The sequence below is a fragment of the Solanum dulcamara genome, chromosome 4 (assembly GCF_947179165.1).
Source record: "Solanum dulcamara chromosome 4, daSolDulc1.2, whole genome shotgun sequence".
In the NCBI taxonomy this organism is placed as follows: domain Eukaryota; kingdom Viridiplantae; phylum Streptophyta; class Magnoliopsida; order Solanales; family Solanaceae; genus Solanum; species Solanum dulcamara.
The window spans coordinates 26,159,023-26,231,111 of record NC_077240.1 but is presented as its reverse complement, the minus strand read 5'-3'; the positions used below and the strand labels follow the sequence as shown (position 1 = coordinate 26,231,111).

Below are 72,089 nucleotides of genomic sequence, written 5' to 3'. Positions count from 1 at the left end.
TAGTAGTTATGGCTAAGAAGTTATGAGAGGACCAGTCCTTTCAGGTTCAACCTTTACACGTGGGGTTATGATTTCACATAAATAGTATAAGATTATAGTTTTTATTCACTGCTATATTTGTCTTAGAAGTAGGCTCTGGTAGTAGTTATAGCTAGAAGGTGTGTCTTAGAGGCAGGCTCACAGATACATCTCACATAGTAGTTTTGGCTAAGAAGTTATGAGAGTACCAGTCCTTTCAGCCACAACTTTACACTTGGAATTATGATTTCCCAGAAATAGTTTAGGATTATAGTTTTAATTCGCCGCTATATTTTTCTTAGAGACCGGCTCTGGTACCTGGATTGTGCAGTTCTTCAGATTTTAGAAGTATATCAAATGCTAACGCCATCAATGGAGCTAGGTAGATGCAATTGAATCCCCTTCATCAAAATATTGTATTGCATAAATAGAGCAAAGACAAATATTTTTGTTTATGTATAAATTGTAATCCCCTTAACATAAGAGAAGATTCTACTGTAGGGGCAAAGGGGGTTCAAAAATTAGTTTAGGTCATAATGTTATATCCTAGAGTGAGGCATTCTTGCATTACTTGAATCACCATGTTTGAATTCCTGGGCTACTTTAAGCCTAAATTTTTGTTTTCTGGTGATTCCAATTGTCATAATTCTTCCTCAATTCTTGTGCTAATCAAGTAAATTTTCTTCTCTGCTTGGCGAAAAATATAGGTTTGGAGGGAGAAAAACATTTTAAAGCCGGCCCCTGGTAAGAGGCAGTGCAACTGCCGAAATGAGGTTTATCATCGACAAATCGGTCCAGGAATGTTTCAGCAGATGACTGAACAGGTATATGTTCTCTCCAAAGTTCTAGATGTCAATTTCAAGCAATTGGTGCAGCGTCTGGATTACCTTAAACTCTGCAATTGTGCTGATTAGGTCTGTGACAAATGCCCCAACGTGAAGTTTGAAAGGGAGGGGTACCACGTTACTGTGGATATTGAGAAAGGAATGCAAGATGGTCAGGTGAGATTTCTTCTACATTCTTGACTTGCATTCTTGATGCTGTTTGTTAAGCTATTACACTCTTTATTTGTTTGTGCTTATCCCTTTCTGACGTAGATACTGAAATAAGCTTATATTTGTGCTTTTTGGTATTCTTTCTTCCTTGCACCCTTTTTGCTGCTAGTACCCTCAGGAGCTTCATTTGACTAGCAAAATAATTTTGTGTTCGATGTCCTTCTGGCCACTTAGATCTGCCTGCTTAAACCGTGAAAGTCATTTACTTGTTACTCTTACAAATAGTAGCCTTTGCTTGATACTGATATGAGGTGCACCTAAGTTCACTCAAAAACAATCTGAGTGGTTCATTTGAAAGCTCCCTAGGCTTGACATGTGGGGCACTATGATATGAATGTGATTTACAGTTTTAGCATTTACAATTTATATCTTGTCTATGACGAAATATGTTTCACTCTAAAGAAGGTTAATTCCTTGTAGTTTTATTTCTTTTTTTCTGCAATAAAGGAAACAGTTCAGAATTTCCTTAGATCTATCGAACGTTTCTTGTTTAAAACTGTGAGAAAAGTCATATCATGTTTAATCTTCTAATTAATTTCTCCTTTTAGATGGGCTAATATATTTGCATGAATAATAGATCATAAAGTTGAGTGACAATATTTTTTCCCCTAGAAATTTTTTCTCTTCATGCCATGTCTTGCTAAATTTGATGTCTGAACAACCGGAAACTGCTTTTTATTGTTGTGTGTTTCTCAATAAGTTTTTGAATATGCTGGAGCCCTGAAATAAAAGAGCATCATTTTTATAGGAAGTGGTCTTTTATGAGGATGGTGAGCCTAAGATAGATGGTGAACCTGGAGACCTGAAGGTTAGATTTTTCCCATGCCAAAAACAATGGACTTGTTTCATTATGATGTATGCCTCAACTGTGACTTATATTGGTTCCTTTTCATACTTTGGAACAGTTCCGCATCCGCACAGCTCCTCATGAGCGGTTCACAAGAGAAGGAAACGACCTTCGCACCACTGTTACTATAACTCTGGTAATCTTGACATTGTTTTACTTACAATATTGCCTTGTAATTAGCCCTTTTATTCATATGGCGTAGAATTGAACATTCTAATTTACCAAAAGATAAAAGTTGTTAAAGAAGAATTAGAATCTTGACATTGTTCTACTTACAATATTGCCTTGTAATTAGCCCTTTTATTCATATGGCGTAGAATTGAACATTCTAATTTACCAAAAGATAAAAATTGTTAAAGAAGAATTAGAATAAGTGATTGATGTTATGCTGTTAAGAGAGATTGATGTCAGGAAGCATGAAGATGAATTCAGCTAAATGACACCCGATATAGTGCTAGTAGAGATAGTTCCCCTTATCCTCACCTCTTGTTCTCTGCCCTTGTCTGCCTCATCATTCACTAAGCATGTATATATTATCCATATAGTGATGGCCAACCAACTCATGGTGCTATAGCAGACTGTATTTACTCTAGGATGCTAGGTTGATGGATCAGCTGTAACCTAGCTTCAGCTACTGCTGCAGACCTTTGTTACCTCAACAAATAATCCCATCAGAGTACCCACCTAAAACTTCATTCATGAACGAAACCTTTGTTGCATTAGAACTGGTGTCATTGAGACACAAACTATTGACTTTACCTTTATTTGGGTCGAGATCACTATCAGGATAGTCAATCTCTGTTTCACTGTAGCTCCTGGATTAGTGAATTTACTAAATGATGGTGCTTACCCATGTGGATCTGAACTAGATGTAACTTTAATGCATCAGCAAATGTAATTTTGTTTTGAACGTATTTTTGCAAGTCAGCAGTTTCTCCGTCAAGTTTTAATCTAATGAACTTTTTGATAGCTAGCATTCAACAAGTTATTCTTGAGAAGTTTCATATGGCTTTTGCCATTATACTTTGATTTCTTTTAAAGTATGACATTTCTCTTTTGAGGTTACAGAACCCTTTTTTTGTGAAGTTAATGTAGTTAATCAGTAACAACCAAACGGATATGGATAGAATCACGTGTGATGAGCATAGGGGGGATACAACTTCATCAATTATGGAACTCCTATGGATCCTAGAAAGCTAACTACTTTGTTGGTATAATGCTTTTACTTCAATTCAGGTGCAAGCTCTGGTTGGTTTTGAGAAGACCATTAAACATCTCGATGATCATCAGGTGGATATTAGTTCAAAGGTATATTTTTCCGTACATGTCTGGCAGGCTAACTAACTATACTTGTCTGTTTGGCTGTATAACCGTGTACTGAAATCATTATTTATATTCTTTACTAGGGAATCACTAAACCTAAGGAAGTGAGGAAGCTTAAAGGTGAAGGGATGCCACTACATTATAGTAACAAGAAGGGTGACTTATATGTTAAATTTGAGGTTCTTTTCCCCACGTCATTGACGGAGGACCAAAAGAAACAGATCGAGCGAGTTCTTGGTTAGGATACAGTATATTCGGGGATCTCTTTGGTCCCAAGTAATGAATTCTGGGCAATTGCTTGAAGGTGCATTGTGCGTCTGACTAGCTATAGTCCAGGCGTCTGCGTTCTTATTTTAAGAGCCCTTGTATCAAATTCATATTTCCTTTTTTCTCTATTTTTGGGTGGTGGTGCTCATTTGAGGTATAGAGTAGAGCTCATTTTACATGTATTGAACAATGATTATAGAGTAGATGGAAATATGTATATTAATAGCCCAGTGATTCACATATATTTGGATGACTGAGTAGCCTATTAGTTGCTGCTCTATTTCGAAGGCTTCTCTTTAGCAAGGATGCTTGTCAGTGACGAATTTAATCCCAGATGGTTTACCCAAATGACAAATGTAACATGTTGTTTATTTTCTCTTCACCCCCACATAATGCGAATGAGGTTGATATGCTAATAAGTTGGATTGAAAGGCATTGTTAGACTTTAGGCCTCCCATGTAGAATTTCTGTCTTCGGTACTAGTAAAAATCAAGAATTTTACCTGGGTTGTGGCATTTAACCACATTTCTCAAATTCGAGCTTTGGGTATGGAGAAATTTGTGTTGGGAGCGTCACTCCCAAATGGCTTCTCTAAGTGCGCGATTCGAATTTAGTCGGGGTTTCAATGCGGGCTTTAAATGCCGGTTAGAAAACAAAAAAAAAACAAAAATTTTCACACGTCCATTTTAAAGACTGGTATTTAACTTCTGTTCCTATTAACAAAAGTAGTGCACATATAGACACCAGTCAGTTCACAACTTGTTCTTTCTCTTCTATTGCAGAAACAAACATTCTGAGATTCTCCTCTTCCTTTCAAAGGATTTGTGTTTTAAAATTAAAAAGAGAATGAGATCCCAGCTGAAAAGATCGTAAAAGGAGAACTTGAGGGCAAAAACTTAGAGGGGCAATATGATAAATCTTGTTAAAAAATTTTAAAAAACCTTCTTTTTTTCAATTTGATATGTTATATATAGTCATAATAAAGAAAAAAATAATTTTATTAGTTACTAAAATAATTTAAAAGAACAAATAAAATAATTAAACTTAGTAAAAATTGAATTGGGTTGGGTCTTGACCCCGTTATATAACTCATTACCTAACTCATTTTGATGACCCAACTAATTTGGGTTGGTTTGGATCTTGATCCAGTTGTTGTCTTAACCCATTATGACCCGCCCAAACTCGATCCAACTCGTCCAATTATCACCCTAGGCAAATTATACCTACTATTCATAATTATGGTCCAAATTGTAGCAATTTATGAAAAATCCTCTAAATAGATCTAATTTGGCAAAAAGGGATCAACCCAAAAAGGAACAATTGATTGGGCCAACTGTGTGGGTTTCAGTGAATTCGGCCGACATAAGATGATAAAATTAGCCCATAAAATATCAATTTTTTGAATGAGCTATTCGCGCTAATAACTAATGCAAAAAATTGATATTTTATGGGCTAATTTTATCATCTTATGTCGGCCGAATTCACTGAAACCCACACAGTTGGCCCAATCAATTGTTCCTTTTGGGTTTACTCCCTTTTTGCCAAATTAGATCTATTTGGAAGATTTTTCATAAATTACTATAATTTGGATCATAATTATGAATAGTAGGTATAATTTACCTACTTATAATTCATAACAACAGTTTTACAGAGGAGAGAGACAAGTGAGATAGAGGAGAGAGGCGAGCAGGTTGTATCTCAAATACAACTTGTATACACAATCTCCTCTCTCTCTCCAAATCACGCTCGCCTTTCTCCCAATATCGCTCATAGATACACATTACACCTTCACTATGTGATTTCCTTCACACAAACAATAACCAAAAATCACAAACCAACCCGAACTTTTCTCTATGTAACAATGCCAAAGTTCTTCAATTATCGTAAGTCTCTCTCAAACATATTCACTATTTCTCTCTCTGCGTCTTTTATGGTTCTCTCTTTTCGTTGGTAGTGTTATAATTCAAACTGTTTTTTTGGAAATATTTAGACCCAAATTCTAAATGAATTCTGGAATATATTTGTGGATATATAATACTAGTTTAGTTTCCCAACCCTATGTTCATAGGATTTTAACGTGAGAAAATTTCGTAGAAAGTGATAATTTGTGTTCATAATTGTAAAAAAAAACAATAGTTTGGGTAACTACAAATCATAGCGAGATATTGATTTCAAAATTGTATTTGCACGTAAGCGTGATACATTGTATTCGCTGCATAATAAGTGTATATGCATACATTCAACTTACATGCGTATAATATACATTCTACATACATATAAACATATTGTATATCACTGTATTTTCTATATGACCCTTGTAATATTTTATTAGATACACTTTTATCATCACAAACCACCTCAATTATCACCACCAAAACATCACTTGTATGATGGCACTTACATTTCATCTTCTAGACTTTTTATGAGATACAGTTATATCATCATCATAAACCACCCCAACCACCATCAAAATCAGTTGTATGTCATTATATTTCATTAAATAGCACACATATTTTATGAGATATACGGAACATACAAGATTGTCTGATATCGACATCGTTAAAATATTTGTTTGAATCAATTAAAAAGAGTTTACATTTTTAAATATTATTCACATCTGATTGCCACGTGTTATTATTTCATCCGTCCAATTGATATAATATTCGCGTGTGAGTTACACATATCATTGTTTTATAAGAGATTGTCATTTTATGTCAAATAAGTATAAATTTACTAACATTAAAGTGTTCAATAGATACAAATTTAAATATTTGTATAAATTATACTGACAATTTTAAAAGGCCGCAATATCAGGGTGAGGAGAGGCAATAGAAGTCAAGGTTGCTTTAGTCACAAAACTTCTCGTAGTTTTGACTTGCTCTTAGGCTACCGTTAACCGGCTACATGACCATTTCGGCACCGGGTTTGGACCACAGGGAACCGTAGCATGAGGGGACGTCGAATCCTTTTGCCGCCGCAAGGCTGGCTAATCATATGCAGCAGGCTCGAATACCCTTGATTCTGGAAGGCACATGAGTACCCCGAGCGATAAAGAAGAAAAGAAATAAGTAGGGCGATCGATCTCACACCCAGGACGAAAGATTATTGAGTGAATTCTTGGAGAAAAAAATAGGGCAGATAACTTAAGCTTTAAATTTATTATTTGATTTAGTTTCTAGAAAATATTTACTAGAGCATGTATATATTTATGAGAAAATTAATGTTTTGGGTGTTGATTTCATTGAGAACGTTTTCTACACGTTTTATACACAATTATTTTTGTTTGTATTGGACGAAGAGAGAAAGAAAAAAAAGGCACGTAATATTAATAAAGACGAAGAAAAAGCAAGATTGAGACACATCATAATTTTGAATAGTTCATCTACGAAAGTTGGGGAAAAAAAATCTACCAAAGTTGACGTGGCAATCATGCAAGTGTATATCACAAAGTCCTCTTATGAGCTGTTTCAAAGTGGGACCCATAGGTCCATAACATGGAGAGAAACAAAAATGTCTTGACACTAACAAAAATACTCTATCTATACTTATATTAAACGCAACTCTTAAAATATTAATTAAATTTTGTGTCCTTTATTAAAAAAAAAATTAGATAAAATTATTTTTTAATTACTATATTATTATTTTAATAATATTAAATATAACAAATATTAAATGAAGAAGATTTTTTTATTATGGTTAAATTCCTATTCAAAGAATTTTTTTCCAACTAAAATAAACTTGATTTAGAAAGAAAATAGTCAAAAAAAAAACTTTCAAAATAATAATTAAAAAAAAGTATAAAAAAAAACTATTAAAAAACTTAATAACCGTCAAAAAAATTGGTCTTGATCCATAGTCAAAAAAAAACTTTCAAAATAATAATCAAAAAAGGTATTAAAAAAAAAAACGTCCAAAAACAATAACAAAAACAAAAAAAAAGTCCCAAAAAAAGTTTTAAAACGGTCCAAAAAATTAGGGAAAGAACAAAAAAACCTCCAAAAGGAAAAAAAGTCAAAAGAAAACGTCCACCCACCCCCTACTCCCCAAAAAAGGCTAAATTTTTCTACTAATAATTTATCTAATATTTAGAATTGAAACAAACTAACACAATTTTTATAGTTTAACCAAACATAAAGTTCTACAATCCAATACTAATTCCAATTAGACAACAACATTGAAACACACATTATCTATATAAAGAGTAAATTTGTGTTCAAGTCAAAGCAATATGCTTATACACAGATGAATTTAGAGGTAATAGTATTTTTCCTCTCTTTCGTAATGTTATATTATTCCTTAATTTAATGGTTGATTGTTTGTCTACATTTTTATGCATGCTTGGAAAAAAGATATATGTTTATTTAAAAATTGAAGAAGCTTTCAAAATACGACTTTACAGCTTCTATCCAAGGAAACAATAATATTGGTATTCAATATAAATTATAGCATACAAATATATGACCCAAGTTATTAAAACTACTATGTTCGTTTTCTTCTTTTCTTCATATTACGATCATTATTGTTTCCCATTGCTCAAAATCCAACAGACAAGCATTGCAACAATTTGCCCTGCAAAAGTTGCAAGGAATATATAGAGTAAGTATTTTTTTGTGGACAAACGTTAATCAACATGGTTTGTGGTGTGAAATTATTCCATTTTTAATTAGAGGTCTCGATTTCGAGTCTTGAGTATAAATTTTTTTTTGTTGGATACTCCACTTTTAAATGAGTCCTATAATGTGTGATTCAAATTTAGTCGGAGTTTCAATTGGATACTGTACACCGGGTGAAAAAAAAAGGGACATAGAATCAGAAGTACATTTAATTATTTTGGCTACTGTTATTGACAAATAGAACTAGTTTTAAAGTCACAAATATTAAAAAATAATTAAAATATATATTTAATGTGAAATTTATTTTATAGACAAAAAATATTGATTTGTGTCCTGCGATACGAATAGAAAAATGACGTATTTATAAACTTGATGATATGGGAGAGTAATATTCACGTAATTATTTATGATTGTGTGCTCAATAATATAAGTTACACACGTAATAATTTATTCATTTTATATACATTTTTTATTAACTGAAGCGGTACTTACGTGTAAAAGACTCCGCTTTAGACTAAATCATCTTTTCACATTTTTCCTTCAATTATTATACCATTATTTTAATGATATTAAATATTGATTATAAACATAATACAAATTAAATAGAGAAGATTTTCTTATTATGGTCAAATTTTTATACGAAGAATCTTTTTTAAACTAAAATAGATTTGATCCAAAAAAAATTCAAACAATTTCCAAAATAATAGACAAAAAAGGTTTAAAAAATGTCCCAAAAATAGGCCCAAAAAAGTCAAAAAAAAATGGTTTTAAAATAGGCAAAAACAAGTCAAAAAAGGGTTTAAAAATAAGCAAAAAATTGACAAAAAACTTCAACAAAACAGTAAAAACGAAAGTAAAAAAAAAAAAAAAAATCCAAAAACAATAGGCAAAAAAAAGTCCACAAACGGTTTTTAAAATAGGCAAAAACAAGTCAAAAAAGGTTTAAAAAATTGACAAAAAACGTCAACAAAAAAGTTTTAAAAAAAGTGGGAAAAAAATAGGCAAAAAAGATAATCCAAAAACGATTTTCAAAATAGGCAAATAAAGGTCCAAAAACCAGAAAACCCAAAAAGAGTCCAAAAGAAAATAGGTAAACGTTTTCTAATAATACTTGAATTCGTAAGTTTACGGGACATTCTAAATCAATTAACTTTACCTTTTATACATCTATATGATATGAAAAAAGATATCCACTAGCAAACTTGTCATTTACTAATTTTTTTAAATAATTATCATTTAATTATTATTCTAATATTTAATATAAATTTGACATATTGTATCCTACTTCTATTTGAAGTCTAAAAATCATAAGGTATAAGATACATGAATATCTATATAATTATGAGGGTCAGATTGATGAGCACGGAATCTCTAGTTCTTTTTTTCTGTTTTCTTCTTTCCGTAAGTCTTTCACCTTATTTTAACTCTCAATAATTGATGTAATAGTATTGTAGTTTGTAATTATCATTGTTTTTTTCTACCTTAGGTTATATTATGGGGATAAATATAGTTTATACTAGGTTTACAAGTGTACTACTTATTCTCCCTCCTTTTTTTGTAATAATCGTACACATGTCATCATTGCGATTTACCTTATTTTAGTTTAAAACATGAGAAGCTTCACTTGCTTGAGAATGGAGCCCTACGTGGCGCAAATTCAGATTAATCGAACTTCAATACGGATATCGGACACTGATGAAAAATAAAAAATAAAAATATCATGGCTTGGACTATCAACATACTGCAAAATTAAAGGAAGGGAGAAATTAGTTTCTTCGGTTTAAATTTCATAATTTTCAGCAGTATAGTATATTATTCAACTCTTAGCAATCAACTAGATTATTATAATTTCGTCCAACTTCTGAAAGGAATAGAAAGCCATAGCGGCAATCTCAAATAAAGCTTCTCTCAACCTCAACAGATTTACTTTTGTATATTATTATTTGGACTTTTTGAAATATGAACTTTGTTAAGTAACTATTTTTGCTATTTTTTGAGCTTCAGACTAATGATACAGTGGATAACAATCAAGGTTAATGGATGATTACAAGTGAGATCGGAGATAAGGAAGAATCAAACATGTTAGCGTTGCATCGTGAGGAAGTTAGTTAAGTAGTCAATGATATGTAAAATGCGTTGCAACATGCTTTTTCATAGAAATAATTATGTGTCGAATATATTGAATTTCTAATAGGAATATCAATGTTGTTAACGGGAGTTATGATTATGACGAAGAAGTCAAATTAAAAAGTTGTCAAAGAAGAAAAAACGATACTAAAAGGAAAGTGAGATAAATCAATAGAAAGGGAGTATATTTTTTTGGTCTTCTGGCCATCTCAAAAAAAGAAAGAAAAAAGTCTTGGCGATGATTTTGCATAGTTTTTTTTTATCTAATATTAATAAAAAAAGGGACTTTAATACTCTATCCTTTTGTAGGAGGGAAATTTGAGAGTAGTACATTTTGAATAATAATCGCATAATACACGTGCCATCATATACACTAAATACACATAATAATTCTTGGCATTTTTGTACCATTTTCAATAGTTCAAAGGTATTTTAGGCCCTTTTCCGTAATTAAAATTCTGTAAAATAAATTTTGATTTATAATTAATTTTAAATAATTAAATTGTAACCAATAGATGGCCGACACGTGTTTAAAAAAATTATTCAAATTATTTAACTAAAAATTTTTTAAAATAAATTTTAAATAATTAAATTGTAACCAATAGATGACCACCACGTGCTTACAACAACAACAACAACCCAGTGAAATCCCACATCGTGGGGTCGGGGGAGGGTAAAGTGTACGTAGACCTGACTCCTACCAATGTAGGACGGCTGTTTTCGAAAGACCCTCGGCTCAATAAAAGCATAGAAAAAGGTCAGACAAGAATATTAGAGTAGATAAGTAGATAACGAAAACGGTCCAAACAATAGTTTAATCAAAGCACAAAAAATAATAGATATTATTAGATAATACCATAAATACCATAAATACCATAGATAATATAAATTAGAGTACAAGAAATCATAGTGCGTTAATACGCCTACGAATAAGGGGGAATAAAGCCACTAAGTACTAACATTCTACCCTAATGTGTGTCCTCCACACCCTCTTATCTAAGGTCATGTCCTCGGTAAGTCGTAAATGCGCCATGTCCTGTCTGATCACCTCTCCCCAATATTTCTTCGGCCTACCCCTACCTCTTCTGAAACTATCCATGGCCAACCTCTCACATCTCTGCACTAGAGCATTTAGGACTCTTCTCTTCACATGTCCAAACCATCTCAGTCGCGTTTCCCGCATCTTGTCTTCTACCGAGGCCACTCCTACCTTGTCTCGAATAGCCTCATTTCTAATCTTGTCGCTCCTGGTATGCCCACACATCCATCTCAACATTCTCATCTCGGCAACTTTCATCTTTTGCACGTGGGAGACCTTAACTGGCCAACACTCCGCCCCATATAACATAGCTGGTCTAACCACCACTTTGTAGAACTTGCCCTTAAGTTGTGGTGGCACCTTCTTGTCACATAACACACCGGAGGCGAGCCTCCATTTCATCTATCCTGCCCCAATACGATGTGTGACATCCTCGTCGATCTCCTCGCTGCCTTGCATGATAGAACCAAGGTACTTAAAACTACTTCTCTTTTGGATGGCTTGGTCCCCGAGCCTAACTTCCTCGCAAACCTCTTGAGGTGTCTCACTGAACTTGCACTCTAGGTACTCTGTCTTGGTCCTACTCAGCTTAAACCCTTTAGACTCCAAGGTGCGTCTCCAATCTTCCAGCTTAGCGTTAACTCGGCTACGAGTCTCATCGATGAGGACTATGTCGTCCACAAAAAGCATACACCATGGCACCTCACCTTGAATTTGTCGCGTCAATCCATCCATCACCAAGGAAACTAGGAACGGACTAAGAGTTGATCCTTGATGCAACTCCATCACAACTGGGAAGTGTTCTGAGTCCCTCCTACTGTCCTTACCTTGGTTTTGGCACCCTCGTACATGTCCTTGATCACCCTTATGTACGCTACAGGTACACCTTTAGCCTCCAAACATCTCCATAGTATCTCTCGTGGGACTTTATCGTAAGCCTTTTCTAAGTTGATGAATACCATATGCAAGTCTCTCTTCCTCTCCCTATATTGCTCCATTAGTCTCCTCATAAGGTGGATGGCTTCTGTAGTTGAGCGTCCCGGCATAAATCCGAACTGGTTCTCTAAAATAGACACGTCTCTCATCACCCTCATTTCCACCATTCTTTCTCACACTTTCATAGTATGGCTTAGAAGCTTGATACCTCTATAGTTATCGCAGCTCTGGCTATCCCCTTTGTTTTTGTATAGAGGAATCATGATGCTCGATCTCCATTCTACGGGCATCGTTGCCATCGTAAAGATGACATTAAATAACCTAGTCAGTCATTCCAAACCTAACGAGCCCGCACTCTTCCAAAATTCTCCAAGGATCTCGTCAGGTCCGGTCGCTCTTCCCCAGCGTATCCTACGAACAACATCTTTAACCTCATCGACCGTAATACTCCTACAACCCCTAAAATCGTGACTCCTTCCTGTATGTTCCAAATCTCCCAACACAATTTCTCTGTCCCCTTTGTCATTCAAAAGTTTATAGAAGTATGACTGCCATCTTTGTTTGATAAGGGTCTCCTCTACCAATACTTTTCCGTGCTCGTCTTTAATGCACTTCACTTGATCCACATTGTGTGCCCTTCTCTCCCGGGCCCTAGCTAGCCTGAATAATTTCCTGTCCCCACCTTTCTCTTCCAGTTCAGAATAAAGGCGTTCAAAAGCTGCCATTTTTTCCGTTGCAACCGCCGACTTTGCCTCCTTCCTCGCTATCTTATACAGTTCTCCATTCGTCCACCTCTCCATCTCATCCTTGCTCTCCATCAACTTAGCATATGCCACCTTCTTTGCTTCCATTTCCCCTTGCACTTCTCCATTCCACCACCAGTCCCCTTGATGCTGACTACGACTACCTGTCGAGACTCCTAGCACTTCCCTTGCTACAACCCTAATACAACTAGCTGTCCTATCCCACATACCGTTCGCATCCCCACTACTATCCCAGGCCCCCATATCCTTCAATTTCTCTCCCATCTCTAGGGCACTAACCGTTGTCAAACTCCCCCATCTGATCCTAGGTCGTTCTTCCCCGACCCTCCTCGTCCTCGTCATCTTGATGCCTAAATACATCACTAAGAGTTTATATCGGGTTGTAAGGTTGTCGATCGGGATGACCTTACAGTCTTTGCACAAACCTTTATCATCCTTCCTAAGGAGTAAAAAATCCATCTGAGTTTTAGCCACTGAAATACGGAAGGTTACCAAGTGGTCCTCCTTCTTTGGGAAACTCGAGTTGGCTATCATCAACCCGAAAGCTCTTGCGAAATCCAAAAGTGAGATTCCTCTTCCATTTCTGTCCCCGAAGCCAAAGCCCCCATGCACATCATCATACCCTCCTGAAATAGACCCGATGTGCCCATTGAAATCCCCTCCCACGACAAGCTTCTTAGTAGGTGGTATGCCTCCCACTAACTCATCCAACTCCTCCCAAAAGCGCCTCTTATCCTCCTCGCGTAAGCCCGCTTGCGGCGCATAAGCACTAATAACGTTCAACGTGATCCCTTCAACGACCATTTTAATCGACATCATCCTATCATTGACTCCCCTAACCTCCACCACCTGATCCCTTAAATCACTGTCTATTAAAATGCCTACCCCATTTCTATACTTCGATTTACCAGAAAACCAAAGCTTATACCCGTCTACCTCCTTAGCTTTAGAGCCGACCCATTTTATCTCCTGGACACAGGCTATATTAATCTTCCTCTTCTTTAGAATCTTAACCAGTTCTATGAATTTACCCGTTAACGTCCCAATGTTCCAAGAACCTATTCTCAGTCTAGACGCTCCTTTAACCCACTTACCCCTCCTTACCCTCGTCCCCGTCCATGAACGAGAACATGACCCTATCTACCATCACTATCCAAAGCCACAAAAATGCGTATGAACTAATAAATTATTCGGAGGTTTAAAGTCGGCAAAATGTAACTACACGTATATGAACAAAGGATAGATATATAAAGATATAAAAATCGGAGGTACCAACTCCGGTAGAAATGAACCTAGTTGCCGCCAGAAAATACTGCTCACGTCGGAGTACTGTTCATGTCGGCGTACTGAGTTGAGTTGCAGCGGTTGTTCGTCACCGGGAATACAGATTTGTACACCTGGAAAAAAAAAAGGCTTCGCCGAAAAAACTAGAGCTTCACCGGAAAAATTGAACTGTTCAGTGTTTCAGTGTTGGAACTTGGATAGAAAAGCGGTGGTCTGACCCGCTGAGTCACTGAGCGTCGATGATGGACCGAGGCGACAAGGTCTCTCAGTTCTGCTTGTGAGTGTGAGAGACGAGAGCGGTCGACGACGACAAGTGGATCTGTACGTGACGACTGACTATAATTAATTTTGATTTATAATTAATTTTAAATAATTAAATTATAACCAATAGATGGCCGCAACGTATTTAAAAAAATTATTCAAATTATTTAATTAAAATTCTGTTAAATAAATTTTGATTTTTAAATAATTAAATTGTAACAAATAGATGGCCTCCACGTGGTTAAAAAAACTATTCAAATTAATTAATTAAAATTCTGTTAAATAAATTTTAATTTATAATTAATTTTAAATAATTAAATTATAACCAATAGATGGTCGCCACATGTTTAAAAAAATATTTTAATTATTTAATTAAAATTCTGTTAAATAAAGTTTGATTTATAATTAATTTTAAATAATTAAATTGTAACCAATAGATGACCGCCACGTGTTTAAAAAAATTATTCTAATTATTTAATTAAAATTCTGTTAAAAGGGTCTAAAATGTCCTCGAACTATTGAAAATGGAATAAAAATGCATCTCATCCATCTATTAGGCCTAAAATGCCCGTTTTTTGTTAAAGAAAAGGTTAATTTTGGACCTAAAAATAGATGTCAAAGATATTTTAGACCCAATAAATGAATGATAAATATTTTTATACCTTTTTCAATAATTTAAAGACAATTTAGGTCCGTTCTTTTTATTGGTCCACCTTTTCCCAACCAGATAAGAAGCGCTGGTCATCTGTTTCTCTATTTTTTGGGTTGGCACTTGGCATGAACTACTATTAAAACCAATTATTATACTCTTTATCTTATTAATTTTTATTTTTAAGTCGTGACGTGAAAGAAATACTAAAATTCTTTTCATCTTAAATCAAATTCCTTCTACTTTAGTAAGAACATTCTAAATTATAAATTAAATGTTAATATAATATCCGGATCTATTTAATTAATTTTCAACCTTTTCTGAAGATAGTTAGTTTGTTTTATTTTATTACGAAGACTCTACGCTTAAAATCAAAATTGTCACGCGTTTGATTGTGAGATTTTCTTTATTCTCCTAGTTTATAAAAAATAAATTGTAATTATAAATAAACTATAATGAAATAAAGATTATATTAATGAATATTTGTGTACAATTATATTTTTGTGTGTAATTCAAAAGTTGTTAATAGTGTATTTTTTGAATGTAAGATGATGTAGACCTCCTTAGAATTTAGATTTATTTGAGCTTCATGAAAGAAGGATATTTTTATGAATTTTCTTAAAATATTTTGAAGAATACGATGAATTATTGAATTGATAAATAAGACAATGTAATAAAACGATGAATAGCAATATAGCAATAAACCAAATGCAATTAAGTAAGAATATCAATAAATATATCCTAATTAGCCTGAATCCGAAGATGTCCTTGATGAAGACGTTTCTTGAGCAGCTTTGTGCTTGAAGAACAATGCAAGACTTAATAGAAAACTAATAATAAAAATATTGGCTGTTAAACTCAAAATTGAATGCACTTCGATATAAAGGTCATGGTCCTTTTATAAGGGTAAATACTTAGGATTTAATGGACAAAAAATCATGTCCTCTCAATTTACAATGAATTAGAAATAAATGACATTTAATCCTAAGAAAATATGAGATGTCTTTTAAAAAAAATATGATATTTTTTATATTGGCGTGAGATAGAATTTAATTTATGGTAGAGTAGCCTTCAAGAGTCATAATGAAAATTGAGCTCGTCTTGTAGGATGTGTTTGGTATGAAGGAAAACATTTTCTGAAAAATAAATATTTTTTTCTAGGAAAACAAGCTCCTAAAAAAATAAAAAGACTTTCCTAATAAAAGTAGAAAAAACAAGTTGAATAAGTGAAATTTCAAATTTATTATCTCCTTCATCCATTAAATCCCCAACCCTTGACAATCCCACCTCCCGCCATGCACCTTCGAACCCTCACTCGTTATTCCATCTTGCCTCCATAGTATTTTGCTAGATAACATATAAATATCTTTAGGATAATATTTTCTTATTTACTTACCAAATACTAGAAAATAAGTATGAAACGTAACTCACTTATTTTCTAAGAAAACATTTTCTAGAAAATCATCTTTCATGGATAATTAGTTGAAACTTGAGTACTTAAAATTTGGATTATATTATATTTAAATATTAATTCAAATAAATATTACTGAATAATATATTTAAACTAATGATCTAAGTTCAATAAATATGAGTTTAATCCATGTTGATCTCAATTGGGTTAGTTTATTTCATCAACCTATAAATGATGAGTCCAATAAAATTTTCTCCTACGAAACTATTAATTCAGGTAAGAAACGTACTTGGTTTCCAATCATTCTAGGAAATCATTTATTTGAATATAATATAATCCAAAGTTTAAGAACTCAGTAAAATTTAGTTGTCCAAAAAAATATTAAATAATCTTTTTGTTTTAATTTATGTGGCATAATTTAAATTTTGAAAATTGAATAGTTTAATTTTGATAGTGAATTTGAACATAAAATCATAATTTTTTTAAAAATAAATTTTGTATATTTAAATCTTACGTAAAAAGTATTATAAATTACAATAATTGATAATTCAAAATATTTAAAAGATATATAAAAAAATCATTCGAAAAGTGAAAGCACCAGATTAGAAGATACTTGTTGAAAAGGACCTGGAAAAATAATAGTGAAAAATTATGGCCAAACAAAACGTATTTGAATTTTAAAATTTTAAAAAATGTTATATAAATTAAGACATATAAAATAATACTGCTATTTACTTGAACATACATTTTAAATGATCTTGCATATACAAATAAAAATATAATAATAAAAGGAAACAAAAAGGGTAGCTGGAAGTGAGTGAAAAGTAGGAATGACGAAAAAGCGTAAAAAAACAAAGAAGAAAATCTTGCCACATAGATACGACGTCGTGACTATCAAAGATGTGGTGTTGTTGCTTTGATCAGAAGTCTCGAATTTGAATCTTTGGTATGAAAAAAATTTGGTAGATAGGGAGTGCTACCCCAAATGGAGTTTTATATCGCCCGAATTTAAAATAATCGGGATCCAACGTGGGTACCGATGAAAAAAAAAAAAGAATACGACGTCGTCACAGTAGAGTAATTTTTTGAACTTTCCTGGAAAACAGGCGATTCTTTTGGGGAAAAATATCGTTTTCTTGGTCGACAAAGGAGGAACGAAGAAAACCTGAAGAGGTAGTTCACCTATATATTTACAAATACTCACAAACCCAACATCTTTTAAATTCTCTCTATTCTTGATTCTTTCTACAAAATCCGAAATCTACTCCAAAATTAAAAGATTGTTGCTTACTTCAACTACCCATATTCATTCTTGAACTCTCAACTTTACATATTTGATTCAATACCCAAAAAAAGAAAGAAAATTTGTGAATAAGGTTGTAGAATTTGAAAAGGGGTTTTACCAATGGATGGTCTTTGTTTGACAGGAGGAGGGATTCAAGGTATGGCGGGGCCCATTGCAGTTGCCGGTGCCGGAGGTTTAGATGTACGTTCAACCCAGTTTAGTACATCCGCTGTGGGCCGTTCATCGGCATCTATTTCGGTTGAAAAGACATCTTCTGAGAGGAATAGGTCATGGGGTTTTTCATTTAGGTACCCACTTAGATCTTTTTGGTCTGGAGGTAAAGGTAGGTACGATGCTATAGCGGTAGATGACACCGTTTTGATGGATGAAAAAGAGGAGAAAACTGAGGAGAAAAATGGGAATTGGGTATTGAAGATTTTGCATGTTGGGTCTCTGCGTAAAGAGGTGGAGGAGGATGTAGGGGACAAGGGTGGTGGGGGTGTTGAAGATCTGGGGGAAAAGGTGGAGGGAGAAGGGGGCGATGCCATTGAAGATGACAGTGAAGGGCATAGCAAGTATGATGATGAGGATGAAGAATGTGATGTGTGCTCTGTAGATGATGATGAAAAATTCAAATTTGATAGAAATTCCTTTTCCAAGTTGCTTAGGAGGGTGTCATTGGCTGAAGCTAGATTGTATGCTCAGATGTCTTATTTAGGAAGTTTGTCTTATGCAATACCCCAAATTAAGGTGAAGTCCTCCAAACTCTTTAGTTGTTATTGTTGGTGTTGTCTATGTTGAATGCATATTATTTAATTTCTGAGCCTGTTTAGAAGAACAAAGTCTTGTAAATGGATAAATAGGTATACAGGTGGTTGGATTAATGTATTGCATACATTGATGGAACTGAATATGTAGATCTGACTTCATCATTTGCTTCTGTTGCCTGAAATGGGTATTAGAAGAATAACAGCAGTTAGTGCTTAATTTTTGTGTTCTGAGGTTACAAACGTCTCCAAAGGCGCGATCTTTGGTTTTAGAGGTGTTTTTATGCATGATTAACATGATATGGGTTTTAGGGAGATCAAAATTTTATCCTTTTTGCAAGTTCTGCGATGGCTTCTTCTAGCTGAACCACACAAATCTAGATTTGAAGAAACTAGGAAAGGACAACCATGTTTTCAAGTTAGTATTGTGTTTTAATATTGCTTACACAAGCTTTAACATTGTTCTATGATTGTTGCGGGCTTTTGTATTGTTCACATTTTCAATTTGTAGTAGGATATGGCAACTTGCTTTTGTCATGTTCACATTTCAATTTGTAGTAGGATTATGGCAACTTGATCTTGGGTTTATTTCGGTTTGTCTTAGAAGCATTGTCATCTGGCAGCCATGTCATAGGATTTCATGTTTCTGTTTTTGTTGTTCAGCCAGAAAATTTATTGAGGAATCATAGATTGCGTCTTGTTACGTCTTCATTTGAGAAAAGAGAACAGGCATTGAAAGCTGAGAAAGAGAAGGCAGCAGCTGAAGACCAGGAGAAGAAAGAGAATGAAGTCACTCAAACTAAGGTAGAAGAAAGAAGCATTACAAGTTCGGTAGAAGGGGATGGAAAGACCAGCGGGAACAGGATAAGTGCATCCGCAGCTTACCATATAGCTGCCTCTGCCGCGTCTTATCTGCACTCTCATACAAAGAGCATTCTTCCTTTTAAATCTTCTAAGACTATGCCAAATAAAGATTCCTCTGAAACAACTGTCAGACGTGATGACAATATAGATGCAATGAACAGGGAAGTTGCTTCTTTTATGGCAACCAGTGACTCAGTGACATCAGTAGTTGCTGCAAAGGAGGAAGTAAAGCAGGCTGTTGCAGACGACCTAAATTCAAATCATTCTTCACCCTGTGAATGGTTCGTATGTGATGATGATCAGAGCTTGACAAGATTCTTTGTCATTCAGGTATGTGTGGTGACCAATTTTATCTTCACCCATGTTTCGTCTTTCTCTCTTTTCCTTTTCCCTCTTCTAACTTGGTAACAGGGTATGGTGTTGTTGTTGTTGATAATGTGGTGGTTATTATAGTTATCCGTGATTCTGATGTCTTTATCTGAGTAAGAAAGGGATTGGACAAATAGATACCTGAGATAGATTGAATTGTGGGTTTGTTCTCCATTTGTTGCTTGTTCTTATTGCTGAATTTCATTTTTAATTACTTGCAGGGATCAGAGTCACTAGCCTCATGGAAAGCAAATCTACTCTTTGAACCTGTTAAATTTGAGGTATTTATGCATGTAAATAGGCACTTGAAAAAAATTTAAACTATGTTCTGTTTTCTAGTCCAACTGTGTTTGTCACGCTACCATAATGTGCACACGTACTTTCCTGATTGCTTCTATATAAATTGAGTCTGCCTAGTTTGTGGCAATGATTAATTGAGAGTTGTGATTGCATCTTTTTCTAATAGGGTCTGGATGTGATGGTCCACCGAGGTATTTATGAAGCTGCAAAGGGCATGTACGAGCAGATGCTACCAGAAGTACGTTCACACCTTAAATCTCACGGTAGTCATGCCAATTTCCGTTTTACCGGGCACTCTCTTGGTGGAAGTTTATCATTGCTCGTCAATCTCATGCTGTTCATAAGGGGAGAAGTTCCCGCATCTTCCTTGCTTCCTGTTATAACTTTTGGCGCACCATCAATAATGTGTGGAGGAGACTGCCTCCTTCGCCGCCTTGGCTTGCCTCGGAGTCATGTGCAGGCAATCACAATGCACCGAGACATTGTACCCCGAGCCTTCTCTTGCAATTATCCCAATCACGTTGCAGAGTTTCTTAAAGCTATCAACGGAAACTTCCGCAATCATCCATGTCTAAATAACCAGGTAGGAACCTGTACTTTTACAGAGAAGAATGTTAGTACATTTACCTAGAGAATGACTTGTGTGTTTATCTTTCATGTTGTATGGTTTCTCATCTTTGTTTCTTTTATCAACAGAAGTTGTTGTTTGCTCCAATGGGGGAGTTCTTAATATTGCAGCCAGATGACAAGTTCTCTCCAAACCATGACCTGCTACCTTCAGGCTCCGGTCTGTATTTACTGAACTGTCCTATATCAGATTCAACGGAGGCAGAAAAACAACTTCAAGCCGCACAGACTATGTTTTTAAACTCACCCCATCCACTCGAGATCCTAAGTGATCGCTCTGCCTATGGTTCTGGAGGAACAGTACAAAGAGACCACGATATGAACTCGTACTTAAAATCAGTTAGAAACGTAATTCGTCATGAGCTGAACAACATCAGAAAAGCTAAGAGGAAGCAGAGGCGCAGAGTTTGGTGGCCATTGGTTTCACCAAACGGGGTTAATGCTGGTATTATTGTTAGAAGGTACGTCGAATCAGGGAGTATGGGCCATGGCCAGTTCAACTTTGCTGGCATCTTACAAAGTGGGAAAGAGTCGTTGAAACGATTCAGTACGCTAGTTGCATCACAGCACATGCACTTGCTTGTTGTGCTTTTGTTTCCTGCACGGTTGTTTATTGTGGGGACTTTCAGTATGTTCAATTTTAGTTGAATCACCAGAAGTATTAAAGCAAGTTGAGAAAGGGTAGATGATTCTTTATTCATTGACTACTAATGTTCCCTGATTTTCTGTAAGGGGGACTACCTGGATGAAAGAAATCCAAATATATCAGTAGTAGTAAATAGATTTACAATTTGGATCCATTTGTCAATTGATAAAAGCCATTGTAGATGATTAATTCCATTTATGGAATGCAAAGATGTATACTGTACTTGTGTTTTGTTTAGTAATGATATAGTCTCTTCTCAAATAGATGTTCCAACTTTTCGTGATAAGAGTCGTTAAAGTCCGGGAATGTTGGGACAGTGATGGCCGGCCCTGAAACTCCAAAGTTTGGGATAAAAGGAATGCTGAAAGGCCATTCTTGATCCTGCTGATGTTTAAGTACCAATTGAATATTATTTTGGAATTAATGAAGTATAGCAAAACATCACAATCACCAGGAAACAAGAATCCAAATTTGTCAAAAAGTATATTAATTAAAAAGAAACGATGTTGGTCTAAAGGGAGAGGTATTATAATAATTAGGCAGGTGCAGTAAACACGATATTTTAAAGATAAGAAAATATCATAATGTATCAGTCTTAAAGTCTCAATCACTAAGCAGTTATTAAAAAAGTTGCCAACAACAACAAGTTATACCTAAGTTTGGGTGTTAAAGAACTGAATATCAACCATCCGTGTGTCTGTACAGATCCCTTATTTGGTTAATCATTCTTCATCTTCCCTTTCTTTCGAGGAAATGCAATTTAGAAGAAAATGATCTTTTCACATTTTTTTGTGTAAAAATAAAAATATCTTATAAAAAAGATATAAAATTTTTAAAAAATCATAAAGAATTAGAAAATCATTTCTTCCACTCTCCACCTGCTATGCGGGTGGAGAGAAGGTACTAGTACACCCAATACACTACAATACTAAATAATGTTAGTATTTCCTTAAGTTTATATAGAGAAAGTAAAAATATTTATACTATTACTATAATTTAACATGTTATAAATTAATCAACTCTAGACCTGGCACAGACAAATACGTCTATCAATGTTTTTTTTGGTTGTAAAGTTCAAAGTGGTTATAATAAAACAAATGTAGGAACTTATTATATCAAACTTTGCATGTAGCTAAAACTTAATTTCTGCACGTAATAAAAACTTAGTTTTTGCACATAACAAAAACTTAATGCATCGCTCTCGGAGGGTCCATAGCTAGTGAGTGAGTCCATAGGGACAGCTGAATCTTGATTCAGCATTGTTTAATGCCTATCCATATCCAACAATGCATATGGGCCAGTGGACCCTCCACTAAGTTCCCTAGAAGGTACTCCCTTTTTACTTGTCTGTACACGCAATTAGACATTAAGACCCCAATTTTGTCACTTTCTTTTCTTTCATTTTTTCCTTTTTTTCTTTTTTTCTTCTTCATTCATACATAATTGATAACTCATTCTATAAATTGATAATTCACTCTATAAGCTATATATGCATTGTATATCCAATAATATGGATAAAACATCCAGCGTGATGGAGGATAAAAACAAAACAAATAAAAGGTGTAATATTTTGAATATGATTTTTATACAAATTGACTTTGTTTTTTTGATGCCAAAAGGTGTTTTTTTCTTCTTCTTAGATTTGGCGTTACATGAACACTTGACAAGTGATTTATTAGAAAGATCAAAATGTGGGAAATGCTCAAGAAGTTGAGCCCCCCAACTGGCAATCTTTCTTTTCAACTCAATTGACATATTAGAGCCTTCATTTATCTTTTTTCCGAGTGTCAAAAAAGTATTCATGAAATAAAATAATAATTCTCTCAAAATATAAGAGAGAAAAATATTATTCGTATCAATTTCATTGCACGAGGGCTAGCTGCTTACCGAATTATCAACGACTGACATTTTATATTTCTATTCAACAATGTGTAACATATTACTATTATATATTAGTTATAATTATTTTTTTAATAATAACCATAATGTCTCTCTTTGACTAATCTATCTAGTGTTTGCCTCCTCTAGCAACAATTATGGTTAAGTTTTAATCATGTCCACTGGAATTTAGACAGATTAAAGAAACAAATATCTAAGGTAGGTACAGTAAGTCAAAAAGAAAGATGTACCTCTTTATTTCAATTTCTTGTCTCATTTTACTTAATTAGCATTGTTGTTAATAAGCCCTTTTCCCTAATTTAAAACTAGTTCCGAAGCTATGACACCATTGTTGAAAAACAAAACGAAGATAAAGTGTTGAGATGAGTAAGAGTGAAACGTCACAGAAATTAGGGGGCATGATTGGTACGGTATCGAAAATTTCATTTGATAATTTCGAAAATTAGTATGATATATTGAGACGTTTTTTTAAAAGTTGAAGTTGTAATTATCTAGTCTATGTAAGTTGAAATCGAACAAACTATGATTACCGTAATGCTTCAATATATATGTATCACTATCATTTTTTATTTCGCAATAAATATTCCAAGTATAAAGCCAACAAGGAACATCGACATCATGCAACATTAAACACGTTCGTTGAATTCAAATAGCACCCCTAACCCTAAGCTAAGGTTTAAAGTTTTGTTGTTTTTTTTTTTTTTTTTTTTTGGGGGGGGGGGGGGGGGGGAGGTCTGGAAAGTCTTGGTTTTGGTCATTCATAAAAGGTGGACAAGCAGCTACATTCATCAATGACATCATTATGTTTATTATGAATACCCCAATAAGTTTGGAAGGTTGATGGATTTACCAGAAAATTTGTAAAAATTTATGTGCTTTGGTTCAACATCAAATTCAATCTTGCACGCAGCAACTAAGTAGTGCTTTCAGTAAATACGAACAACAAAAATGTCAATCAATCAATTACGCCTCAATTTTGGTTCTATTTCAAACTTGTTGAACTTATCTTTTAGTTTGTTTGTATTTTTCTGGAATCTTCATTCTGCAAATTCTTTTGATATCATTTGAGCAAATTATGGTAAAAGATAAAATTTATATTTAACATGAAATACAAAACATTGACCTCATTAGTAAGTGCTACAAGATCTCGTTCATTGGAACCCTGGTTATGAATGTGAATTCATTAGTATGGAACATTTTAATTTCCAAGTGAAATACCATAGTATATGAAAGAGTAAAAAAGTGCTTTTGTTGTGAAATAAGAAGCTTTTGTATCTTAATGCACATATTTAATTTATTCAAAACTATTAGAGCAGAATCCACTTTTAGAGGAATATGAGTCAAAGAAATAACAATATTTCTAATACAACATCTTTCACAATTCCTGAAAAGATGCTTCCCTAATAGACCGAAGGATAAATCATTAGACACACATCCGGATCATGAATGTTTGAAATTCAAATTAAATGGTGATATAAAACCAGTCTATCTCCAACATCATATCCACAATTAGGCCATTCATCCTAATTAGCAATTCCAGCTTCGTATCATGGTCACGATCATCAATGGATATCAATCTCATCAAGACGAAAACCTTGAGGTATGTTATCCATGAACTTGTTTAGAAATATAGAAATTTGTCGCTAGGTATTTGACCAAATAGGATCATCCAGTTCCAACAGAACCTATCACATGTAGACTTGGTAACGTGTATATTTTTATTCCTGCTTGGTGTCGAGCTACATTTAACACAATACAGAAGCCACTAGAGTAATGGTTCAAAGTAGCAGATAGATACATTCATAAAGCAATTTTAGTATCTCTGGCACCGGACATATCTAAAAAACTTAGAGATCCAATTTTCCTGCCAGGTACCAAGTATGCATTGCGAGGCAACCGAAGGAGAAAATGTTAGCAAGGGAAGATAGGCCATGAATCATCCCAAATTTCTTGTTCATTGCGGAAAGCTTTGGATTAACCTTTGCAACTTCCTGGTTTTTAGTCCACCCAACTTCCTCCCCGATGTTTGCCTCTCTTTCTATCTTATGCCTTTGCTTCATCATCTGCTCAACATCAATCACATTATTTACATCAGAATCCAATGATAAACTAATTAAAAGACTTTCCTGGGACAGTTTTCAAACTAATATTGTAACAGAAGTGAGATGTTCTGCATCAGAGCATGTCCCAATTCAGAGCAGTGCCAAGATTCCAGATGTCATCTCAATATCAAGACTAACATATTTGTCTGCAGTAAACCACCCATTTTCTAGCAACCGAAAAAAAAAATGAAGTCGCTGTATTATCCATTTATGTTAACCATTTTTAGTCTATCACAATGTTGGATCAAATAGTGAAATTCATCAATGCAGAGAAAATCACCTGCTGTTCATTATCACCAGTTCATAAACATAAAGTCAAAGAACCTCATATCTTTGGGCTCAAAGATCTCAACAAGGTAGTAATATGTTTCTACCATTCATTACTTACGTTGCAAGTAATTTAAGCTCAATGAACATATAGAAACTACAAGGGAGAATCAAATACACTTAGGCTAATTGCACATTCCCCTGCCTGATAGATGATGCATGATGATATAAAGTGGATTTTCCCTTCACGAATAGCCCACATCTTTTGGGCACATGGAAAATGGAACATTGGAAGTCACCCTCAGATCCAACTCCAACAAAACATGATGAATTACGAGAATACACTATACCAATAGTTGTCACTCTTATCTTTAACCTTGACAAGCACACTGTTTCAATTTGTGTCTTAAAATAGAATGTCTCTCTCCAGCAGATGGAGAAATCTCATTTTTTAAAACCTTTTAATGAAAGTTAGTCTTGTCACTTGGAATGTAAGGGGACTTAACAATACTTCCAATAGAAATCTTGTTAAGTTCTCTTTACAGAAGTGGAAGGCGGATGTATTCAGCTTTCAAGAAACTAAGATAAGGATGTGGAGGGTATTGCGAAGCAACTGTGGTCATGTAGGTGGATGAGATGTGGCTATGTAAAAGCTGATGGTAGCAGCGGGGGGATATTGGTTATGTGGGATGGCAGAATTTGAGTTGGTACCATGATGGAAGTAGGGCAATACTCCATTACTTGCAAGTTCGTCTCGGTGCAGAACTCTTTTATTTGGTATCTCATTGGGGTTTATGGAGTTATACACCCCATACAACAACATACCCAATGAAATCCCACAAGTGGGATCTGGGAGGTTAGAGTATACGCAAGCCTTTCCACTACGGCACTACCTCATTGAGGCTCAGCCAAGGCAGGGGCACAGGGTGTTCAGGCACTAAGGGCGCAGCCTGCTGCTTTGGCTCCTCACTTAGGGGTTCTGCCAGTGCCGACAGTTTCTCTGCCTATCGCAGTTGGGCCGGTTATGTCTTCTGAGGAGAAGAAGATGTTGGGACGATTCATCAGGTTGGGTCCTCCCAAGTTCTCAGGTGTTGCGGGCGAGGATGCCCATGAGCTTCTTGTGAGTTGCCTAGAGAGGCTGTTTCCAAAAGACCCTGTGCTCATATGCAGCAAATCCAGGTATACAGAAGAAGAAAATAATGAAGTAAACATAACAATTAATAAATGTAGTGCAAAGCCAACAAGAAAGAAATAAGAACAACAAAATAATAGTGCAGTAACAGAAACACAATAAACAAATGATGATAGATATCAAAAGCAAGAACTACAAGAATACGACTAGTACAACGACAGACACCAACAAACTTAAACCCTTAAAAAGCAAGACAACATTGCACTGCCTACTAACCTTCTACCTTAATATGCGACCTCCACACCCTCATGTCTAAGGTCATGTCCTCAGTAGAATGCTGGGGAGAATTGGAGCAATGAGGGAACTATGTGAGGGTCCCCTGGATTTCCGATGAGGACGTTCATACAGTTAGATTCATGAGGGAAAGAAAAGGATGCAATAGAATCACGAATGTTATGTCTGATTTCTCTAAGTAGATAGAGGATATGGAGTTTTATGATCCCCACTTGAATGAGGGGAAATTCATATGGTTCAGGGGAGTCAATCACCAAAGTGTTGCCAGGTTAGATAGATTTCTCCATTCCACTGACTGGGAGGAAGATTTTAAAATATCAGTCAGAATATACCGCCTAGAGTGATTTTTCTGATCATAGCCCTATTATGCTTGAATATGGGAACTGGGAGCAGAGAAGCTATTACTTTAAGTTCGAAAACTGGTGCCTCAAAGTAGAAGGCTTCAATGATATGGTACAGGGATGGTGGAATGGGTTTGTGGTGGAAGGTTTTCCAGATTACAAGTTTAGCATCAAGCTAAAGATGTAGAAACAAAAACAAGAAAAAGTCATTAGCATAGGGTATATGGAAACAGGTTGAGGCTCACATATTGCTACTTGTGCTTCAAACAGAGGACAAACAACTAGACAGGATGAAAACAATCTCCCTAGAGCTTGCATCTATACAATACTTCCCATCCCAAGAAGAAACATAGGTCACAATATATGAAGAGCAGTGATCCAATTTCCACTGTGAATATAGACATCTGTTCAAATTTTTTTGTACAATAAAATTCAAATTTAAAAAACTACATAAAAATACTACTCATTTGGTAATGTTCAATAAGATCACAGTTAAGGAAAAAATTGTTTGATGAATGGCACAAACAACCTAGGTGGGTCGTCTACATGAATCATCACTATCTATTCCGGTTTATTTGGACCCAATTCATTCCAATATTTCATAATCGAGGTTTTACACCGCTAAAGGTTCTTTGTGTCAACTGACATGCAAATTTCTACGAGATTAAAGAAACTCGTAGCACCAAGGTTGAGCCTAACGGTCAATGAAGTGGATGGAAACCATGGGAGGCCAAAGTTCTTATCTTAGTAGAGGCAAAAAAAGTTAAGTGATTCTTCCATCTGCCTAAGTCCTCGTGGCAGAATAACCTAGTATTGGTGCTACTGAAATATAAAAGACACTAGGTGGAATGGTCGAGGTCACATTAGCTAGACCATACACTTCTATTTATTTATTTTTAAACAAAGAGATTATAAGTTCTCCTATCAAACATTAGACCTAGTGAACCGACATGAAAGACCTTAATTTCAACTAGTTGGTATTGCTTGTATGGATCTTTTTCTAAAATGGAATGGTTGATTATATGCAAAATTTGCATGGATCAAGAAGATAGTAAATCTTTAGGGACTACTTGCATGTGAGGGATCAAAGGAATTCAAAATGGATATCGACAATGTTGGCAAAGGCTCAACTGACATGCTTAAGGCCTGAAGCTCAAGGTTGGCGGTTCACATCACTTACGTTGTGCTTCAGCATAGGCAAGTTACTAAGGCATGCGCTTCATTGTCAATAAGTTCTAACTTGAACAGAACGGTACTAAACAAAAAAAATATGATTAGCAAAATACGTTTTTTACTTTTAAGGATATCATTATCAATGACGTTGTCACTTTTTCTTACATTACATATACATTTTTATTGTTTTTTCTTCGTTTCACCTTTTTAACTAAAGCCCACACTTGGATTGCACTTAGCTAAAACCCAGTAGAGACCTGGAGCACTTTTTATGCTTTTCTCCTTCGACAACACTTTCTGGTTCCAGATCTTAAGAAAATTCAGATACATGTTAACATGATAGAATTCTGAAGGATGGTCAACAGAGCTTAGGAGCGTATTTGCTTCAATAAGGATGATCCAAAATGCATGGTACCTAACATAACGACCCAGCCCATGCAAGTATATAAAGAACCAGATCATCGTCAGGAAACCAGAACTTGGAAGCCGATGACAAGAACATTGGGAACTCATAAAAGAGGAATTAAAATTCTATTGACGATATAAATTTGGCGAAATTAATAAATAATGAAAGTAAGAGGCTCAACTGATTAAATATGTTATTCCTTTTGATAAGTAATCCATGTTATATATAATTTCTTCCAAAAACATTCAATGTTCTTAAGGAATTGGTTAGCTCTTTTACCTTCCCATGTCTTAGTTTTTTACATTCAATTACTCCTTTAAATATTTAATTATTATTTTTGATAAGTAGATACCGATGGTACTACCATAAGACAAGTGGTCCTCGCAAGGACAGCTCTGACATGGGTTAGTTTATGTTTTTTTTTCCTGGGTAGGTTCAACAAAAGAGGTGAAACTTTCAAAATTCTTCCAATAACAAAATTTCTGTTTTATCTTTCAAGGTCGGGTAGTTTAGCAGCCTGGCAAACCAACCAGTACAACAACAACATAACCAGTGTAATCCCACAAGTGGGGTCGGAGGAGGGTGATGTGTACGCAGTTTACAGCTACTTTGTGAAGACAGAGAGGTTGTTTCCGATATACCCTCGACTCAAGTAAAGCATATCAAAAAAATCAAGTATGTAAAGCAAATACAGTAGTGAAGAATCTGAAGAAGAGAACAGTAAGAACAAATAATACGATAGCTGAAGCAAAGGAAACAACATGTAAAATTAAACTAGAAGAATAAGATAGTAGGAGAGTAATAATAACAATATTGATAAGGGAACTAGACAACGTTTGACTACCTACTAACCTTCTATCATAATTCTCAACCTCCATATCATTTTATCTAGGGCCATGTCCTCAGTAAGTTAATTATGTCATGTCATATCATGTCATATCATGTCTAATCACCTCTCTACAAGACTTTTTCAGCCTACCTCTACCTCTCTTTATACCCACTATAGCTAATCTCTCACACGTCCTCACTAGAGCATATGTGCGTGCATCTTCTCTTCACATGTTTGAACCATCCCAAACTAGCCTACCTCATCTTATCCATCACGGAGGCCACATTCACCTTGTCCCGGATAGCTTGTTCCTGATCTTATCTCTCATAATATGCCCACGCATTCATTTCAACATCCTCATTTCCGCTACTATCATCTTCTGGATGTGCGAGTTATTGACCGGCCAACACTCCGCCCATACAACATAGATGGTCTGACCACCACTTTATAAAACTTACCTCTAAGGCATGGTGACACATTTTTATCACACAAAAACCAGATGTGAGCTTCCAATTTATCCAGCCCGCTCCAATATGATGTGTAACATCATCGCCAATCTCCTCATTTCCTTAGATTATTAAATCAGATAGCAAATTAACCGGTGTGGTAATAAATAGTTGTGGTCTCATACCTCAGCAAACTAACCTATTCTGGTTACTCCCGCTTAACACTGTTAAACTGTTTGGAAAATGCATATTACCCTTCTAGTTTTGATTTTTGAAACTCACTAATTTGACCAATCAAAGGGGAGCCTTGGAGTAACTGGTAAAGTTGTTGCCATGTGACAAGGAGGTCACGGGTTCAATCCTTGAAAACAACCTCTGGCAGAAATGCAAGGTAAGGCTGCGTACAATAGACCCTTGTGATTGGGCCCTTCCCCGGACCCTACGCATAGCGGGAGCTTTAGTGCACCGGGCTGCCCTTTACTAATTTGACCAATCATTGGGTAGAGTACAAACTATCCCTGGTGAATGGTAACTACTACTCTTTTCACCCAACCAGAGGATAAATCATGAATATACACATTGAGAGTACTCATCGGATAACATAATTAATAAATTCTGTTTTTCCTCTACAACTTTAGTAACAATAGGAAGCCGCATAAAAGTACCAGGAGAGTGACATAGTGGAAAGCACAAGGGTATCAATAAAGTTAAGATAGTTATAAGATTATTGTATTCCTATATAATTACTCAGTAAGGTTTAGATACTAAGGGAGAATAGTAAATTTTACAGCTTCCTCAACGCGAAAGCTAAAATCACATAGAAGAAAGATGTCTCAAAAGTCCTACAATCTCTATCGGGATCAATCTGTACTCAGGGAACATCAGAACACAATGGAAGAAAAAGGTCCATATACACTATAACAACTCGTTGACATTGTTGGTACACCTACACGAAATCTAGTATCTTCCTGGAATCTTATTAGTTTGTTGAAGATTTGAATGTGTAGAAAAAATAATGAAGATAAGTACATAATTTGTCTTTAAAATCAAAAGATTGAGCATTGTAAAGAAAAGTTTCCATATCTGGCGAGATAGCAAGATGGATATTAAGGATTCATCTATCTGACTGCAACTATTTAGGGATTAAGGTGTAGATGGTTTAATGGGGAAACTAGCATCGTTAAGCCAGAAGAAATAGCAAAGGGGTGAATATTTGGTTTTTGAAACTGTAAGTAGTGGACTAGCCTATTTCACTACCGCGAGGAGGTAATTAGAGGTGCTAAAAGCAGGGGGGGGGGGGGGAATTTACCCTCCTTGTAATAAGTTCATGGGAGTTTATGCTTTCTCCATATTTCCAAGTATTGGGAGTAAATCGAAGCTTCATCAGGAGATCTTGCGCCTCTCCCAATTTCCTTTCAGTCCAAAGACCGCTGGTCAGGCTTTCTTTTCAATTAACTTCATCAAAATCAACACACTATTTTGTCATTTGCTAATTCTTGCACAAGTAGTGTTTTCTCCAGAATAAGAATGAACTTTTAAAAGAACAGCTCTTATCAGTCTCTAGTCATTAGGGGTCTCGGAAAAAATAAGCATTCTTTTCTCCTAAATAACAATAAAATGTTTGAAGAACAGCTCCTATCAATCTCTAATCATCAGGGGGCTCAGAAACCAAGAAATGACAACTGTTGACAGTCTAAAGTAAACCCAAGGACCAAAATTTAAGGTAAACCCATTAAAAGTAGTTTTCCGCTCAAAAGGATATCACCTTGTAAGCCTGCATCAGCATTCCAAAATCCTGTAAGGCCTATAGGTGAAACTTTTCTGAAATAGCAACACAGCCATACCAGTCTAGCATAGAATTAATCACTTGTGAAACTCCTTCAAAATAGCAGTTTGGCCATCTGCTGTGGCATAAATGGTTCTTTTTCTGATGTAACCATATTATTCCTTATCTTAATGGGATAAATCTATAACCTATTCCCTATGGCTGTGTTTCAAGAAGTTGACCATTAATCAACTGATTTATTCTATTAACCATACCATTTCATTTAAGTCAATCCAATGGATTCTATAAGTGGTTATCCTATCTATTTTCAGTAACCTCGGGACAACTGCTGTGACAACTGCACATCACAATTGGACTATAGCCATGCCTATCAGTACTCATTTGGACATAAAAATGTTACATCGCATAATACAGTCTAGTACCTGAATGGTCATAGGAGTAAAGACAAAGAGGTTGCTAAGGTTGAAAGCAAATGCAGCAAGAATAAACCCAAGTTGGTACTTCTCAGCAGCAGAGGCAGTCTTCCAAGGATGCAAGTACCCAAAAGAACCCACGGACACAGCACAACACACCCCTACCATGGAAAAATAGGCAGGAAACATTTTACTCTGCAGATTCCCAAACTGATGCCTAGGCAAATTCCTACAACAAAAATAACCCAAATTATCTGAAAACCCATTGAGCTGAGTTAGTACACAGGATTATTGAAACAGGCACCAAATAACTTAGGGTTGAGGTGCAATTGATTGCTAATACTTCAAATAGAAAATCAGGGGGAAAAAACTAAAATTAGACGAAGTGGGGTTTAAGAAAAAAGGTAATTAGAGAAAGATTAAGAGGAATACTTGAACATGATGATACCACCGATGAAAGTGACCCATAGAGCAGCACCAAAGGCAGTGGAAAAGCATAGAAGATGAGCCAATTTCAGATAAGTTGCGAGCTTTGGAGAATGTTGACCATCTGATTTTGATCCGAAAGTTTCTGGAGAAAAAAGTACTCCAATAGCCAAGAACGCTACAGCAGCTAAGAATCGTGTCATCCAACCCATGATTTCTATTCTTAGATCGAAATTGCTTTTGCTCGATGATGAGAAGATGAAGAAGGAAGTGGTTTTCTGGTCAAAAATGTATCTTGGCTTTGGCTTTACCTACACCTACGCCACTTCGAGAAGCTTCGAAACTTTTTTAATCGGACTCTAGCCAGTATTGACCTCCTGGACTAGTACCGATGGTGGCTCCTGGAAAGATGTTTTCAAAAAAATTTTGACTTACAAATTATTTTTAATTTATAAATTGTCTAAAATAAATTTATATAAATAAATTTAATTATTTATTAAAATTTATTTTAAATAAAAAATAATTTTAAATTGATTGTCCAAACATAAAAAAAAATTAAAAACAGCTTATAAACGGTTGATAGGTAAATACAAACGGCATCTTCCTCTTCTTGCTACTATGTATGTGGTTTCACTCTAGAAAATTGACTGGTCATTTGAAAAATAGAAATGATATTTACAATTACAATAAAAATACATTAATTTAAAGTGAGTGGTTGACTGATAACTTGCTTTAATAATGAAGTAAGTTACAATTTCATTAAACAATTCCTTATAATAACTAGCTGAGGGGTGGTTTGGTGCGAAGGATTTTGGGTAGTCATGAACTTATTATTGACATCTTCTTAATAGTATTAGAGGCTTCATAGATAGATAGTGATAGTGTTGAGTTATTGTTTTGATTTTCAAAATTATTCTTTGACATGTAGTTGAGTTGGGATTTGATTTAAATATGTTATTCTTTCATAAGTTGTTGATTTCGTTAGCCTACTTGATTGTCCCCTTTTCTGTTGTTTAATTCTTTCGCTGAATGAATAAATATTTGATTGGATCAAGTGGTTCGCTTGGAGACCAACAATGGTCTTCGAGTGCCGGCCACACCCATGGTACCCTCTTGGGGTGTGACACATCTTGTCGTTGACATGTGTGGTCTAGACTGTTAGGGTCGTTTGATTTGGATACAAGTTATGATGAAATTAGTTATATTAGGATAAGTCATTGTGTTTGGTTTGTTATATTCAAAATTATATTCATGAAGTAATTTCTAAATATAAGTTGTTATTTTTTTACAAAAATACCTCTATCTTATTTTATTTTATTTATTTATCTATTTATATTTTCTTTCCACGCTTTACTCATTCATTCTTAAAAATAAAATTTTCTCATTAAACTTAAATATTTTTGTGTATGTATTTCCATGATTGTATCATGTGTTTTTAAAATTAAACTTTCATCTTATTTAACTTAAAAATAAAACTTCAATCTTATTTAACTTAAAAATAAAACTTCAATCTTATTTTGCTTTAAATAAAATTTTCATCTTGTTTAACTTAAAAATAAAATTTTTATTTAAAGTTTATTAAAGTAAAAAAAAATATTATTAAAACTATCCACATTCTAAAGCCATCTACATTTTAATTGATATATAAAACATAGTTTTAAGTGTGTAATAAACTATTTAATTAAAAATATATAATTTAGTAGTGGAGTGAACATTTTAAGAGAAATCAAAATATAAATAAACATAAGAATTATGTTAGTATACATGAGTGTAAAAAGTGGAGTATAAAAGAGAGTTTAGGGGGGAATTTTTATTATTTTACACACTTTATGTCACGACCCAAAATGGGTCATGAGTAGCACCCACACTTAACCTTCTAGGTGGAGAACCAATGATACAAATTCCAACTAATAAATATGACAATAACGCGGAAGCTCAAATAAATACATTTTTTCCAAAAGCTGAAAGTCATCACATGAAGGACATCTAAATTCTAAAACTAAGTCTGAAAATATCAACACCAGAATAAATAATTAACATAGTGTGTCCGAAAACTAAGGACACCATGCCATGACAAGAGATTTCATCGCCAGCTAGAAGGATAGCTCACCCTGCAATCCGATGAACTGTAGACTAACTAGAGCTAAGATCGAGTCGAAAGCGATGGAAGACTCGCTGCACTCCACAAATAAAATAAAGAAAGATACAAGTAGGGGTCAGTACAGGACAACATGTACTGAGTAGGTATCCTCGGCCGATTAAAAATAAAAATTAATAAGAATAAAGTAATAGCGGAAAATCAACCATAGCACTTAACAGATGATAACCAATGAACAATTACATAACCAGACAACAATATCAAGATCACACATGAGGACTCAGGCCCCCACATCACGGTCTTTTGGAAAATGAGTTATTGGAGATTGGATAACATTACGTCATTTTCATTTGTTTTCTTTAATATTACCGTGCCGGAACATGACACCCGATCCAAATATATAGTATCGGAATGTGACACCCGATCTAAATATATCGTGTCAGAATGTGACACTCGATCCAAATATATCATATCGGAATGTGACACCCGATCAAATATAATTAATTTATCATTCTTTATTATTATATTTCACTTCATTAACAATATTTCATCAAACCTTCTTTATTTAAGGCTCCATTTTTGATAGGGCAAGTTCAAGATTATGGATTCCACGGTCTTGGAATTTCAGACCAATCACAACAACATACCAACCATTCAAACCACAACAATTAAATACATAGCAAACTTCACATGTTACCCAATGACTATCAATCGCTATTAAGAGTCTATCTATGATATATAATAAAACCATAACCTACCTCAATCGAAGAACCGAAGTAAAGCAAGTTAATCCACCAATATCCTTTCTTTTTTCAATGCCTCAGACTATTTTCAATCTATCAAATATATAATATTTATAAGTAACTAGTCCATAGACACCAATATTATTTATATATTTAACATAGACCCAACAACTCACCCAATTCTATAATCAATTTCTTAAAATCTCAAGCCCGAGGTTAAGCCTCAATTTCTTCCAATAACATAAATCTAATGATATTCTTATAATGTGATACCCTATTAGTTAATTATTTATCTCAATATATCAAGACTTGAATCATAATGTGAATATAATAAGAAAATTCTGACGAATACTTAAAACCAAATTATGAAAACAACATGTTGGCGGAAGAACACCAACTGCAGAACCTATGCACCACCAATCAAACGGTCAAGCCCAAAAAAAATCTAAAAGCAATGCAGATCAGTCCATCAGTGCTAAACACCTCAGATATCCTATTTTAAGCATCTGTGTCCAATTCTCAGTCCTTATGATAACTTCCAGAGCATAATTCAAAAATATCCCTATATTTCTTCTATTATCAGAATCCTTAGTCTCATCACACTTTAATGTATTTCAAGCTACTAAAAATTAGATCATTCTAAGTCCATAATTAGGATGTAATATCATTGAGAAATACGCCTTATATTTTTTTACATATGCTTAACACACAAAGTGCAAACCACATAGACAAATTACTATGGATACTAATAAGAGTTACTGAAAAAGTGAAGCTGAGTCTTTATATAAGAAAGGAACATGTGTTTATGATACATGAAACAAATTTTCTTAAAGAGGCATTCGATCGTCTCTTCGTCGTCCTGTAGGTATGTAGTAAAAGTGGGTAACCCTACTAACTTTAATTTAATAAATATGGATAAGTGGTATAACATATTAAATAAATCATCAATTAATTCCACTAATTAAATTAATTATCTAAACTTACCCCTCAACTAAATAACTGTAGTTATCGACTAGTCCAAATACCCATTAAAAAATTACGGAATGATTCTTTTATGAAATAAAAAACTCTAGTTCTCAAAATGACCTAATGGGTCGTTACACTTTATCTCAAGATAAGTTATCCTAGGATTACTATTCCATCATCGGAAAGTAATAAATTATCCAGTACTAAGGGGCCGTTTGGTTTGGAAGCAAGTTATGTTGGATAAGTTATGATGGATTAGTTATACTGAGAGTAGTTTTTAATGCTTGTTTGGTTGGTCATATTCAAAATTACATTTACTGCATAATTTTTAAAAATAAGTTGTTTGTTTACAAAAATACCCTCTACCTTTTTTTTTATTTTTACATTTTCTTTGCAAGCTTTAGTTATTCATTCCTAAAAATAAATTTTCCATCTTATTTAACTTAAATATTTTTATATATGTATTTCCATGATTGTGTCACATGTTTTAAAAATTAAACTTTCATCTTATTTAACTTAAAAATAAAATTTTCATCTAATTTAGCGTTAAATAATTTTTTTATCTTATTTAACTTAAAAATAAAACTTCCATCTTATTTAACTTAAAAATAAAACTTTCAGTTTAAGTTTATTAAAGTAAAAGAAATTTAATTATCAAAATTATCTACATTTTAAAGTTATTTATATTTTAATTGATATATAAAATATAATTTTTAAGTTAGTAATAAACTATTTAATTAAAAATATGTAATTTAGTAGTGGAGTGAACATTTTAAGAGAAATCAAAATATAAATAAACATAAGAATTAGACAAATAAATTCAACTTATAATATATTCATAAATATAAATTGTATTTATAAAATGTAATTTTTTAATAGAAAAACATATTATCATAAAAATAAAGATTAATTAAAATTATAAATATTATTATAAATGTATTTAAAAATTATGTTAATATACATGAATGTAAAAATGATGTATAAAAAAGAGTTTAAGGGGGTATTTTTGTTATTTTACATCTTTATCCAGGATAAGTTATTCTGAGATTATTATTCCACCCTTATGGAGCGATAAGTTATCCAAATACTAATTGTTAATCTTGGAATAAACTATCCCAACCTCTGCAACAAAACAAGGGATTAAATGTCACTTAAAAATTATTTCGGGATTAACTATTCTTTTCCATCACACCAAACGGCCCCTAATTGTTAATCCTAGGATAAGTTATCCCAGTTTTTGCAATCAAACAAGCAATTAAAAGACATTCAAAAATTATCCTAGGATTATCCCTTCTTATCCATTACACCAAACGACCCCTTATACTATAGTATAATAATATAATATTGAGGAGAACCTGCGTCAATTTTTTGGGCCTAAAAGTGGCTACTTGGTGTCATTCCGAAGTAGTGCTGGCAATCCTAACCCATTTTTCGCTAACCCGCCCAATCCGCTCATATTTAAGGATGGAATCGAAGAAAATAAATATTTTCTTCATTTTGTAAAATGATAAATATTCTAGTCTTTTTTGGTTGTTGCAAAAGTAATAGATAAAAAGGATAAAAGAATTAATTAACACAATTAAACCACCCAGGCAACTCTAATCTTTCTTGAAATTCTTACAATTGTTGAATTTTTTTCTTACACTATTGTAACTTTTAGTGAGAGACATAATTAAATCCCCTTTCTAAAGCTACATTTTCTTATAAGTCATCAATTCGCTTTAGAAGATCATAAAAATGGGTTAGAATTGTAATTTATCCGATTCATATTTTACCCAATCCATTTTTAATCCGTCCAAATTTGATCCAACCACCCATTTGCCACCACTATTCGGAAGTGCAAACGCGTCCCAAGCCCAAAAGTGACTGGTAATGGCACACGTGTGAGTCAAATTTAATCTCCCGCCAGTGGAGCCAAAATTATTTAAGAAGCCATTCAAAATAGAAAAGCCCCACCTTTGTATGATTTGAGAGTTGTGTTTTTGTTTTTGGGTTAATACTATTGGTAGATTCAGCAAAAACAAATAGGAATTTCAATGGCGGAAAGTGAGATATATGGTGACCCTTCCAAAATCTTCAATGGTATCCGTTTTGTTCTTGCCGGGTTCGATTCCCCTAAGAAAGAACAGGTTTTACCCGAGGATCCAGTGACTGTTATCAGGTTTTCCTCTTCATAATAGTAATTTTAGTCGTTTTCCCCTCCTTGAAGGTCACGTCCAAGCTTTTAGAGGCCGGTGGAGTTGACGTGAGCAAATATGGACCGGATTGCACGCACCTCATTGTTGATAGAACAGTTTATGTAAGAACAACTTTTGCACCAAAATTATATTCTCATTTCTCCCCTTTTTGGCACTTCTTGGGTTTGATTTCTCATCTAACATTTTTCATCTCAAAAAGTTTTCTTTATTCTTGATCTCAATTTTCTTCCACAAATAAAGTTATTTTATGAGATAATAACTACTATTAATTAGTTGAGTGTCCATGTGAGAAATCAAGTCGTAGTTTTATTGCTTCCAATTTTATCAATCAACCAACCAACTACATGGGATTTTCTTTTTTATATCTAGGATGATCCCCTGTGTGTTGCTGCCCGACGAGATGGAAAATTTTTAGTAACAGGCTTGTGGGTTGAGCACAGTTTCGATGTGGGAATGCCTGTCGATCACCTCTCTGTGAGTTCATTCTGAAAGTTTGATTTTGATGTCTTTTTTTTTTCTGAATTGGAAAATGTTTTCATTGAGTGCATACTAAGTTAAATGTCTGGTTGTAGGTTTATAGCTGAATGTTTTATGATGACGATGAGTTAGCATTTTCGTGATATACTCAGACTTGATATGCTCGTTTATCTGTGAGAGTTTTTGTTCTCTTCTTTCAAATGCCACTTGGTGCACAAGTTGATGCTTAAGTTATGCCTGTGAGTCTAGCTCTACATAAATGTTTTTCATTTCACATGGTTTGGCTTTTCCACCGGTCTTTATTTCTGATCACTTGTGAAGTACGTTCAGGTACCAACATCGTGCTCCAAAGATCTGTACAAAATTTATGCCGAATAAATAATAACTAACTACATAAATGCATGGCTTGTGTCTTGCTCCCTAAAGTACCACATGAATGTCTTAATTGGTTTGTATGAGCTCAAAATTCTCTGCTGGAAGATTGAAATCATTGTTCCATGATGCTGGAGATTCCCTTAACTTGTGATACTTCAAATATTTGATAATTTAGCTCCTTTCCCAAAGTCAGACTATTCACTATTTCTCTTACAGATTATGTACAGACCTCCAAGGGATTTGACTGGAATCCCAGGTGCTAAATCACTAATATTGTGCTTAACTGGATATCAGCGGCAGGACCGAGATGATATTATGGTTTGTAGATTCCAGCTCTCTTGTTTTCTTAAAGTACCATTATATCTTTCTTTCCATCTCTCTTGTTTTCTTAAAGTACCATTATATCTTTCTTAGAAAAGATACTAGTTGCTTCTCAATTTCAACTCATGCCACCGTGCTATTTGATTCCTTCTTCTTCTACTTCCAGATAATGGTTGGGCTGATGGGTGCAAATTTTTTAAAGCCATTGGTTGCAAACAAAGTCACTCATCTTATTTGCTACAAATTTGAGGGTAAACTTATTTGTCCTGTTGCAGCATGTAATACCTTATCCCCTTGTTTCTTATCTTCTTTCTTCAGTGCAGTTTATCCTTGCAGGAGTTAAGGGGGATTCAAGCGGGCGGAGCCCTTTCTTTAAGAAGCAACTCCTTTAACCTCATTTTAAACTTGAATACACAACTAAACTATTTTACCTGGATTGCTGATGTGGGTATGCATTGGATGTGGGTAGTTCACAAGAGAGTGAATGATCCAGTTAGCGTAGTATTTAATCTAATGAAATCACATTTATTTGAAATCAGCATGATAAGCAGAAAGTCCTGGATAAGTTTCATTCTCTGTTCTTTCTTTTATATGTATAGATTACTGTAGCAAATTCCAGGTTTTGAGGCTTAAGGTAAGCATTTGCTAATGCGGAACTATGAATTACCTTAAGTGATAGTAATTCACTCTTATGAGACTGGTTATGACTTTTAATTCGCTTTTCCACCAAATCAGGCGATGGAAGAAAGATGCTTCAAATTCAATATGATTTCTCTTTTTACTGTATCAGTTATTGTTCTATTTACTACTTTTTTATTATTCCATATGAGCCTCTGTTATTTGATAGGAGAGAAATACGAGCTTGCCAAGAAAATGAAGAAGATAAAGCTAGTGAATCACCTGTGGCTAGAAGATTGGTAAGCCATAACATTCTGTAGAACTTACACATGCCAACACCTTTTTGGTCACTTTTCCTCAATATAAACTTCTTTACTTTCTGGTTGCTCAAGATGCTTCCTTTTAAATTTGTTTTATTCTGCAGCTTAAGGGCCTGGGAAATTCTTCCTGAGGCTAGCTATGATAAAAGGTGAGACCTTTTCCTCCATGAATGTGAATTGGTTCGTTTTCTTTATCAGAGGGCATCTTCTTTTGTTTTGGCAGTGATATTTTAGTTATAGTATGTCAATGTCTCCTAGGCGGTTGTTGCACTGTGGGAAGTCCACAAACTTACCCTTTATTTTAAAGAACTTGAATATATTAAGTTTTACATTGTGTCATTATGAAATCCTGTTCTAGAATGTCAGTGTTCCTATTTGTGATTAATCTTTTAAGATTATTAGATTAATTTACAAATCACATGACACCATTCATCAATTTGTCTTGTGTAATCAATAGTATTCATTGTGTTTTCGTAAGCTCAATTTAGAGGGAGCTCATGTAAGAATTTCAAGGTACCTTCTCAGACTTAAGTTTTCATAGTGTCTTAGAATGGTATAGGTCTGGAATGCTAATGATTTCTTGCTTCACTCATTTGATTTCTTAGTTGTGGTAGCTTTCTGTGCCAAGGAACAATGAGTCAACAAACATAAAAATGAACACTCTGCTCCTAATAATGAAGTTATACTTGTTGGAAAGAGTTGTCAAATGAAAATGGAATTAGGTACAGCCTATTGATATTCCAACTATCTGACAAAATCAGAGGTCATGCTAGACACAACATGCTTATGTTTGCGAGCCTCAATTTTGACTACCCAATTAAATTAATAAGAGAACTTGTACATGATCATGCCTTTGCTTTTTTCTTTTTGGACTCCAGTGGGTATGAGTTAGAGATGATGGAAGCCGAAGCCAAGGATTCTGAAGATGAACAAGATGAGATTGCTGCAATGGGCAGAGAGAGAGTTTCTTTCACTAGTCCTCAACAGTCAAAGAGTCCCAATCAGTTCCTTTTGAAGGAGGAAATCTCTAGAAACACCTCAGAGATACACACGCCTATAGGTCTGTCAGATCTTGGAAACAATAAGCATCTGGCATTATGTGCTCCAAAGGAATCGAAACCGGACCTGGTTACAACCTTTGGGGAATCTCACAAGAGACATCTTGAGACCCTTGGCACCACTGTGAGTAGAAATGAAGATGTGCCACTAAGCATGCCACAAAATGGAAATAGTCCGACTTCAGTTTCTAATAACGCTAGGAAGTCTCCTAAATCTTGTTTGTTAAACAGTTGTGTTAAAAGTTATTCCCAAGAGAAACCTATAAAAATTGGTCTCACCATTGCCACAGAACAAGTTGAGAAAGCAGGATGTCCTGTCTCTAATGAGGTGAGTCAACATTGTGATAACTTGAACATCTCCTCAGAGAAAGAGCAGAATGGAACAGAAGTTGGTTCTGCAAAATTTCCTACAAGTAATATGTCATGCCTTGAAAAGGGCCAAAGTGATGTACTCCATGAGAAAAGGAGGGTGGACATGTTATATAACGGCTCTCCAAAAACTAGTCATAATCCAGAAAGCATGTTAGATGGTGACCTGGCTGTTAAAAGTTATTCCCAAAAAAAACCTAGAAAAATTGGTCTCACCATGGCCTTGGAACAAATTGAGAGTGCAGGATGTTCTCCCGCTAATGAGGTGAGTCAACATTGTGATAACTTGAACATTTCCTCAGAGAAAGAGCAGGACGGAACTGGAGTTGGTTCAGCAAAAATTCCTACAAGTAAAATGTCATGCCTTGAAAAAGGACAAAGTGGTGTATTACCTGAGAAAAGGAGGGTGCAGTTACATAATAGCTCTCCAACAACTAGTCATAATCCAGAAAGCATGGTAGATAGTGACCTGATGGAAGATTGTGGTGAAGAGTTGGGCAGACATTTATCATTACGGAACAATATCCAGTTTGGCAAGGGTGCAAGTCTTGATCCGTTGCAAAAATGTGATTCTTCTATTTCCACTTCCATAATACATGGAAATCAGCAAGAGTGTGACGAGGATGCATTGCAAGCGGGCACTTGTGCTGTCATGGGGTTAAGAAAGACTGCTTTGAGCAGCAATGTGGACCCCGTTAATGTTCACTCATTTGAGACTGAGCATTCTACTGGTGATCATAACGGCCCAAGGAATGAACTGCAAGCTGTCAAAAATCCATCTCCTGGCAATAAAAGAGAAGATGTTGAGAAGTCTATTCGGTTGGCAGAATTGGAAAATGCTGTAGGAAATACTAGGTCAGGGTCTAAGCCATTAAAGATAAAATCCCTTCCCAAGAAGACACTGGAATCTGGACTAAGTCTCTGTGAAAGTGATGCAAGAAACCAGGAAGGTACTACATTTCATAACAAGACTGTTCCGGCAAATGATTCTGCACCTTCTGTGAGCTGGGGCAGACAGGACAGAGATCACCAGGAGGTTCTCAGCTTTGCAAAGGTTGAGATTCCTCCAGCAGGTAGTGTAGAATCAAGCAAAGAAACTGAGAAAAGAAAGTACTTGGATTCTGGAAAGGAAGATGTTAAAACAGCTGAATCCATAAATGATGATGCTGAAACTCCAGAGAGTAAAGAGTGTGATGAGTTGAATGTCTTAACAGGAGAGGTACCGCAGTCTCTGGTTAAATCTGCAGAGAAACTTGTGGTGAATGCGGATGGGACCGATGTGGAAGATTGTGCTGTGATGCATGACGTTGACGACAATAACTCTGAAGCTCAAAAGACTATTTCTGGCAATAACACCAGGTCAAATAAATCAACTTCTGCAGAGGATGATGTAGATGTGAAAATAACCAAAGGTTCAAAGTATTTGATGAAGAGGAGAAAAACAACTAATTTAGCTGCTAAAAGAGCTGTAATTTCCCGAAAAGAAGCCAAAAGGAAGAAGTCTGAAAATGATGAAAAGAAGAATGTGGAAACAGAGAATGGAGAAGGTTTACCTGTACCAGGTGAACAGACAGTACTGGCACTTGATCATGAGTTGAACTCCATGGATTTGGAGAAAGAGAATAGACCTCTTACTCAAGGCCAAAGCACAAGTTATAATGAACATGGAGCTGGCAAAAGTTCTCCAAAATGTGATAACAAAAAACCTCTAAAGGCTGATGTTGCAAATACTCGCTCATTGCAGGTTACTAAAGTAGGAACTGAGCCGAGGTGGTTTATTCTTAGTGGGCATCGACTGCTAAGAAAGGAATTTGAGAAGGTCATCAAACGTTTGAAAGGAAATGTGTGCAGAGATTCTCATCAATGGTCATATCAGGCAACTCATTTCATTGTTCCTGATCCAATTCGCAGAACTGAAAAATTGTTTGCTGCTGCAGCCTCTGGAAGGTAATGCTTCAATAATCATGATTTACAGTAGTGCCAATTGTACAGGTAAACTGATTGGTCTATTGATTTTTGCAGGTGGATCCTAAAGTCTGATTATTTAACAGCTAGCAATGAAGCTGGAAGACTCTTGGATGAAGAAAAATATGAATGGCACAAGAAAGGCTTAACAGAAGATTTAGCAATCGACTTAGAAGCTCCAAGGAAATGGCGGCTCCTGAGGGAGAGAACTGGACATGGTGCATTTTATGGAATGAAGATAATCATATATGGAGACTGCATTGTACCACCATTGGTGTGTTATTTTGCACTTGTTCACTAAGTTCCTTGTAAGTTGAATTCCTATAATTCCTCTAGAATGTCTCAATATTGGTACTTTTTTTTGAATCAGGATACACTGAAGCGTGCTGTCAAGGCCGGAGATGGTACTATATTAGCAACTTCACCTCCTTACACTCGCTTCCTTAAGTCAGGTGTCAATTTTGCTGTTGTCGATGAGACCATGCCTCATTATGATACGTGGGTTCAAGAATTCCTAAGGTGCGAGATACCTTGCATTTTGGCTGATTACTTGGTGGCTTATGTGTGCAAGCCTGGTTATCCCTGTGACAGTTATGTACAATACAATACTCATACTTGGGTAGAAAGGTCATTGAAAAACCTGGCTGATCGCTTGGAAGAGGTTGTTGAGGATATGTTGCCATCAGATGACAATAGTAAAATGGAATGCTAATACTTGTTATAATGAAATGGCATCCATGCATGGATTAGATCAATGAATTTGTATCTATAATCTATTCACATATTGTTACTTGTGATTAAAATTTAATTTGGATCATGAAAACTAATTAACGTTAGCATTCTTACCAAAACAATGGACAAATTGGGATTCATGGTAAAATTTATTTAGTTTTTATTCAGAATTTTTAGAAAATGTATCTTGAAATTCTAAAAGGGTACTCTTTCAAAAATTAAGTAGATCTTGTAAACCAAAAATGAATCAAACACATAAATTCAGATGTGTCAATTTAGAAGTTTGTTTTTCTCATTTAGCTCAGAGTATAGTTAAAAAATTTATATTTTTGCTGAAGGAGATCTCTTGAGAGAAGTTTTTCTCAAGTTGGATTGTACATGATGCTAAGGATACATTTAAATTATATAGTTCATTCATTCAATAATACAAAATGTTTAATTTCGGTGAGAAAAAAGTCTTTCTCATTTACCATCAACTTTTTATTATTTTACATAATAACTATAGTAGTGTTATGAACTAATGTCTCAATTTAATAAGATATAGAAATCATAAGAGAAAAAAGAAAGAAGATAACTCTGTGTATATCATTTTATTGCAAAAATCTGGCAATTTATAGTCAGAGGGAGAGAAAAAATATAATGGTCTACTTGCCCACTTTAAGTGGGCTCCACACAAAAAGCATCCACTAGTATAAAGTGGACAACTACTAATTCTTTAACACTCCCCTTTGGATGTCCATGTGAAATGTGACTCAAATTTTTTTTACAAGAAATAATATACATAGTTATCGGGAACATCCATAAATATTGTGTCTCATTAAAACCTTATTAGGAAAAATACAGTGCGAAAAAACCTAGTGAAGAAAAAAGAGTACACACGTCTGGTAATACGCCTTGAGTGCTGCATCATTAAAAATCTTATTAGGAAAACCTAGTGGTACAAAACCATGGTTAAGGGAAAAAGAGTACAACGCGTATTTTACTCCCCCTGATGAAAACTTCATTTGATATTTTGTAGACGACGCATTCCAATCTTATATCTTAGCTTCTCAAAAGTTGATGTTGGTAATGCCTTTGTGAATAAATCTGCAAGATTATCACTTGAACGAACTTGTTGTACATTAATTCACATACGCCCTGATTGTTTTAGACCATATAATGATCTTTGCAATTTTATTGAGTACATCTCCCGAGACTTATTATATGCTTCAGACAATTTTAATCCTTCTGAGATTTTCATATAAATTTCATTATCAAATGAACCATAAAGGTAAGCTGTAACTACATCCATTAGATGTATTTTAAGATTTTTCTGTACAACTAAACTGATGAGATATCGAAAAGTTATTCCATCTATAACAGGTGAATATGTTTCTTCATAATTGACCCCGACTCTTTTAGAGAATCATTGTGCAATATGGCGTGCCTTGTATCTTACAATTTCATTTCTCTCATTTCATTTTCGCACAAAAACTCATTTATAGCTAATTGATTTTACACCTTCAGGGGTTTGAACTATAGGTCCAAAAACCTCACGTTTTGCAAGTGAGTCTAATTCTGATTGAATTACCTTTTGCCATTCTGGCCAATCACATCTACGTCGACATTCTTCAACGGATTTAGGCTCAAGACTTTCACTATCTTGCATGAGGAGTTAAGTGCAACATTATATGCAAAAATATTATCCACCGTAATTATTGATCGATCTAAATTTATCTCATCACCGGTAGAACTTATTGAAAGTTCTTCATTCACTTGAGTCTCGGGTTCACTGATTTCTTCAGGAATATCAGGATTACTCAAATCTTAACCTTCTTCAAGAGGTTCTTGTGTAGTATCATCTTTATTATTTCTCACGCTTCTCTTTCTAGGATTTTTATCCTTTGAACCCAATGGTCTACCAAACTTCAGGCGTGTTTGGGATTCAAAAGCTATGATACTAGTAGATGGTCCTTTGGGAACATCAATTCGGATAGAAATATTCATTACAGAGATATCTAACTTAGTTATCCGTTTCAAATCAGTAAATGCATCTGGCATTTGATTTGCTATTTTCTGTAAGTGGATGATATTCTGGACCTCCTACTCACATGTGCGGTTACGTAGATTAAAATGAGATAGTGATGAAACTTTTCACGCAATTTCTCTTACGGGTTTCTTTTTCTCTCCCCTAATGGCGGGAAAGTTGTTTCATCAAACCGACAATCTACAAATCGAGCAGTGAATAAGTCTCCAGTCAACGGTTCAAGGTGTCAAATTATGTAGGGTGAGTTAAACCCAACATAGATATCCAACCTTCATTGAGGTCCCATTTTTGTACGTTGTGGTGGTGCTACAGGCACATATACTGTACATCCAAAAATTCATAGATGGACTATATTTGGCTCATTATCAAATACTAATTGTGAAGGAGAGTATTTATTATAATGTGTCGTCTAAGACGTACAAGTGCTGCTGTATGTAAGATAGCATGACCCCAAACAGTAATTGACAATTTTATTTTCCTTAGTAAAGGTCTTGCTATCAATTGTAGGTGCTTAATAAATGACTCAGCAAGACCATTTTGAGTATTACAGGTGCAAAAGAATGTTCAATTTTTATCCCAATTGATAAGTAATAATCATCAAAAGCTTGTGATGTAAATTCTTCAGCATTATCAAGGTGAATGGCCTTAATAGATAATCTGGAAATTGCACCCTTAATCTTATTATTTGTGCTAATAGCTTCGCAAACGCCAGGTTGCGAGATGATAAGAGGCACAGATGAGATCATCTAGATGATGCATCTATTAGGACCATAAAATATCTAAAAAGTTCACTTGGTGGATGAATAGGTCTACATATATCTCCATGTATATGCTTTAAAAAGCTAGGAGATTCGATGCCAACCTTCAGAGTCGATGGTCTGGCAATTAATTTGCCTTGATAACAAGCAACACATGAAGATTTATCATTCATAAGAATCTTTTGCTTCTTTAACGGATGTCCAGTTGAATTTTCAAGAATTCGTCTCATTATTATTGATCCAGGATAACTTATTCGATCATTCCATAACACAAATGTATTTAGATAGGTAAACTTCTGGATTATGATCAAATGTGCTTCAATTACACTAATTTTTGCATAATATAGCTCCGACGACAAAGTTGGTAATTTTTGCAAAATATATTTCTGCCTGAGACACTCTTGGTTATACCAAGATATTCAGTATTCATTTCATTTACTGTCTCAATATGATATCCATTTCTGCGGATATCTTTAAAACTTAACAAGTTTCTTGAGAATTTAGAAGAGAATAGTGCATCGTCTATAACAATCTTTGTCTCTTTAAGTAGAAATATAATAGCTCTTCTGGGGCCTTCAATCCTTTTTGAATTATCAAAAATTGTAGTAACATTTGCTTTTCTTCTAAGTAAGTTGGAAAAATATTTCCCGTCTTTAAAATTAGCATGAATTATTTCACTATCAATTACATAAATATTCTCGTGATTGATCATTGATCCAAACAAAATTTGAGGTATATCCATTTTTTTTCAAAAAGAAATTAAAGTAAATATTATAATTAAAACATGACTTATTACACAAATTTTATTTATTTACATGGATTAGAAAAATACAAACATATTATTTAGTACGGACAAATAAACAACAAGAAATTATTTAAATATTATTAGGCTTATCAATAATCGTATTGTGTTATGGAAAATTAAAGAAATAAGCTACATCCAGATGCATAGGCTCAATATTATCTTCAGAGATAAAGTTTGTCTCTGTATTATTTTTTGCTCTCTTCAAGGATGCTTGATATAGCTGAATCAGACATTTTAATGACCGGCAGTCTGTGACCAGTGCCTCATACCTCCATATCTATGACATATACTTTCTGAATTTTTCTTTGGTAAAATTTCTAGCTTTTTACCCCTCTTTATATACTGCTGATCATTTTTTGGTACAAGCCGAACATCATAATTATAATTTTTTCTTCGATCACAACCACGACTGGGGCCATGACCTTTTTTCGTTGGTTATAATTTGTTTGATTCACTTCAAGAAGTAGTAAAGAATCAACAGAACGACTATTATAATTTTTCATTAGCAGTTCGTTGTGGCGTTCAACAATCAGAAGGTGAGAAAGTTATTCAGAATATTTTTTAAACCTCTTTTCGCGATATTGCTGCAGGAGCATATTCGCGGGTGGAAATATGTAGTATGTTTTTTCAAGTTTATCTTGCTCAGTGATTTCTTCTCTGCATAAATTTAATTGAGCTATAATTCTAAACAAGACAGAATTATATTCAATTATATTTTTAAAATTCATTAATCTCATATTTAGCCAATCATGACGTGTTTGTAGAAGGATGACCAACTTCAGGTGGTCATATCTTTATTTAAGATTCTTTCACAGTTTAAGGTGATCTTTTAATGTGAGATATTGTAATTTTAGCCCCTCGTCAAGATGGTGGCGAAGAAATATCATGGCTTTGGAACGGTGTTGACTAGATGCCGTATTGTCATCTTTGATGGTGTCTGTAAATTTTAGATGTATTTCGGCATCTAGTTCCCACGATGAGTAGTCTTTCCAGAAATGTCAAGAGCAACAAATTCAAGTTTGGAGATATTAGACATTTTAAGAAAATAAAATTCTTACCCTTTTTTGTTACCTTCTTAAAAATAGCTCAAAGTGATGGAGGTTCGTGTTAATAACGTGTTATGAACTAACATGACAATTTAATAAGAGATAGAAATCATAAGAGAAAAGAGAAAGAAGATAACTCTGTGTATATCATTTTATTGACAAAATCTGGCAATTTATAGCCAGAGGGAGAAAAAATATATAAATTTAATAAGAGATAGAAATCATAAGAGAAAAGAGATAGAAGATAACTCTGTGTATATCATTTTATTGACAAAATCTGGCAATTTATAGGCAGAGGGAGAGAAAATATATAGTGGGTAACTTGCCCACTTTAAGTGGGTCCCACACAAAAAGCATTCACTAGTATAAAGTGGACAACCACTAATTCTCTAACATGTAGAATAAAATGAAAATAAAGGCTGGACCTCAGTGCTCAAAGGTAAAGATTATAGTTTAAGCCCTAAAATTTTCAACAGTTATCCCTTTTTTGAACAACTATATTTAATAAATAATGAGTTAATAGTTAAAGTCACTCTTAAACTTAAAAAACTTTATCAAATGCATACTTAAACTATGAGAAGTCTTAATTACCCTCTCAAACATAGATTCTTGAAACTATTTACCCTCTAAACTATGAGAAGTCTTAGTTATCCTCTCAAACATGAATTTTTGGAATTATATGCCCCTTAATCTGCCACATTATTTTAAAAAATTACTATGTTTCAATTTATATAACTCACTTTCCTTTTAAGAAAATCCAGAAGGAATAACATATTTTTATATTTATTAAAGAATTTAGCTTTAAAATTTTCATTTTATTCCTAATGAAATAATTATTGTTACACAAATATTTATGACTTATTTTAGAACACATCTTTCTTGAACTTGATTTCGAGTCAAACTACATTATATAAATAGGAATGAAGATAATTTTTTTATTAAATATAAAAACGTGTTATTTTTTTTTAGAATTTACTTAAAAGGAAAGCGAGTCATATAAATTAAAACAGAGTAATTTTTTAAAATCATGTGGCATATTAGGGGGCAGATAATTTCAAAAATTCAAGTTTGAGGGGGTAATTAAGACTTCTCATAGTTTATGGGTAAATAGATCCAAGAATCTTTGTTTGAGAAGGATAATTAAGACTTCTCATAATTTAGGTGTTCATTTGAGAAAGTGTGTCAATTTTAAGGATGATTTTAACTATTAACTCAGTAAATAATTCTCCCATAACTTATTGTCACGACCAAATTTAAGGTTGTGACCGGCGCTAAGGGAAACGAGTCCCAAAGCAAGCCTTAGCAAAATTCTACAGAAAAATCGGATAAAGTTTCCTCTGTTTTTGGATCTATCCATATTTTCCTATCTCAGAAATCAACAACACAACTAACAACAACTCTAAAACAAGGCATCATATCTATCAATAAGTCAATCGCCACATACTAATACCAATTCATCTCCAAATAAGAAAAAGAAGTTTAAAACTAGTCACATAACTTCAATACGAATGAATAATTATGACTCTAATAGAGAAAGGACAAATGGAGCGACTCTAAGAGTTTTTAAAAGAAAAGAAACCAGAACAACTCAATAAATTCTTTCCACGTGAAGCAATGCGGAGCTCACCAGATACTATCAATTCGCACTCTCTAGTTAATGAAATCATCGCCAATGCCACCTGAATTCTCTGTAAAAACATTTAGCGGAGAATAAGACGCTAGCTCAATGAGTAATAACACTTAACCACAACTTTTTTAATAAGGGACAATTCAGAAAACATGCTAGTGCGATAATCAAAATCATGTGATAAATGCCTTTTCAAAGCAAAAAAATGACAATAATCAAATCTTATTGGCCTCATGTAAGCAAAATCAATGTAAACATATAGTAATAAATTCAATAAATACTTTCATATCAAATCTTATATTTAGAGGTTTCCAAGAATGAATCATGTAATCGGTCTGGCCCCTCATAAAGGAGTCTAATACTCATATCAGAAGATCCCTTTTTAAGGGTTATCGGTAATGGTATGGTAGTTCTACCTTCCCACTAGCGAAGGCTATATCGGTAATCTGTAAATACAAGGTGCACCAGGTCTAACGAACCAGCCATTAGCTACGGAATTCATCAAGGTCTACTCCCACATATACTTTTCTTTATAACTAGTAAAAGCATTTTTCAAATATTATAAGACCTTCAAGTTCTTATAAATTCACATTATATAAAACTTAAACCATGAAAAATAAAACATATATATCAAGATAATTACTTTCCAGTAAATAACAAATCTTTTCCATAATGGTAAATTATATTTCAATTAACAATAAACAAGTCTTATATAAGTGAGAGCATCTCACATAACCGTTTCAATATCATATTAAGTTAAAGACTTGTCCCATATGCAAGTTCGAAATATTCGATAACACATTCACTTTATAAACTTTGTATAAATCATGGGAGTTATAAAAATACAAATTGTGGTAAGATTACTACTTACAGTACTCGCGTTGAAATACCAAGTTCGTCCCTAGAGTAATCCGTACGTATTCCTTCGGTCAATCTATAATCACATTTATTTCAATTTCGTGTTAACTCATATTTCATAAACATTCAACCCCCAATTGTGTAGCAGTAGATACAAATTAAATCTATAAATCAAGTTCAGAAACTTACCATTCTCTTTCGCTTCTCTCTTTAGTTTTAGAATCAAACTTTTTAAAAAGAATTCCTTTCTTCTTTGTTCTTTCGACAGAAAAACAGAGACAAGTTCAACAACCATCTGAACCCTTAGCACATGCAATGGGCTCAAGCCCATTCTCTTGCTTCTCTTTTCTTTTTAAAAAAATCTAAAGACCTATTTGTCCTTATTTAGTTATAGGGTATTACATTCATAACGCAATTTGGCTGAAAGTTTAAATCTTATGAGAATATTAGAACACGGTCTACAATTTTATAGATGTTGGATGACTTTTTCAGTCCAAAGGTTATATTTGCATGAATTTTCTATTTTGAGATGGTTTTTAATTTTTGCCTAACTAATTTGTGATCTTTAATCTTTTGTTTTCAGAAAAAACTAAAAAAACTCTTAAGACACAAGTTATACTTTACAAGACAATTTTTTATTTTTTATTTTTTTCTTATAAAAACCTCAAAGCACAAGTTATATCTTACAAGATACGAGGCATCATTTAGTTTCTAAAAGCTTATGCCGATAGAGTCATAAGTTTAATTTTAGAACCTACAAAGTTATATCTTAAGTGACATAACTTATTCATACAAAACGTTTATATGTTTTCTGCTAACCATAACAGCGACCAGAAGGTGACAGCTAGTAAACGCCGACGAAGACTAAAGCTTGAGATTTTGGCACGTTAAAGATAGATCTGGAAAGATCCGTCTAGGTTTGTTTTCTCATTTTTCAATTTCTTATTTCTGTCTATTGATTTTCCAATATGTTCTTTTGATGTATGTTTACTCTTGTTGTGAATTTTGGCTAAAGCATGAATTTCTTTGAGGTTTCAGATCTTTGATCACTGATTCTTTATGTTAATGTGCTAAATCCTCACTTTATGTCTAAATCGATTTCGAATCTGCTTTGATTATTTCTGCTAATTTTGGTATGTGCTTCACTGATTTTGGCGTTATTAAACTATTGGTATAAAATTGATTATCCATATCGTAGCTTATTTTTGGGTTGTTGATTGAAATACAGGGACTCAAAGTCTTTAACTTCTAGCATGGCCGAACAAAGTGATAAGGTGATAGGTGAAAGTGAGGCTTCAAATGCATCAAGTCATGCTATACTTAACCGATACAACGCCTGATAACCGTCGGATAATTGCTAATCTGATACCGAACCAACCGATATCTTATAGGTTGGATAACGGATTAGTACTTTTAAAAGTCGATAACCGTTAAGCCGAACCATTAAGCATAATAATCCGTCCGATAAACAGCCCTAGTATCAATATATCGACGAGTATCACAGAAGATCAAGCCCAATCCTATATGATATCGATATGGTATAAATATAACGACATGTTTCCATCGTTATGGATAAGCCAATGAAAAAGAAAATTGGGTTAGCAAAACTTTTGGGTAGTGACTTGAAAAAATATTGAGTCTAGGTCAAACTTAGACGAAATCTGGGTCAGTTGAGGTCTAGGGTAATTTTTTAATGGATGAGGGATTTAATTATTAGTTTGTTCATTGGAATTGATATCCAAGATGATACGGAGCCTATACGGCTTTAGGAATTTGTATTCGGGCTAGTATAACTCCCGTAATTGAACTTGGAGTGAAGTATTGATTTTAGAACATCATGGGTTAAGGGTGTATTGCAAAATGGGAGCTTGGGAATCAAATCCCAATATTTTGTCTCCGTGCATCTCGCCAGAGCGTGATTATTTCCACCATGGCGGGGCCGTTGTGGCGGACCAGTCGGGATTAAAAATTGAAAAAATATTATTTTCTGCAAAACTTCGTTCTTGAGAGCTAAGGGGCTACCTAGGGAAGTTTCTCATTTTTTTTCTATTAATTATCACGCTAAAGGTGAGTTAATTACTCTCTTAATCCATATTTCACATCTTAGAACTTAGAATCATGTTTGTTATTATTGAGGGAGGGTTTCAACCTAAAATTAATCGTGGGAAAAGCCTTAGTTGGGCATTAGGATCATGTGTTTGGCGAAGGATTGGTATTTTGTTATAATTCGGATAAATTAGGCTATTTTGTTGATTCTTTGCATATGTATGACTTTTTTAGACCAAGAACAAATCGAAAGGCATCGGAAAGGGAAAGCTCCAGCAGTTTAGATTTTTCAAGATTTGGTTTTGAGGTAGGTGATGGTTTTGTCTTCCCATATATGTCATATGTGCTTGTTAACAACTTCATTTGTATACATATATGTATGTGAATTGAGAAAGATGAAATGAACCACATGAAATGATTGTTTATTGTCAATAACGTGCAATAAACCTGTTACTTGATTGCGCAAGTATGTGAATTATTTATTGTGGATTGTGATTGTGCTGTGTTTGATTGAATCGGGTGTCACATTCCGACGCGTCTTTGGATCGGGTGTCACATTCCGACACAACATTGGATCGAGTGTCACATTCCGACACACTAACAAGTGAAGTGTAGGTTCCATGAGAGAACCATTCTTGACTATGAATTGTAATTGATACTGTTGACCTTTGTAAATGTAAGTGTACTAATATGAGATGACAAGTGGCAAAGTATTTTATATAGGCAAAGTATTCTATATATATGTGAATTCTGTGTTGCAATTACTTGCTACATATCTCACTTACTGCAATAGCTACGTGATCCTACCAGTACACCATTGTTTTGTGTACTGATTTTGCACTTGCTCTTTGTTTGTTGAGTATAGGGCATCTTCAGGTTCCTGTTGAGAGACCTCAAATAGGAGATCGCTGATTTCAAAGTTCAAGGGTGAGTCAGTTCTTTCAGACTTCCGTGAATTCTTTCCAGTCTTGGTCCTTCCTTCCAGGACTTAGACCTTTCAGACTCTTGTTTTATGTTATTTTTTTTGGGGTTGCATCCCATTTTCTTTAAACTTGTTGGTTAGTAAAGTTTTGATACAATGACTTTCAAGTTATAGAGGTTGATTTCCGCATTGTTTATGTTTTGTTTGTTAACATACTGAGTTTATGGAACTCAATTTTTAAAAAAATATTTAAACATGTTTTCACATATTTAATTGTCTATCTCTTGTTATTACTGCTTAGTTGGGTTATATTAGTGTTTCTCCCACCGGAGGATTAGAGTGAATGTCAATTACGGCGAGTCAGAATCGTGACAATCAATATATCGACAGAATATCACAAAAAATATATTTTCTAATAATTTATAGTTTAATAAATAAGATTGTGATTTTAATAATTTTCTCTTAATTATTTTTTTTTTATTTTTTTTAAAAAGAGCTCAATCCCATATGATACAGATAGGCTATTAATATACCGATAGGGTATTACAGAGAATTAAGCTTAATCCTATATGATACTAATATGGTATCGATATACAAATGGAGTATCAGAGAGGACTATTTCATAGCAATGATGCTGACGTCAACATGATGTCATGCGCGAAATTAAAAGGAGAAAGTGGGTAAGAGGATAAATAATTTGGGTCATGAATCTATTAAGGTTAAATAGTTTGGGTTGGATCCAATTTGAATAAATAATGGGAAATTTACATAAATGTACTACATTAAGAAAATATTTATCATTTATAGTAATAATATTTTTTTCACTAAACACTTATAATACAATTTTAATACATATTAACGAGAATAATTTATAAAACTCATATAATACAAGTTTTATTCATGAATAATATATTTATCACATACTTTAATACACTTATAATACATTGTGTCAATTTCTTACCAAACAAGTATAATATATTTTAAAACACTTATAATACATTTATATTGAATGCATAATTCACTTTTAATACATGATAGATATATCATAATATTGATATATATTGCTATAAAAAGTAATAAATAAAAAATATTACTAAAATCAGTAATTATTTATTAAAAAGTAGTTTTTTTAGGCCCATATTCTGTAGGCCCATTTTAGATTAAGATCGGCCTACTTGCCTTGGGTAAGGGAGTTGGATGTGTGGTTTGATTGAAAAGCCCTTAGAAGGAATTTCGATTTCAACCATATTTGATTGGAACGGAAAATTACTATTTTTTGATTAAGTTAAGAAATAGTACTTAAAACTTAATTTTTCTTTTAGTTTTGAGTCATTATATCTTAAAAAATTAACACACCATTTTTCAAGATTAGTAAACATTTAAAGAAATTTGTCCCTAACCAATATCAAAGAGAGGTTCACTCATTCAAACCCTTTGAAATTTTATCCCACTTTCTATTGGTCCTATATTTAACTAAGCTTGCTCAATAAAAGCTATATATTTACAAGGAAAAGTAAAAAGATATTTTCTTCTATTCACTGACACTGATTGGAAATATAGTTTTTCTCCATCGCGAATCTTGTGTTACACAATAAGATTTTTCCACTTATTTTCTATAAAATCAGCTCACTGAAAAAATGCATGATAAAAAAATAGAATTTTTTTAAAATTTGAAATAGTGGGACTTCCTAATTTTTTTCTATGAAAATATTACCATTTTTTTCTCATACAATTAAAATATGTAAAAATAGCAACTGAACTTTTTTCGATGAAAAAATAATATCTTTTTAATAGTATAAAATTAACCATGGCTTTTACTATGTCTATACATGTTAATTTATTTCCCCCTCTTTGTTAGTTTTATGACGGAATGGAATAGTCAACTGACCAATAAGAATCCCTAGTTGCCTTTGTATTTGATTAGATTAGGTCAAAATAGTGTGGCACATGCATTTTGTTGGATAATTCACATCACATAATGTTCAAATACTCAAGTTTACAAGTTGTACAACCCCACGCAAATCCACGATCTAGAGCGTCATTTGTTTCTGCATGTTTGGGTCCAACAGAAAATAATGTGTCTAGTTGAACTTACAGAATTCGTTCAGTTTAAAATTTGTTTTTGTGTATGACCCTTTCCAATAGAAGATAAAAAATCCCGCAAAATATTAGGTCATGGACGTATTGCTATATCATCAAATGCTTTTGGCAAGAAAATATGAACTTAGCTATACAATTTATAGGCAATTTCTAGTTTATCTATCGCTAAAATGTTCATAACTAACTGATTTTTTTTTATAATTCATTACTAATCCATAGTTAAATGAGATTAGCATGAGATTTTCATTGTTTAGCTATGAAATTTATTTGTCGTAATTCTTCGACTTTTAGTAGTGATTTTAAAATGAGAATGGAATATTACTTTGGAAAAAAAAAAATAACAGCCGTCCACAATCTTGAACAGTTGGCACGTGTAAACGGTCATTATATTTATGAAGAATGATTGTGTTAAATTCAAATTCAGATCTTAAGTCAATAAACAAATAAATAAGGTACTATACATTATTTGGTGCGTTAATTAAAGGTTTACAACGAATGAGTTTCTGACTAACAAATGTAAATAATTAAAAGCCATAACGGAATACTAATAATTATAAATTTTTTATTGACATACATGTGAAATCAATTACTATCTTTGCAAGAGATCTAAAGAGAGGTTGAGCTAATTTATTAAACTAAAATTTGTTGCACGGGAAACCCTTGCATCACTTTGATCACCCTTGTCCTGTGACTGATTTAATTTATTGCATTAAAAACAAAAATTAAAAAAGTGACCCTTTCTAATGCTTGTCATGGCATATATATATATATATTCAAAAAAGTTTCAACATGTTAATGAAATTCAAATTTAACAATATGGTTGTGATTTTAATTAATAAAGACAAAAGAAGAAAGAATCATAAACTTGTGAAATTGATGAAAAGATGTAAAGAGGAGCACATGATTTGACTGATCTGGAAATGTAGGGTTGCTATAAAATTCAAACACAGTATGGGAACATCGTTGCCACAACATGGTATTAATTTTGTTTTAATTGAACAGAAAAAAAAGAAGAATCTGCAGAGATTAAAAGTCATGGATGTACTCATTGATCATTGTGTAGCTACTATTTTCTTTTTCACCCCTTGCAATTTTTGTTTCCACACTAATATCGCGTAGCTTCTTTATTTTCATAAGATACGAATTAATAAGATTGGATATAAATCACTTTCTTTAAATCCTATTTTTGAAAGATTCTATAAGTATGTTGTATTGTTGTTGTCCAACAGAATACCTTTACGTAAATTGAAATAAAGAGGAATAATTGCTTCTTTAATAAATACACACAATTTAAATCTAAATTAATCAAAAGTCAAAGCAAATATCAAATAATTAAGGGAGTTTTGAATAGGTATTACAATGGCAATAGAAAGGCCAAAACCAAAGTCAGAGAGAGAGAGCGCACATGAAGTGAGTGTGAAATCCATAAGATTAGAGAAGAAAATCACATGCATTCACAGAGGATGGAGCGAGTGACATCATATAATATATATATATATATATATATATTCAAAACCGGAACGAGGGATTCATTTGAATTTTCTTTGATAAAAATTATATTATAAATATATAGTTAAAAATATTTTTTATGTATATATAGTAGATATGCAATAACAACAACAAACCCAGTATAATTCCATAATGTGGGGTCTAGGGAGGGTAGAGTGTACGCAGACCTAACCTCCACCTTGAAAGGTAGGACGGCTGTTTTCGAAAGACCCTCGAGTTTAAGAGATATGCAATCTCATTCTTTTTTATTATTATTTACTTCTTCATATTTTAAACTCGTTAATGAAAATTTATATATATATATATGTGTGTTGCTAATACACACTTTACAACTACTGTTCCTTATCTGGCCACGACTTCTCTTTCCCATGTCCCCAACATTCAAACATCACGTGTTCCCCCATTGCGCCCCCTTTTTTCTTCTCTTTTTCTTTCTTTATTTTATTATAAGTATATACTATTATTTAATATATATATATATATACCAACCTTTTTTTTTTCACAATTGAAGACTCCACATTCGACCTACCAAGATAATTATAGCTGCTAAGGTCCTAGTAGATTAATGTGGAATATGACGAAAAAAATTAAGTTGAATCATAGTACTTAGTAAATATTAGTACCATCCTATTATAATCAAGGAATTTTTACAAGTCAAAATGTACTTGGATGATTAAACCGTTTAATTGCTTTATAGGCTTGAATGAATGTGTTAGGTACTATATAAATGTTGAGCGCAAAAAATATCTTTCTCATAAGTATTTAAAATGAATTACTCTCCTCGTCCTAAATTAGTCGTTAATATTATTAAGAATATTCATCTCAAAATGTTTGCTATAAAATTAAGATCGATAGAATTAATTAATTTTTTTTATTTCCTTTTAAGTAAATAATATTAATTATATTTTTAAAAGTTAAGGCTAAATTAGTATAAAACACTTCTTACATAAGATTTCTCAAGGAAGTGCGAAACGAAAATGTGATAAATAAATATGGGAAGGAGGAAGTACAAGAACATTAAAACTCACTTGTCTTAATTTACGTGACATGGTTTGAATTTCATAAATCAAATAATTTAATATTGATTGTAAATTATATAATTAAATTTTTTTATATATTTTTTGATTTTTTTTTTACATATATAAAAATTACTTAAAAGTACTATAAGTCATAATATTTAACGATTTAAAAATTTATTCAATAAATTTGATTTATTTGAATTTAAAAATTAAAAAAGTGTCATGTAATTTAGGACAGAACGATAATATCTTGCAGATAATTTTGGTTCTTTCAAGTTATGTGATGATATCACATTATAGTTAAAAATGAAAGTAACAAAAAGGTGACAACATAGAAGTAGGATTATTACCTCACATTTTTCAGTTCTCAATGAACCAACACTTGGAAAACTTAATCAACTTATAAGATCTGCTTATACAAATATGTGGGAAATGGGAAATGGGGTTTGTATCTACAGTTCAAAGTAAAAGTTAATTAATATAAGTAACCGTATATCAAAAGATACCCTTTAGAAAACAGTGCTAATAGCTTCACTTTCGCCTCAAGACAATATTACTTTTATACTTTACTTAAAATGTAAATTTTCTTTCTCGATAGAGAGGATGTTTTTTCAATTTGATAGTCTAATTATATATAATATTAAAATAATTTAATTATCAATGTTATCGTGCTTTACCCATAGGATAAGAATATTATATTGTTTCCCTGTCAGAATTAGCATTGAAAGTTTCATAAACTAATTTTTTTACTAACATTGAGATTTGAGAAACTACTTGCAAAGATTGCTAAATTCAAACTTGTTTTTGCAGAGTATGTATACTTTCACTGCAAAACTTGTCCTTCCACTTTTTTACCCACTTACTCCTATTCCCCTTTAATCTAATTTTTATTCTTACATTTTAGCTTTTTCCAATTAAATGTCAGACTCTTAATCAGCAAACAAGTTTAGTAATCGTAACATTTGCCTAGTAAGCCTAATTCACACATCACACGATGCAATCCTTTTCCCCTTCTTAATCAAATCTTGTTTGGTTTAAGATGATCTAATCAAATGAACTTAAACTATCACTATAAAAAAAATTGACTATTTCTCCCTTGAAAAATGTTTCGTGATAAACACATATTTTGATGGAATGGGTCTTACTGAAAAGTTTTCACCATTTCGGAGAGAAAGATCATGATTCATAGAAAAATGAGTGAAAATATCATATTTTATAGAACAAATTTTTCACTGATTTGTGATGAAAAAAATCTTTGTTTCTAGTAATAGTGTATCGACATTTATTGGTACGTGATGAACTTACAATAAGCCAATGCTAATTACACAATGAATGATTTTGCTATTCCTCATTTTTGGTAATGATAAGCCAAAATAATAGCAACAATTTTGTACAAATGTTTGATCAATTAGATGTTAGTAAATAAATAGAAATCAATCACATAGTACTTTGTTGTCTTCTTGCTCTTAATCTAGATTCGTTAATCCTCACTGGTCACCCACATTTCCAGATTGCAGAGTATTCTTTATGGGCTGCACGTGACTCTTTTCTCTTTATGCTCTTTTCTTTTTCTCTATCTTACATATGATGAATGATTGCTATCTATAAAACCCCAGAATGCCAGGGAAGTATCAGTATATACTCTCATTAATTATAACCCCATGTTATTACCTCCTTTAATTATCATTATGTTGTTAATCAATATTAATATTCATTGCACATTACAATTTTGTCAAACATTTGCATAAATGGTACTACAAAATACTTGAGACTTCATATTAGTATTTTGGATCATTTAAAGTGGAAAAGGGGGGAACATGGTAAGATGGTCCTCTTGGAATTTTTACTTTCCCCAATGTGGAGTTTGGGAATCACGAAATGAGTTGATTAGTGTAGAAGCAAAGTGCTACAACCCTATCCATACATAGGAAACAATTAAAAGGAAAGGAAAAGATGAAGTGTTGTATACAAAAGGAAGATGATTTCATCTTCTGAAGTCACTTGAAAGGAAAGTTGCAAACACTAACTTTATTATACAATAAAAGGATCGAAAAAATAAATTAGTATTCGATATTTATATTAAATTAATAATATAACATATGTGTCTTGCAAATACAATTTTATCATTTAACCATACTTATGTGTATATATTCTCACTTTAATTTGTAATTCTTATACTATAATAAGTTGATCAAAAATTACTTAGCTTAGTCTTTTTGTTACTTTAACGTATTCGATGTTCAGAAGTCATTAACTTGATTAATTCGAATTTACACCTTAGAAAATTCGCTATGAGGACTTTTAGTACTTCTTGCATAAGAAGGTTTCATTAATTCTCCGTTATTGGATATAAAATCTCTAATTAAGAATGAATAGATTTTCATGTACCGTGAAAGTTGAAGCTATTATTTTATTGTTGTATGAGGCAAGATATATAGTGTACGATTAGTGGTCCATTTAGGTGGAAGTGGGGAGTGGGGAACACTAACATGGGGATTTTGGTAATAACAAAGTTTTTTTCCCCTCTTTTTTACAAAAAGACTCGGTATTTCCTAAGCACTCTATAGTTTCTTACACAAAAAGCCAGACGACCTCTACGAGAATATTTGTTCTTGCATTGGTTCAAGCATTCATTGTGATACTTATTTTCCTTTCTTCAATGGGATATGCACCACTTTCAATCAAACATTAGCTTACTCCCATTCCCATTAACTCGGAAGCTCTGCACTAGCTTCGCCCCTTTACGTAGCAACACTACCATACAGAGTCATATGGTTGAAAGTTGAAATTCCTTCAAAAAGGTTTGAGTTCGAACGGTAGGAAAATAAAAACATTTCAAATCAGAGTATTGTATCCTTTAATATGACTATTCAGCCCCGATTGAATCTAAATTAGTTAGGCCGATACAATTTAAATATGAGATGATTAAATAAGATAATGTAAAGTTGTAGCATTATGTGGAAAGGTTTAATTCTTTTTTATCTCTCACCCTATATTTGATATGTTAGTCTAAGTCGAATTTACCTCAAGAAATCTATCTTCTAATGGATAAAGAAGAAATTGTACAAGTAGTTACAGGGTAACAAATAGTACATGTTACGTTTGCATGGGTGACATATGTGTATGGGGAAGTAGATGAGTAAGACTTCGACATTTGAGCCAAAATAACCCAGAAAGAGAAGAAAAAAGGGGAAAGTGTGGAAGAAAGAAAAGCTAGCTAAACAAGGTCCCCCTATTTTTATTTTAGTACCCCGTACCTCACTGTCCTGCACTAAATGAGGACCCATAATGACAGTAAAAATGTGATAATGACAATAGAAAAAAAGTTTGAACAGAAAACCCCCTACTACTCCTATAAATATCACCTATGGTTTTTCAATTTCTCCAAAATTACATTAATCAGTTACTACTACTGTACATTTTTTCATCCACCTATATATTGAAACAGACAACTCTCTTCTCATAGTCCACTTTTCTTGGTAATTAATGCAACTTTGCGTGCCCACTCCACCATCATTTTATTCATACAACCTACTAATAAGACAAAATTACAATTGATATAGCATGAAATTCTAGTAAAAGAAAAATATCTTTGAGGTGGAGAGTAGTCATCTTTATTGAAATCAAGTAGAATGTCAGTGTTTTTGGCAGGGTGGTGAACATATAAGCCTGACATAAAAGAAGAGCAAAGTAGTACTAGTATGCCCTTGCTCTAATTAATGCATTGGCCCTTTGTACTGTGCACTTCTGTGAAGAAGAGCAGCAGAAATAAAGACATGAGATGGAAGCTTAATTTTGCTACTTTGTCAATCTCCCTTTCCTATGGAACCATTAAAATCACCCCTTCTTTAGGAGTTCCCGTAGGCTTCCATCAAATCTAAATGAATAAAGGACAAGGTGAAATAATATTACAAAGCAAACAATAACAAAAAGTAGTACTGGTAGATAATATAGGTGCTGAATTTAAGTATGTACATTACATGTAGTGCAAAAGCGACCAAAAGATTGACACCAAAAAAGAAATAAAAATAAAGTAGCAAAATTTTCCCGGCTGCAAATAGTACATTCAATTTTTTGCCCTTTGTACAAAGATATTGGTGCCAATTCAGATTCCCCAGCATATGAGCGAGCCGATAGTATAAACATTGTCCAAGCTAATTAAATCATTGTTCTTCATTGGATTTCCACGATGAATCCTAAACATTTAGCAGCTCAATGCCTCATATTTCATAGGAATTGTGCGATTAAACCCCGTTCCAGGTTGAGACAACAAATTCCCAACAATTGCAAGGTCTCTACAGAACACTCCTTGAAATGAAGATGCATTTGTTGAGCTTGACACCACCACCTTGCTTTCTGCCCTGCTGTTGTTACATGATGTAGTAGTATTAGCAGCAGCCTCTCGTGATGTAGTAGTATTAGCAGCAGCCTCTCGTGATGTAGTAGTATTAGCAGCAGCTTTTGAAGGTACTCTTGATGTAGTATTCGACGAAGCAGCAGCAGCCTCTAATGCTCTTCTTGATGCTGCATTGCTGATTGTTTCAGTTCTAGATTGTTGTAATTCTTGAGTTTGCTGAACTTGTTGCTGCTGCATTGCTTGTAATGCAGCTGCTGCTTTAGTTCTCTGTTTCTCAGCTGCTTCTTCATCAATGATTGTTGTCATTAATTTTGTATAACCTTTCTGGATCAATCTATACAATAGCAAGGAAGACAATTTCGCCCGATCCCTTATAGACTCAACATCTTTCTCATCCGCAAACTCACACCTCTCCACAAAACTTGTTGATTTATCAGGCTTGTGTTTTAAAGTGAGCAATAGATGTGCTCTTTCCAATTCAGATCTTGAACAACCCCGCCCCAAACCAATCAATGCGTAGTAATCTACATTCATCGTTTCACCGGAAGCAACTCTCTGCTTCAATTCTTGCATTTTGGCACCCAACGAACAAAGCCTCCCTGGAATCTCCCTGTATTGCACACATTGACGTTTCCATATAGGTCCAGGTAGCTTCCTATCCCGTAGAATTGAATTATACAACAGTTTCAAGTGCTCAAGATCGTGAAGACTGTCAGGCAAGCATCGAACAGCTTCAAACAAAGCAGCTCTAGTTCTAAGAGCATCAATGCAAGAAGGGTCTAATGCTAATGTTCGATTACAATCAGCTATTGCATCAGCAATTCGACCAGAAGATCGATATGCTGATGCCCGATGCACGTAACATTCTGCCAAAAACCCTTGTGGAGCCCCACGACGACCATCCACAATTTTAGAAAAATGTCTTATAGCTTCTGAATAAAGACCTGCATCAAGAGCTGCAATTGCAGCCGTCTTTCGACGGAGCAAGAGCTTAATATGGCTGAGCAGTTGAGAAATGCTCTCAGACTCCGTTTTAGGAGGAGTCGGAGGCTGGCTATTTCCTGTGCCCGGTTCACCGGAGATTGGGAATTTGGCAAACGAAAAACTATCGTCCGACCAGCAAATGCTTTCGCGACGGAATGCATCCGTAGCAATGCGTTTACCGGTCTGTAAAAGAACCATTGCATCTTCCATTAGACCCAAATGGCAACAAGCCTGACCAAGAACCAAGTACCTGGAAAAAAAATAATCACGAGTGTGAGTCCGAGTCAACTCGTACACCATAGATTCAAGCTTTCGTCCCAACAATTTTAATTAATAATGTACATTTTTCAAGGAGTAGTTAATACTAAGAAGAGCAAAGCAACAAAATAGATATGACTTGAACGGAATAAACAAATTAAAGATTAGTAAAATCCTATCAATTAAAGACAGCTAGCTGTTATGGCGTAATCTACAAGCCATTGTACGAATCAATGGAACAGAAAAATTACCTCCATTGCCCTTCTTTATCACAGTTCTTGTAGAGTCCGGCCATAACTTTCTTCTTCAAATCGGAAACGGAAAAGCACTTGAAACCGGGTTCATCACGACCCGGTGAGCCATTACCCGACGAAAGAAGCTTCATGCGCTCTCTCGAGAACTGTGTCGATGAGTTGTCCGATGACCCAGAAGACGAAGTGGACGATGACGTTTCATCGGCAGGCATTTTCAGGCTGGGAATGTAGTCTTGTAGCATATCGGCGACGTCTTTGAATCGCCGGAGATAAAGCAAAGATCGAGCCTTTAACTCGAGGGCTAGCTCAAAACGAGGTAACAGAGCAAGAGCAGCGTCGAGAAGATTAACAGCCGAAGCAATCTCGTTGGGTTCTTGTGTAGCAATGAGAAATTTCGCATCTTTGATATATTTTTCAACAATCTGTGTAATCAATCATATAATTAGCATAAATACATTAGATTAGCGGGAGAAAAAAAGAATAGATTTTTTTTGTTTCTTTACCTTTCTATTGCTAATCCACCAATGTTTCTTTTCAGGAGAAGTGATATAAGAATTAGGAGAGGCAGCCATGGTTGATGTATAATGATCAACCATTAAAATGCTCAACTTGTTTGTGAAAGCTTCTCAAACACTCATTTTTCCCTCTTCGAGGTGAAGAGAGAGAGTTGGAAGGGGGAGAGAGGAAATGGAGATGTAAATAAGAGAAGAGGAAAAAGAGAGAGAGGGGAGCTTAATACAGAGTGCCAGCTTTGACCTGAGCAAAGAGAAAGCATTGATCCTTCTGCATCTTCGCTGGCAAACCACCCACGCACGCCATATTCTCTCTCCCCCCCCCCCCCCCCCCCCCAGCTCTACTACCTATTTTCAGAGTTAATGTATGTATTTTGGCCAGTATGGTTTTTCCATTTTTATTTTTTTTTGATATCTCATTAAATTTAAATTCGAACTAACAGAAAAACTTCTTGACCAAGACGCCTCCATAGTCCATTGGATTCAAAATACTAATAACCATGCTCCTCTAGTAATAGAATACATACACTACCTTCAATTTTCCACCTTGTTTGTATGGTTGTTATTTGTTTATATTAATAATTTGAATGATAAATTTTTTTTAAAAAAGTATGGGGTAAAATGATTATGAAAACATAAGGTAAAGAATAAAATAAAATTATTAAATAATAAGTAAAAATAAAATAAGAAAAAAATATTAAGGTAGCGACACGATCACACCAAATTGATCGTTACATAAAATGAGACTTTCGTCGTTATCTAACAATGAATTTAAACTAAACGATACGATACGATAAAATTTAAGTAACAATCAAAACAAACATTGCTTTTTAAACTAATAATACAGTACAATACAATACAATGAATAACAAACATCCCAACAAGATGTTAGTGTGATCGCGTTGTTACCAAATTTTTTCTTTTCATTTTGTCTTTACTAATTATTTTATAATTATATTTTAATCTTTATCCAACCTTTTTACTGTAGTTCTATCCCATACCTTACTTTTTCTGTAAATATATCACACAAAAAATTGATGTGTGATTGTATATAACGATGGAGAATAATACAATTTATTCAAGCATTTTACTCATTAAAATAAAAATATTAATATAATGTGATACAATACAATATGATATATGAGAAATACATAACAACCATTCAAATAAAATGTTAATAGGAGATTTCAAGTTCAATTCCACAAATGAAAATCTTGAAAGAAGTGTTTTCCGGTATGTATATATATTAGATGAGGCGCCACTTTATATACGATAAAATTATATAATTAAGACGACGACGACAACAACAACAATATATCCAGTGAAATATCATAAGTCGGGTATGAGAAGCGTAGAATGTAAGCAAACCTGAGAATAGAGGGACTGTTTTCGGAAGACACTCGACTCAAAAGAGTCAGCCCCAAAATATTTTTAGCTATTAACTCTTTTTTTTTTTTTACATTTTACAAAAACATTACATGACATATATAAGAGTCATAGTAAAAGAGCAGTTTAATCACTCAAATTATACCAATCTCATATTGATTAACATTAAATGAATATACAAGTGAGGTGACACACAAGCAATTAGTGTGTTTAGTTTGGAGTTTTGACTCTCTTTTTAGTTTCAAATTAGTTTGGACTAATCAATTAAATCATCTTATTCCTTATTCTATATTTCTATTTAGGTCTTTTTATTCCAAATTTCTAATTGGCTAATATCTTTTCCTGTTACAGTCGTACCTAAACCAGCAATATATTAAATTGAAGTTATAATTGTTTGATAGAAAGTATCTCATTATTAATTAAATTTGAGTGGTCATTTCTTTATAATAATAATAAAAAACTTAAAATTACATTATCGGTCAGCAATCGCCTTCAAAACCGGTAATTTCCGGTTTACAGATCACGGGTTCGGGTTCAACAACCGGTGAAAAATATAACACATAAAATTAAATTAAATAATAAATACAGTGCGTGAATCAATACCCGCCTTATTTATTTTTCCTTGTCAATTTACTAATTTACCCTTTTCCCATTTGCTTTTCTTTTACTCCCTCCGTTTCTATTTACTTATCAAATTTTGACTTGACACACCTATTAATAAACAATGATTAATATAGTCAGTTTATCATTTTACCCCTATCAATTGATAGAGTTTTAAATATATTTACTCACTATATTTTTCCAAGACTTTAACTCAATGTTAATAAATTGAGAATATAATAGAAAGAAAAAAGTTATTCTTTCTCGATTCGTCAAAATTGATAAGTAAAAAGAGAAATTAAATTAAAAAATATTTGACAAAGAAAAACGAAGAGAGTACTAAAATGAAAATAAAAATAAAGATAATAAACCCTCTCCCCAAAATCTCAATTTCAACTTGTTTTTGGGTGTTTTGCATTGATGAATCTCACAGCAAAAAGTACAAGCAACAATTAATGGCTTTACTTATTTACTCTTTCCTATTAATTTTTATTTGTCCATTTTTAATTTTACAGTTTTTTTTATAAAAAAAATAGCATAAATATTTGTCATAATATTTATGGTGACGTAGCCACATACAATGAAGGATGGCCAATTGAAAATTATTTATCGAAAAATTATACTATGAATATTATATCAAAAATTATATGATGTATATAGGTTAAAAATTACTTTTAATACATGTAGATTAAATTTTGACATTTTTAATGAAATTTCTAATCTCATCACTGAATATTTATACTATTTAATGTACAATCTCAAATAATTTGAAAAAATATAAGTAATTAATATTGACAACAAATATGGAAAAAAATATTTTCTCTTTATATTTTGTAAAATGATAATTAAAAATAAAATAATATTTTTAATATAGCAGATGAATAAAAAATGAACAAAAAGGATAGTTTCCTATCTTTTTTGCCCTTTTACATGCACTATTTTCTGTATTTTCGAGTCTTTTTTTGCTTTTGTACTCCATATGGTTATCTCTTTTGTCCATGGATAAGTCAAATCAATGTACAAGTATAAAAGTAGAATTTTAAAAATAATGCTCAACCCCCCCTATTTAATTTTTCGATGTGAATAAAACATTAATGTTTTCTGACTTAAATATACCTAGTAATAAATTATGTTATAAATGTACACCTATAAATTTCATTTTTCTGTTGCTAATTTATGTCCTACTTATTATTTGTATTTTTTAAGAAATGCAAATGAACTATTCATTCTCCAAATTTTAATAATGTCCCTTTTTTTAGATAACGTGAGAATTTTTCTTTAATGGAGTTAACGAACCGATTAATCTTGATTTTATGAGGCTTTGTTCGTATTTTATCAAAAATATTACTATAAAATAAAGAATTTATCTATAAATTTATAGAGAGATTTTGAAAGCACAATGTGATAACTAAAATTTAAATTTTTTGGTCGTTAATATGTTTCTCATAAATTTCCTAATCTTTTCGTGATTGGCCAAGTTTAGTCTCGATATACGTTGACTCACAATATATATGAGCTTAAAATATTCAAACTAAAAAGAAATAATCAAAACAACATTTAAGATTCCAACCTTGGTCATAAATGCTGGGAGTTGATTTAAAAACTTATGTCCTTTATCTGACCATGAAATGCGATTAGATTTTGAAAATCTAATACTCTCTTTATTTCATATTAATTAAATTTTTGATTTTTTTTTATTATTTAAAATATTTAAATTGTTCAAAGTTTAAGATGGATGTTTAAATTTTTTTTCTTATTTTTCCTTTTATTTGTTGAAGTTTATATTTTTTAGGAGATAAATCACACTACTTGCAAAGTTATATTTATGATTTTACAGTGAGTAATAGTGAAAAATATTGTACAAATTATGTCCTTAAATATTATTTTTAATATGTGTGTATTGCCTCATAAATCCAGTTAATATGGAATAGAAAAAGTTCAAATATTTTTAAATTCCAAGAAATTAGATAAGAGTAGTTTTTGAAATTTCTACTCAAAAAATTTCAATTCTTTATGTCTGAACAATTTCAAAACTCAAAATCGAATTTCTTTATTGGGATTGTTTCTGTTCATGCAATGGAAATTGGGATTGCTGTTCCCTAGATCAAAGATCACATTTTCATTTGTTTGATTTTAACGTAACATATCAAAATACATAAGGTTGAAAAAATATAGTTAGAAATAGATTCAATTTAATTTTTAGTTTAACCAATGCTAACCCTTGTATTATTTTATCCATGCTTTAATTGGGGTAAAAATCACAAATAAACACTTTTCATTCCAATAACTAAAATATATTTACTGTTATACAATTTTAAATTTTACAACTAAAACTTAAGGTGACAACAAATTTAATTGACAGATCGAATATGTATTTGGATGATATATATCAAGCTTTTTAAAAAAAAAATAGTAAAAATAGTAGATCAACTTGTGTGTCCATAATTATACAATGAATAATTTTATTTATCAAAATTTGTAACGAAAGAATCATCTAGAGATAACTATAAAATGTTGAATTATGTAAATCGTTTCATCTAAAGACTTTTAACTTGTTAGAGATAAAAATAGTTTTTATTAATTTATTTTTAGCTAGCTGTGTGACATGTCCTTTCACATGTAGGATCTTCTTTCATGGATAAAACACAAGGATAATATATTATGAAGGAAAGCTTGTTTTTAATTAATACTTCTATTAAATACTAGTGAACTTATTTGCGATTATAAGATGTCAATAATTTTATTAAAATATAATATAGATAGAAGAGATATTTATAATATGTGCATAATATATATATATATAGAGAGAGAGAGAGATGTATAATTGATTTGATGAAGAAAAACGTTTGGATAGTAGTTATATGACTCTCAACAAAGTCATAAGTTGTTATTTTGAACCCAAAAAAATTATAAACTTACGATAATTAAAAAAAAAATCATATAAAATATAAAACAAACAAAATTATGGAGAGAACATGCAATAAATAAATAAAATAAATTATGCAATATCATTCTTATGATCTTAATCATTAAAAGAATAGAAGAAAAAAAATGAAATTAAGACACAAATTTTCAAACTCTTGTCTACATTCATTCCCACAAGCCGATCACCACTCAATAACCTTTATTTTATTATTCAAGTCAAACTAAAACATAAATATAAGAAATATGTACCAAAAATATACTAACTCTAATGTAATCATTTCTACATAATCTTACCCAGTCTTTATTTGTAGGACTACAATATGAATAACTAAATAATATCATGACTATCAATTATTTTAAGATATTTTTATTCTTCATGGAGGAAATGAAAGGTCCAAGTAGTAAATATTTAGTCTTTTAAATTTTACCAAAAAAAGGAATAAGTAAACTAGTACATTTTAAGGCATTTAAGTTTTCACAATAAAGAATATAAATGAATGCAGGGATAGTAATGAACACACATTTTTCTATTATAATAATAATAATAATAATAATAATAATTATAATTATAATTATAATAGTAATAATAATAATGTAATGATCCAAAATGGGTCATGAGTGGCACCCACACTTAACCTTCTACGTGGAGAATCAACGATACAAACCCCAACTTATATAGTATGACAATAACGTGGAAGCTCAATTTATAAGAGTAAGAAGTAATTAAACCACTAAAGTCTATTAGATACGTTTTTCCAAAACCTGAAAGTCTTTACTTCAAGAACATCTAATTATAAAATACTAAGTCTGAAAATATCAAACACCAGAATAAATAAATAACTTAATGTGTCCGAAAATTAAGGATATCATGCCATGCCCAAGAGAATCCAA

The 72,089-nt window shown here is 33.3% G+C and overlaps 5 protein-coding genes across 6 annotated transcripts in view; 3 read left to right on the top strand and 2 right to left on the bottom strand.

The window, feature by feature from the left end:
- LOC129887134 (dnaJ protein ERDJ3B) overlaps positions 1–3,797 on the top strand; it is a 6,483-nt gene extending 2,686 nt beyond the window's left edge. Inside the window, exons 5-10 of the mRNA XM_055962094.1 lie at positions 726–842; positions 933–1,019; positions 1,822–1,881; positions 1,979–2,056; positions 3,157–3,228; positions 3,327–3,797. Coding sequence (XP_055818069.1) covers positions 726–842; positions 933–1,019; positions 1,822–1,881; positions 1,979–2,056; positions 3,157–3,228; positions 3,327–3,485 — 573 coding nt within the window. The 3' untranslated portion in view covers positions 3,486–3,797. The remainder of the gene's footprint in view (positions 1–725; positions 843–932; positions 1,020–1,821; positions 1,882–1,978; positions 2,057–3,156; positions 3,229–3,326) is intronic.
- Positions 3,798–17,707: 13,910 nt separating this feature from the next.
- LOC129887131 (phospholipase A1 PLIP2, chloroplastic-like) lies at positions 17,708–21,713 on the top strand. Its single transcript, XM_055962089.1, has 5 exons — positions 17,708–18,629; positions 19,310–19,840; positions 20,101–20,160; positions 20,346–20,762; positions 20,876–21,713. The coding sequence occupies exons 1-5, from the start codon at positions 18,000–18,002 to the stop codon at positions 21,452–21,454; spliced, it is 2,217 nt and encodes a 738-aa protein (XP_055818064.1). The 5' UTR covers positions 17,708–17,999; the 3' UTR covers positions 21,455–21,713.
- A 3,079-nt stretch (positions 21,714–24,792) lies between these two features.
- LOC129887133 (uncharacterized) lies at positions 24,793–33,336 on the bottom strand. The gene is made up of 3 exons (XM_055962093.1): positions 32,973–33,336; positions 32,550–32,769; positions 24,793–25,414 (listed from the first exon to the last, which is right to left on the bottom strand). Exons 1-3 carry the CDS (start codon positions 33,176–33,178, stop codon positions 25,199–25,201), a joined length of 642 nt encoding a protein of 213 aa, XP_055818068.1. The 5' UTR covers positions 33,179–33,336; the 3' UTR covers positions 24,793–25,198.
- A 5,408-nt stretch (positions 33,337–38,744) lies between these two features.
- LOC129887130 (BRCT domain-containing protein At4g02110-like) lies at positions 38,745–45,301 on the top strand. The gene is made up of 10 exons (XM_055962088.1): positions 38,745–38,902; positions 38,983–39,072; positions 39,341–39,445; positions 40,040–40,141; positions 40,311–40,395; positions 40,992–41,061; positions 41,187–41,231; positions 41,961–44,456; positions 44,532–44,748; positions 44,845–45,301. The coding sequence occupies exons 1-10, from the start codon at positions 38,810–38,812 to the stop codon at positions 45,184–45,186; spliced, it is 3,645 nt and encodes a 1,214-aa protein (XP_055818063.1). The 5' UTR covers positions 38,745–38,809; the 3' UTR covers positions 45,187–45,301.
- An 18,557-nt stretch (positions 45,302–63,858) lies between these two features.
- LOC129887132 (uncharacterized) lies at positions 63,859–66,592 on the bottom strand. 2 transcript variants are annotated; one of them, XM_055962092.1, is made up of 4 exons: positions 66,279–66,592; positions 65,773–66,197; positions 64,382–65,513; positions 63,859–64,351 (listed from the first exon to the last, which is right to left on the bottom strand). In XM_055962092.1, the coding sequence occupies exons 1-4, from the start codon at positions 66,369–66,371 to the stop codon at positions 64,127–64,129; spliced, it is 1,875 nt and encodes a 624-aa protein (XP_055818067.1). In that variant the 5' UTR covers positions 66,372–66,592; the 3' UTR covers positions 63,859–64,126. The 2 variants fall into 2 exon arrangements, with proteins under 2 accessions (XP_055818067.1, XP_055818066.1); XM_055962091.1 differs by having other exon boundaries at positions 63,859–65,513; positions 66,279–66,591.
- Positions 66,593–72,089: the final 5,497 nt, after the last annotated feature.

What these genes read in the sequence shown, in the direction of transcription:
- LOC129887131 (XM_055962089.1), top strand. Translation starts at nt 18,000, where the DNA reads ATGGATGGTCTTTGTTTGACAGGAGGAGGGATTCAAGGTATGGCGGGG. An exon ending in ATGCAATACCCCAAATTAAG is followed by an intron (nt 18,630 to 19,309) that starts GTGAAGTCCTCC and finishes TTTGTTGTTCAG; the next exon opens with CCAGAAAATTTATTGAGGAA. An exon ending in TTGAACCTGTTAAATTTGAG is followed by an intron (nt 20,161 to 20,345) that starts GTATTTATGCAT and finishes TTTTTCTAATAG; the next exon opens with GGTCTGGATGTGATGGTCCA.
- LOC129887133 (XM_055962093.1), bottom strand. Translation starts at nt 33,178, where the DNA reads ATGGGTTGGATGACACGATTCTTAGCTGCTGTAGCGTTCTTGGCTATT. An exon ending in GGTGGTATCATCATGTTCAA is followed by an intron (nt 32,770 to 32,972) that starts GTATTCCTCTTA and finishes TTTTTGTTGTAG; the next exon opens with GAATTTGCCTAGGCATCAGT. An exon ending in TTACTCCTATGACCATTCAG is followed by an intron (nt 25,415 to 32,549) that starts GTACTAGACTGT and finishes GATGTTGAGCAG; the next exon opens with ATGATGAAGCAAAGGCATAA.
- LOC129887130 (XM_055962088.1), top strand. Translation starts at nt 38,810, where the DNA reads ATGGCGGAAAGTGAGATATATGGTGACCCTTCCAAAATCTTCAATGGT. An exon ending in CACCTGTGGCTAGAAGATTG is followed by an intron (nt 41,062 to 41,186) that starts GTAAGCCATAAC and finishes TTTATTCTGCAG; the next exon opens with CTTAAGGGCCTGGGAAATTC. An exon ending in GCTGCTGCAGCCTCTGGAAG is followed by an intron (nt 44,457 to 44,531) that starts GTAATGCTTCAA and finishes TGATTTTTGCAG; the next exon opens with GTGGATCCTAAAGTCTGATT.
- LOC129887132 (XM_055962091.1), bottom strand. Translation starts at nt 66,371, where the DNA reads ATGGTTGATCATTATACATCAACCATGGCTGCCTCTCCTAATTCTTAT. An exon ending in GGTGGATTAGCAATAGAAAG is followed by an intron (nt 66,198 to 66,278) that starts GTAAAGAAACAA and finishes TTGATTACACAG; the next exon opens with ATTGTTGAAAAATATATCAA. An exon ending in GATAAAGAAGGGCAATGGAG is followed by an intron (nt 65,514 to 65,772) that starts GTAATTTTTCTG and finishes TTTTTTTTCCAG; the next exon opens with GTACTTGGTTCTTGGTCAGG.